Source organism: Lottia gigantea (genome assembly GCF_000327385.1).
Source record: "Lottia gigantea unplaced genomic scaffold LOTGIsca_136, whole genome shotgun sequence".
NCBI lineage: Eukaryota > Metazoa > Mollusca > Gastropoda > Lottiidae > Lottia > Lottia gigantea.
This window is the reverse complement of record NW_008707550.1, coordinates 637,865-709,953: the sequence shown is the minus strand read 5'-3', so window position 1 is coordinate 709,953 and position 72,089 is coordinate 637,865. Positions and strand designations below refer to the sequence as shown.

General features: G+C 31.3%; 10 protein-coding genes across 10 annotated transcripts in view; 4 read left to right on the top strand and 6 right to left on the bottom strand.

Annotated features, from left to right (window-relative positions):
* Nucleotides 1-3,230, bottom strand: part of LOTGIDRAFT_172579 (hypothetical protein) — a gene marked incomplete at both ends in the record, with an annotated part of 4,559 nt that extends 1,329 nt beyond the window's left edge. The window contains 4 exons of the mRNA XM_009049467.1: nt 79-215; nt 452-599; nt 1,025-1,194; nt 2,831-3,230. Coding sequence (XP_009047715.1) covers nt 79-215; nt 452-599; nt 1,025-1,194; nt 2,831-3,230 — 855 coding nt within the window. The remainder of the gene's footprint in view (nt 1-78; nt 216-451; nt 600-1,024; nt 1,195-2,830) is intronic.
* Nucleotides 3,231-3,856: 626 nt separating this feature from the next.
* LOTGIDRAFT_172578 (hypothetical protein) lies at nt 3,857-20,994 on the bottom strand (the record flags this gene model as incomplete). The annotated part of the gene is made up of 3 exons (XM_009049466.1): nt 3,857-4,036; nt 15,688-15,936; nt 20,940-20,994. Coding segments are annotated over 3 exons (484 nt in total), but the record flags the coding sequence as incomplete, so codon positions are not given.
* A 7,487-nt stretch (nt 20,995-28,481) lies between these two features.
* On the bottom strand, nt 28,482-34,746 carry LOTGIDRAFT_139400 (hypothetical protein; the record flags this gene model as incomplete). The annotated part of the gene is made up of 14 exons (XM_009049465.1): nt 28,482-28,723; nt 28,980-29,137; nt 29,822-29,895; nt 30,209-30,286; nt 30,605-30,681; nt 30,867-30,946; nt 31,201-31,405; nt 31,795-31,863; nt 32,081-32,207; nt 32,541-32,644; nt 32,958-33,097; nt 33,282-33,312; nt 33,905-33,998; nt 34,678-34,746. The coding sequence occupies 14 exons, from the start codon at nt 34,744-34,746 to the stop codon at nt 28,482-28,484; spliced, it is 1,548 nt and encodes a 515-aa protein (XP_009047713.1).
* A 426-nt stretch (nt 34,747-35,172) lies between these two features.
* Nucleotides 35,173-42,759, top strand: LOTGIDRAFT_225295 (hypothetical protein). Its single transcript, XM_009049464.1, has 15 exons — nt 35,173-35,376; nt 36,788-36,938; nt 37,501-37,618; nt 37,859-37,915; nt 37,964-38,261; nt 38,522-38,629; nt 38,833-38,918; nt 39,149-39,305; nt 39,757-39,937; nt 40,176-40,218; nt 40,427-40,625; nt 40,870-41,084; nt 41,450-41,688; nt 42,153-42,640; nt 42,661-42,759. The coding sequence occupies exons 1-14, from the start codon at nt 35,230-35,232 to the stop codon at nt 42,230-42,232; spliced, it is 2,079 nt and encodes a 692-aa protein (XP_009047712.1). The 5' UTR covers nt 35,173-35,229; the 3' UTR covers nt 42,233-42,640; nt 42,661-42,759.
* Nucleotides 42,760-42,764: 5 nt separating this feature from the next.
* LOTGIDRAFT_139407 (hypothetical protein) lies at nt 42,765-45,155 on the bottom strand (the record flags this gene model as incomplete). The annotated part of the gene is made up of 4 exons (XM_009049463.1): nt 42,765-43,118; nt 43,534-43,697; nt 43,918-44,033; nt 45,088-45,155. The coding sequence occupies 4 exons, from the start codon at nt 45,153-45,155 to the stop codon at nt 42,765-42,767; spliced, it is 702 nt and encodes a 233-aa protein (XP_009047711.1).
* Nucleotides 45,156-45,469: 314 nt separating this feature from the next.
* Nucleotides 45,470-50,442, top strand: LOTGIDRAFT_225294 (hypothetical protein). Its single transcript, XM_009049462.1, has 8 exons — nt 45,470-45,574; nt 46,532-46,734; nt 46,906-48,032; nt 48,331-48,506; nt 48,897-49,097; nt 49,538-49,672; nt 49,862-50,318; nt 50,365-50,442. Exons 1-7 carry the CDS (start codon nt 45,541-45,543, stop codon nt 50,230-50,232), a joined length of 2,247 nt encoding a protein of 748 aa, XP_009047710.1. The 5' UTR covers nt 45,470-45,540; the 3' UTR covers nt 50,233-50,318; nt 50,365-50,442.
* Nucleotides 50,443-50,827: 385 nt separating this feature from the next.
* Nucleotides 50,828-64,246, top strand: LOTGIDRAFT_225290 (hypothetical protein; the record flags this gene model as incomplete). The annotated part of the gene is made up of 12 exons (XM_009049461.1): nt 50,828-50,884; nt 54,647-54,712; nt 55,382-55,471; nt 56,177-56,293; nt 57,655-57,831; nt 58,238-58,324; nt 58,810-58,868; nt 59,509-59,611; nt 60,064-60,164; nt 60,517-60,662; nt 62,792-62,854; nt 64,101-64,246. Exons 2-12 carry the CDS (start codon nt 54,710-54,712, stop codon nt 64,244-64,246), a joined length of 1,092 nt encoding a protein of 363 aa, XP_009047709.1. The 5' UTR covers nt 50,828-50,884; nt 54,647-54,709.
* Nucleotides 64,247-65,162: 916 nt separating this feature from the next.
* Nucleotides 65,163-66,755, bottom strand: LOTGIDRAFT_139457 (hypothetical protein; the record flags this gene model as incomplete). Its single annotated transcript, XM_009049460.1, has 3 exons — nt 65,163-65,312; nt 65,772-65,896; nt 66,602-66,755. The coding sequence occupies 3 exons, from the start codon at nt 66,753-66,755 to the stop codon at nt 65,163-65,165; spliced, it is 429 nt and encodes a 142-aa protein (XP_009047708.1).
* Nucleotides 66,756-68,263: 1,508 nt separating this feature from the next.
* LOTGIDRAFT_200224 (hypothetical protein) lies at nt 68,264-70,038 on the bottom strand. The gene is made up of 6 exons (XM_009049459.1): nt 69,746-70,038; nt 69,530-69,580; nt 69,119-69,257; nt 68,838-68,998; nt 68,590-68,676; nt 68,264-68,354 (listed from the first exon to the last, which is right to left on the bottom strand). Exons 1-6 carry the CDS (start codon nt 70,013-70,015, stop codon nt 68,286-68,288), a joined length of 777 nt encoding a protein of 258 aa, XP_009047707.1. The 5' UTR covers nt 70,016-70,038; the 3' UTR covers nt 68,264-68,285.
* Nucleotides 70,039-71,771: 1,733 nt separating this feature from the next.
* The window catches only part of LOTGIDRAFT_238238 (hypothetical protein), a 2,118-nt gene continuing 1,800 nt past the window's right edge, over nt 71,772-72,089 (top strand). Inside the window, exon 1 of the mRNA XM_009049458.1 lies at nt 71,772-72,089. This exon is cut by the window's right edge and continues 371 nt beyond it. The gene's annotated coding sequence lies outside the window, so the exon portion shown is untranslated.

Genomic DNA, 72,089 nt, shown 5'->3' with positions numbered 1-72,089 from the left:
ACAATAAAATAGCTTGTAAATTTCCTTCCAAATAATTGTATCAACCAAAGTTGAAATAAGAGAATAAGTCAGCCTAACCTGATTGGTATCTTTCCAAATTTCAGAGAATTTAGGTCTGGTTTTATTTCTGCATACTAAAAGTTGTAGTTGTTCGAATGTAGGATGTATGCCAGCTTCTGCCTGGTATGGTAACATGTAGTCTGGAACTGGGGCACCTACAACATAGATACATATAAACTTAGCTTTCAGTCAAAATATTCCCCTCTACCTTTTTAACAGTATCTACTGGCCACAAATATAAGCTTATATAAGTTTTCAGTTTTGGGAGATCAGATCAGATCCCTTTCATAAAATTTAAACTTTTGCTGGATAACATTTGTCAACATAAGCTAACAGGATGTCAAATTAAAGAACCTTTTTTCCAAAATTACAGAAAAAGAAACACTATTACCTTGATACAGATCTATACATCTAGTTGCTACCTCCCATAACACCAAACCAAGTGCATAAATATCTATTTGTTTTAATGAGGCTTCACAATCTCGTAAATTGACAGCACCATCTAGTAGTTCTGGAGCCATATAACGTAATGTTCCAACCTAAAGAATACATAATGAATTATACAGATTTAATTCATCGATCAAGAAATTTATGCCATCAAGGGGTGTAAATATATAAGCCTAACAAACAAACCATGCATATTTGTTCATTTATAGGTAATAAAAACACAATTGACATAAATAAATCCTAGTTTTCTGCACCAGATTTAGCTAATGCTGACAAACAACAAACAAACAAACAAAGTGCAATAAAGAGAAGTTTGCAAGCCAGCCCAATAGCATCCTTATTGAACTTGTCTGATGCTACCACTACATGTTTTGGATATAAAGGCCTAATCAGAACATCTTATTTGGGAAATAGAGATCAACTTTTCAATATTGTATGCAGATATTATTGGTTGAATCCTCTCTTGACTCTTGCAGATTTGTAATCATTCTGAAGGTGGTAAATATCATCTACTTACATCCGTTAAAGAAGTCTGTTCAGCATTTTCAGAATGGCCATTACGGATTAATTTAGAGCCCATAGCAGACATACTAAATCCTAAGTCAGCTACGACACAGGACAGATCAGATCTTACTAGAATATTTCTACTATTAAAATCACGATGGGCTACTGCTGGTTTAAATTGATCTGTAAATGAAAAAATAAATCAATGTACAGCCATTTTTTGAAAGCAAGTTTCCATGACAATAAAAATGGTTGAGATTTTCTAGATTCTAAATTATATTGTCTTCCCGCTATGGCCCAGCTGGGTTGACAAAAGTAATTAGGAAAGCTGACTTGTTCAAGGTCACCAGACTTTTATATCTAAAATATATCCCTTTTTTATCAATTTCATATTAGCAATGTTTTTAATAGAATTGAATCAGATATTTTACATGTTCCTTTTTAAGTTTATAAATTTAAAAGAACACACCGTCTTACTAAAAAAGACTTAAATATCTTTTTTATATATATGTTGATTTTTTAATGACTGTTTCCAGACTTTGTTGTCTATTAAATCAATTATGATAACAGTACTTTATGATTTGAGAATATCTTGTGCCAAGATTCAGACAATTTATGAGTGATTATATCAATTAAGTAAGATTATCCATAATCTCAAGAAATATATCCTAGATCACAATATCTCATTATTTTGCTAAAGCCTAGTAACACTTCAGTCTGAAAAAGCTCACAAAAAAAATATTTTCCTTGATATCAAAAGTGTCTTTTAAAGCGATTATAAAAAGGTTTTCTAAAATATTTATGTGTATCAGGGACACTGATAGCACCATTCCAATTTTCACTATTCCATCAGACGTCTGTGGTTCCTGCAATTCGACAAAAAATAAGTGTTTGATGAAGTCACTTATCGCAAACATGCTTGTAACACAAGGCCTTCGAGATTAGTGACTTCATCAAACACTTAGTTTTAGTCGAATTGCAGGAACCATCAGTATCCTGAAAAAATATAGAAAACCTCTTTACAATTCCTTTAAGCCAAATTTGACATTACTATTTCCATCTACAATGTTCAGTTAATGTTCAAATTTTTTTAGTTGATTTCGAGGTGAAGAAATTATCAGTTTATTCTTGTTTGGAAATCCGCTTTCAACTCTGGCACCAATTCTGACTAGTTTTGTTCATTTCCTGAGCATTGCTTGTTTAAGGAGACAACCATTTATAGAAACATTGACATTCTGAATGCTTTTGTCAAATTCAAGTTGTTAATCAAATTGTTCTTGACTAGGAATAATGTTTACTACTTTCAAAAAGACTTTTAATTGACAAACAACACAATTCACTAAAGAGATCTATCATCTTAATATATACATAAATGAAACGCAATGGCTATTTGCACCTTCACGGCGAATATTGTCTTTAATTTCCAACTTTTCCATTGTTAGCCGCCAATAGGAGAGCTTCATTACTGTTGTGCATGGGCAATGAATTGTTTCCCTGTTTCTGCGCTACTTTTTTCTGGACAGTGAAGCAATTTTGATCGTGATTTTTTTAGGGTTAGGTAGTGGTGGTCATATGTTGTACCACCATGGTGCGAATAGCCATGACCTTAATGAAAATGTAGCTGCACAAATTTTATATATAAGTTTTTACATGGGAAAATGAATTTTATCATAACCTATTTTTTTCACTGAACATTATAAATTGGCTGATGACATGCAGTTTATTTTAACAATAGAAGGCAGGTGACTAATGGCTTTTATAAACTCTAGAAAATAACAAGTGTCAAACTCTATTTAAAAAACAATATAAATGTGATTACCTCCTTTTGTGATGTCATTATGTAAATGAGCTAAACCTCGGGTAAATGAGATACACATTTTACATAAGGTGGACCAGTCAACTGTATTATGTTTTAAATAGCTAAATAACGAGCCAGTTGGAATGTAAGTTAAAATCAACATATACTGCATATTGCCGTCCTGGGACAACCGTTCATCAGATCCATAAAATTGTAGCAGACTATCATGTTCCATAAAAGGCAAAGAATAGATGTTCTTCTCATTAGTAAAGTGTTGTTTATAGTTAGCAGAATATATCTTCACTGCAACTTCTTGATCATTCAACAATCCCTTCCATACTTCACTGTAGCGCCCTCTGTTTAAAACAGACGACAACTTTAAATCCTCTAGTGTAAAATTTGGTGGTGGTGCTGATTCCATGATATTTAGCGAGTCCATGGAGACTCGTTTAGACGTAACAAGCACACGATACAAAAAGTAAACAATAACAGTAACAACGGCAACAGAACAGACAGATACTAAAGATATGATGATAGTTCTTTCTCTGTAATGCTGGTCAAACTCTGGAATTACTGAAATATAATTAACCAATGGTAAGGTTCAAAGACATATTCTAAATTTTATGCTGCAATTCTGATAAAGGTGAGAATATGTAGGATCAACCACTGCTCAAGGTACCATAAAAAAAAGACATGATATTTTGCAGGATTATATGATCCAGCAATGACATATGATATTCCAGCTATAAAATCAAGAACTGGCAACCATTTTTCATCAAGAATAGATTTACATTAAGCAAAAGATTATGAAATTTTTTTTAAAAGACGGCAACAATACGACACTACAACTTGGGCTAGTACAAATGATCAAAAAACTGACACCATATAACTGTTTTCAGTTGCTTCCAGCAAATGATCAAACTTTAACAAATGAGCTAGTTTGTTTAGATTGTAAAGATTATCATAATACTCAGCTATCAGAACGCATGATTTTGGAAAACATCTGATGTTCTGAAACTGTTGTGAAAAAGATATAAATATATGTACCTGGTATGGCTGTAGTATGGAGACTAGGAATATAAATATCTGTCATATTTTCATTACAAAGATGACCTGTACAGCAACAGAACTTAGATTGTTGGGAACTGTTGGTAGTTGGTATTGGTTTGGGTGCTGTTTCTGATAAACAGTTGTTGCTGGTACATACATCTCCTCCTATCCAACATCCTACAAAACATAAAATATACATATAAGTTTAATTTTAAACCAAGATATAACAAGTTTTTTTTTGTATAATATGACTTCAATATGAGCTTTTGTCATTTACTTTTTAACAAGGTTTTTTCGAACTAGCTGTAAATAAGACCAAGAAGTTTGGACATGGTCATTATGATATATATATAATCTGTTCTTAGCCTCCATCATGTACTGGAACTTATTGCCATAGTTCTCCAAAACAAATATCAATATTTCCTCAAAACTTTTTAATTATCATTGATATAATTTATAAATCAGATCAATTTGTCGATGCTGGCACATGTTTTCAACTTTTTTGAGCTACTTGCAATAACTTGGCAAAATCTGTATCATCATTTGTGTCAAAAGTGTCCAGTCTATTCACAAACAATTCATGATCAAATTCCCCGTATCACAAAATATAAAATGCCACCTGCATATCCAAGTTGAAATTTGATTCCAACAAAAGACAGAAGAGGTGAAGAGAGGTGCTAGTTTGTGAACCATGCACAATTATCACTAGCAGAAGTCAAAAGAAATAACAAGTGGTATACAGACAATAAGATAAAAGTGATTAAACTAAGAATGCAGACATTTCTCAAAATCATTACACAATTTTAAAAAGATAGTTAAATAGTTTAATAGTCTATAAATAAAATGTGTCTGCCATTTTTCTATGATTATAGAAAGTGAAATACAATACATGAAGATAAAAAAATATATAAGACATTATGGAGCCAGTGTATGAACATATTCCACCTGTATATAATAAACACAAACATAACTTGCATCTCTTCAATAAGAAATTGAATGATAATTTTTCAGTGCCAATGAATAGGATAGTGTTTAAGAGCTACTCAAGTAGACTAATGAAGATAAACAACATCTTGCATTGAACAAGGAGGCAAATTTCATATCTTTCACTTAAAATCTTATATTCAAAGTTTTCAATTCTTTTAACCTCAAGATTTAATAGTTTCAAATAATCTCATGAGAAACTTTAGATCTAACAGATACAGCCGATGTGGTAATGAACGAAAATAAATTAAACTCTATCATCTGGTTATCAACAGTAGCAATCAAATAGCTATATTCTTTTTATTTAACATGGTATTATACAGCTTGCCTAAAATAATCTTTTAATATCATAAGAACACAAGATCATCCAAATACCATTTAAAAATGTTGACCCATAGAGCTAAAGTTCATGTATTGCCTCATTGAGACTAGAGAAATTGCAGGGACCTAGGCTTGTATATTTGTTATACGTAACATTCATTATAATATTCATAAACATATCATCCAAATCTGACCTCACCCAACCGGAGATATATTTTGATGTTTGGGCTCAGAGAAGATAGGGAAATCCCATGCCACTATAAAGACTGATATAGTATATATATAAACATAATCATATAATATACCATTAAAATCTGACCAAAACTTTCTGACTAATATTGATCTAAATTTTGATGTATTGGCTCAGTGAGTGAAGACATCCTCCCAGATTCATTGAGTAAGGGACTATCAGTATACCTATATAACTGCAGACAATACTGTTTCTGCCTTCTGGAAGCATATACATGTACAAAAGGAACATCTTTTATCTTCCAATCTGACATAAGATTAGGATGAACTGAAGACAATTTGACCTCACATTTACAGCTCTAACATTATTTACACATAGACTACCTTAACCACATTATCATACACACTGAATCATATAAACTCTACATTCCCAGAACATTTTATTAATGGGTGTCAAACAAGTGGAACTGGTTTGCAAGATAAGCAGAAGTATAAATTTCTATCAGTTTTTTATGTCAATTTTTGCTTCATCTTTGTTGACAGACGTAAGAAAAAAGGCAACGCAGTCTAAATAATATTTACATTGAGTCTCACAAGTTGTGATAAGTCTAGCAATAACTTCACCATTTTTTATATCAAACAATGAAGTCTTTGAGAGAGGCTGGAATCAACTTGTCAGTTATGGTTTTATCGAGTGATAATCAGTCAAAACAAATTTACTGAATCATATCAAGTTATTTTCATAAGCAGCGTGTTACCCGTTGGAAAAGTTGAAAATGTTATCTCTATTCCTCAACAGAATAACTTCCATGCTACATTGACATTATACACCGTGTAGATTGTATGTTCAAATTATATTATATAATGTAAATAAACATTAAGTGTGAAACAACAAATCTTATTTTCAAATGATTTCTGCAGATGAATTGAGTTTAGAGATGAGAAATGTTGGATATTTATTTAAGTAAATAAAAGATAACAGTGATATAGATATATTCAATATTTTCATTTTTCTTTGACCATATTTGTGTAATGCAATAAACAGTAAACAATCAAATTCACGATGAGGATGGCGTTGATTCACAATATTTAACATCTGTAGTTTGAATTTTTTACAGCTGAACATTTCAGATTGATAATTTTTAAATAATTTTCATCAAAAACATCAGATTAGGTGAAATGTACACAAATATGACTCATTTTAATAAGTTCTAGCCAACTAGATATTTTTTTCCTTTAGCTGCTTTTAGAGCTCTATCTAACATAAACCTTAAATGGAAACTGTACAACATTAAAGGGATGCAAAACAGATTTTTCCAACCGTCAGCTTCTATCTCTACTGGTCTGATATTTAAATCAAATGTTCAACCATAAACCCCTGACCATATATTTAGATCACTAGGCAAAAAAACAAATTTTCAAAGTAAACAGTATTTAATATGATAGTGATGTCATAATCTAGGCTAGTTTAATATCTGTTACATAAAACACTGCGATTCAACAACATATACCCCACTGTGTTAGACAGACCTTTATAGTTTATTTAAAGTGTAATAGCAATTAGTCATGATATTTTGTCTGTAATATTGTTATTCTTTATGTCTAGTTTGAAGTGTAATAATGGCATGTATTTTAACACCACTAACTTTTAGAAATTAAATATTCATAGATTGAACTGATAAACATGTCATAATAGTGTTTTTTAAGTATGAGTATGAGAACCACTTCAAAGTGCAACTTATAATTTCTACACAAAAACTCTTTCATAATCTGATATTTTATAATTTCTTTGTTATAATGATGTTGAAAATAGGTGCATAAATTGACACTGGTTCTTTAAAGGGATTATATAAAGAGGTTTTCTAGTTTTTTATGTGCATGGGGGTTATTAATGGCTTCTTGCATTACTCCAATTTTCCATCAGATAACTGCCATTCCCGTAATTATAATAATACCATACCGACTGAAATTTGGAATGGTGAAAATTGATACTATCATTGTTGCCAATACACTAAATAAGTTTACAATTCCTTAGTCTCAATATTTCTCACTAATTGACATAATTCTTATTATAAGCTGATGTGTTTAAAATGGCATTCCTAGATTGCTTTTCATACTCAGTATTGATCAGCTAGTTAAAGGGACAGATGCGCTAGTTTTGAGCAATCATACCTCAACTCAATCAGTATTAGGAGTAACAGTTCGAGATATTTTTAAAGAATTATGCCATTTTCGAACCTTTCTAGACTATTTTCATAAGTTTATTTGAGACTCAAATCAACCCCTCAAAATGGTGCATCTGTCCCTTTGAGGTCATCATAGAAATTTTGATTTAGTTTTTAATTTAAAGTTTTCCATAACTGAATTTTGCACAATTAGTTCCTATGCATATGCATATGGACTATATAATGATTCAGTGAATGGTATTTATAAAAAGTAACTTTAAATTCAAACAAATTTATATTGATACAAAATAGTTTTGACTTTTGGCAACTGAATGATATCCAAAAATAATTATGTCAATTACAAACTAATTAGAAATCAAACTCATAGTAGGGTGAATACAGTAATTAAAGGGCTATTCCCATTCTGATTTCAAGAAATTCTTGTCAAACAAGAATAGCTGTTATAAGTTACGAACATAACTCTCATGCAACTGAGTTGAAAGTTGCAATCACTCATAATCGCTATTCTTATTCGCGTCCATATGCAATAGTGTGAAGGCACCTTAAAGTGCTAGAGATTGAAATCGGTCTATTGATAAAACCAAGCCAAGCCAACTATGTCAATTTAGCATTATTTCATATAATACATACTCAGTTTCCTGATTTAAATTTTTAAAAGCCCTCCTCTCTGGAGTAGTTAACCACAACATAGAGTCTCTGTGGTATGGTAATGTTAGAAATAAAATAAGTTAATGTACTAATAGCTGTATATAAGTACTATAAAATTAAGTATATATAAAGTATGTCTGAGTAAGGAATTAATACTAGTTATCTAGAAAATATACACCAAGGTCGCACTGAGCCAGACATATTGATCACTCTCTTTTAGAAATTTCCTCCCAGACACACTTCCAGCAAAATAAACCCAAGAACAAGGAAATGTCAAGCCCACATTCTGTAAAATTCAATACGGTTTGTTTCAGACGACAGGCTTGCCACCACACTTAAATTAACAGTGGAATCAAATCTTTAACAGCTAAGTTGCCACAAATATTGATGTGTGCCAAAAATATATTAAAGGGAATTATTGAATACACTGACTTTAAAGCTAAAGTATATCAGATTGTTATAAAAAGTATTTTAATGAAGGTTTGCACATTTTACAAAGGAAACTACAGACAACCACTTGAAATGAAATGAAAATGGTGTTTTATGTCTTACTTTTCCGCACCTGAATAACTAATTGCATTTGATTTCTATTAAAATCTATTGAAGTCCCAGTCAGCTGAATGTTCCAGTTCAATATAATTATGTTTGAAATAACCTGAGTTGATATGCAGTAATTTTTATTTTGGCCGTTGCGTATCAAAATATTTAATTATTTTGACACCTGACATCTATTTCAAATTAGAAACATTTACAAGCAAATTCATTAACAAAAAATCCAAGATGCATAAAACAAAAACAATGGAATTGGAATATTATATGGAAAAAGCTGAAATGAAATGAATGGGTTCATTCTCATGCTGCACATGATCTTCAGCAAGGTATGTATGTTCATCAAATAGTATCATTTATACAGTAAAGTTGTAGATGGAAATTGAAAAGAGTACAGATGTATACAGTTGTATGCTTGTGAATAGCAGGGTATAAAACTCTATTATATTTTATTTAAGTAAGTTTATCTAGTAAAGGTTCATAATGACAGAACTCTGTACAATTATTGGAATATATTTGGTTTTAATAGTAAGAATAATTATTTCATTAAAAAGAAAATGAATTCCACATTTTCAATTTCCAACTATTTAAAATAGTAAATGACTAGTTATACACCATACTAACTTTAGAATTACATAAAGTGGAGGGAGGGCAAAATTTTCCTGTCCTAAATGAATGGCTCTGTTTATCTTGATACACCCAATAAGATCCAATATCAAATCAAAAGAAAGTAAATTTCTGGACCCCATGAAAATAATTTCTGGGCTCTATATAAATAAAATCTATGTAAATAAAATCTAATCTAGACTTCATGTAAATAAAATCTAATCTAGACTTCATGTAAATAAAATCTAATCTAGACTTTATGTAAATAAAATCTAGACTTTATGTAAACATTATTTGGATGTCATGAAAAAAATATTGAACTTCAAATATAAAATCTGGACATCATGTAAATAATATCCTCATCACGTAAAAAAAACAAAACTGAATAATTTCATGTGAATAAAACTGCAAGTAGATAAAATACAGACTTCATGCTAATAAAATTTGCCTTCATATATAACTAAAATAAATTCTGGACTTCATGTAAATAAAATCTAGACTTCAAGCAAATAAAAACTAGATTTTATGGAAATAAAATATCAACTTCATGTAAATAAAAATCTAGACTTCATGGAAATAATACCTTGACTTCATGTTAATACAATCTAGACTTTATGGAAATAAAATCTAGACTTTATGTTAATAAAATCTAGACTTTATGTTAATAAAATCTAGACTTTATGTTAATAAAATCTAGACTTTATGTTAATAAAATCTAGACTTTATGTTAATAAAATCTAGACTTTATGGAAATTAAATCTAGACTTCAAGCAAATAAAATCTAGACTTTATATAGTGTAAATAAAATCTAGACTTCATGTTAATAAAAATCTAGACATCAAGTAAATAAAATCTCAACTTTAAAGAAATAAAATCTAGACTTCATGTTAATAAAATCTATACTTCAAGTAAATAAAATCTAAACGGCACGTAAAAAAACCAACGCGACTAGGTTTCATGCAAAAAAGAGCTTGTTAGAATTTCATGTTGGCATTTATTTCTATAAAATGTTCTAATATGATGTATGATGTGTTTGAAATATCAGACAATTAGTCACCAACATCATACAATCTGCAGCAGAAAAACAAAATGTAACCTTATATTGGTTCAACATAGAAATCTTGGTGTGACGAATATGAGAAAGATTCTTTATAAACAAAATTGTAATGGCATAAGGTTTACAGAAAAATCTGTTGTACAATTGACATGAAATTATCACATGTGTAATATGATTCATAACCAGGGCTGTTGACTTTGCTGAATTTCCAGACATAACTGGCAAGCCAGCTCAAACTTTTTCGCATGTTCTGTTGGATACCAAGTTTAGGTTGGACAAATAGTCTAGTTCAAAATCCAAACCACCAATCATGATAGAATATTTTCATTGAAACTTCTCTCTCAGATTATGACATTTTAGCAATCAAATTTATAATTATAATTTTTAGTACTAATGCATAATAAATCCTGTTATTAAGACATCTTACATATCACCTGACCTAGAAAATACTTCTGTTTTCTATAATTCCTATTTATACTCTGATTAAAAGATATTTGGCAATGTTTAAAAAGAAGTAAATTTAAAACCTTCTCTTCAGCAAAAACTCATTAAAGTTTTCTATTTTGTCTTGCAAAAATCTTATATAAACATTATTGGCATACCTACAGATTTTTTTTTATTCAGCAACTCAATTAGGTACAAAATTCTTAAAAACTTCAATAATAATTAGAAAAGAATTCAGTTAAACTTAACTATTAGCATATGTTTTGACAGTTTTTGAATTATTATGTGCATGTGTTTTAAAATAATAACATAATTATAGGAAAATATATGAAAGCCAAGAATAGATTTTTTTACAATCAGATACAAATATTTTTAAACATGTTAAGAGAAAATCCTTGCAAATTAAATCAGTCAAGTGTTTTGAAGATGCCAAAACAACTTATTGAAGCTTCAGGTGATCTTTAATTTAGCCAGACGTGTCATACAATTTTACATTAGTGAGATTGGCGGTACAAATGGGGACTTAACAAGGGCAACTGCTAAGGTGTGCAACCTCTTGGAGAATCAGAGTGGGTTCTCCCTCAAGAAAAATTTACTAAAATAAATTAGGGTAGTCACATATCTTTGGGCAAAAACGTTTAAAAATTGGGGTACAAGCCATTTTTCTAGCAAGGAAAATGTCCAACCATAACCTTACTGATGCCACCACTGATTGTCATTTTTAAGTTTAAGATCTCGAGAGAAACCTAGTCTAGCACCAAATTAGAAGGAAATTTTCAATATCTTCCAGTATTTCTAGTTGACTTTCTCTTGCTCTTAGAAATTTACATGATAAAATTGAAAAAGCTTAAAAAATGATTGATATAAATGATATTAAAGTGTTGTATCATAAACTGATTACTATACTTGGTTTAGACAAATACTTACACCCTTTATATGAAGTTCGAGCAATTAATTTAAAAAAAATATGAAATATAATATTTTAATTAATTTGGCAGCCATGTTGTAGTAATAGAATGTATTTAAGGTATGTTTTAAAACCGTGTGTTTGATTAAATAAATATTATTAATGATTAGGGTGTTTTATATAAATAAACACAACTGGACTGTTATCAGTTAAAATACACACACGCTATACAGAAACAAGATAAACTTTGATGAAATACCTATTATAAAAATAAGAACAAAGATTTTCTGTCAAATTTTCTAAATTCATAGTATGAATACTATTTAGAAAAGCTAAAAAAAATTTTCCTACAAAGCTTGACAACAGAAATATATAGTAATTATTGTACTATCAAATCTGCCCACTGCTAATTGTGAATGCACAAAACCCATCTGTTTTATCTGAGTTAAAAACCACAGTTCGCCATTTTATTAGGGGTTGGTCTTCAAAGAACTAGAACTGCACAAATATCGCCTAATTCCCACAAATAAACTAGAAATTTTACTTTCTATTTCCATACTGTCTTTTCTATTTATGGTGAGAGTCCCAGGAGGATCATTCGGGACACATAAGGATTTGAAGGCTCAAGTTTCACTGTTACTAATTAGCTTAACTAAAAAATATATATTTCCGAGACTAAGCTAATGTGGTCAACTGGATGGTGAACTTATCACTTTAATGTAAGGATCTCATTTTGAACAAAAATGATATGATAAATATATATTGATTGGATGGGGTTATTTTGATAGAAATGTAAAAACAACATCTAAGGTATGAAAGCCTATAAAATTGACCTATTCATTATAACCAACTCATAATAAAACATCATATTCACAGATCAATCAAAAAAATTCTGCTGACCGGATTGACAGAGGTTATCAGAACAAAAATATAAGATCTTCCATGATAAAAAGCACCACAAACATATAATTATCCTGAAAAAAGTACTTTCATAGGCAATTTCTAACTACAGTAAATCAATGGGCCAAAACTAATCTGTTTCTTTAATTTATGTATACTCACTTCTATCTATTGAGATCAGAATAAATTAGCAGGGAAAATAACTACACATCTTGCATGAAAGTTATCAGTACAATGGAGCCATTGACTCATTGATTTTACATTGCAACTCATGAATTGATCAAATATTCACCAGAATCTGCAAGCGAGCAGACATAATGACATTTCATTCACCATTTTGTTATATAATACAGAATTATGCTCTCAGCTCATATAACTATAGTCTTGACATTGGCAATAATAGCTGTAATATAAGAATCTTAGCTTAGTGGAAAGTTGGTAAAAGATATAATTATGGCTGGCAGTTATTTGTATACCCAACCCTGAGATTATGTCATTGTGACATTATAAAAGAGTGAGTTATTGTGAAATATTATATATTAATTCTTATCAGAAGAATCCATTCAGAACAGACAAGACTAAAAAATTATTCACAAAGTATTTATTAGTTGTCGTCATTTCAATAATGCTTACATTAAAGTGATACTACGTCTTAGAATGAACATAAAATTTAATTCTCAAGAATGGTCAATATGAGTATATATTCATCAGTTAGCTTACCTGGTGTCATAAAGTTACAACAAAATCCCTGTAAAATCTGGAAAATTCATAAAACTAAGTAATTATTGAAAAACGCTAAATCAATATTAAGCGTTTTTCAATAGCTAAATGTGTTTTTATGGATAATTACTAAGTTTTTTGAATTTATCAGATTATATAAGCATCCTGTTATGTTATTTATGACACCAGGTATATCTATTGATGGATATATGCTCTTATTGGCCAAGTTTCAAATTTTCATTCTAAGACGTAGTATTCCTTTAAAGGTGGCATCTGTATCTTTAAGGAATCTAAATCAGATTCCAAACTGTTATGTAGCTGACCTTAAATTTCAGGATTTATAAAAATTACAATAACTACCGGTAAGGGTGTTATGACATCATTGGCAATTATTGTACATGAGGGCAATTCTTGAATTAATAGAGAATAGTCTGGAAGTGTTGACAATCTTTAACAGTACTTTCAGGAGAATTGTATGAGAATCAGATGTGGGATGCTAATGATAAGAATAACTGAAATTAAGTTCTATCAACTAGTAAAATCACTAAAAGCAACAAGTTTTCACATTTGAAACACAGGATCAGCTTTATCAAATGTAAAGTTATGTTTCCATCTGAAGGTAATAAGATGAATAATAAGATGGCAGTATCCCTTTGTCTATTTCCTGAAGAAAGAATCTGAAGTAAAGTCAAGCAGACTGTATGATTTTGTCTAACTTACTGGAAAATTTCTTGAATTTCAGAATTTGGCCAAGAGTGACTTAACTAAGAGTCTTTCACTCATGTCTATATAACTTAGTATGATCAGCCCTAGGGAAATGGAGAAAAGATCACATTTCTGGTTTTCTACTAGTATGTATAAGTTAATGAAAAAAAATCTGATAGAAACACTAGTCTTATATTTCATCCAATCTTCAAGTGTATAAAAGGTCAGGGTTTTATTGGGTTACTATAGAAAATGGCCAGACAGTTTAAGAACCACTGGGTCAACAGTAGGGAATAAGAAATGAGAAAAAAGAAGATAAGTATATTATAGTAAGATATTAGTATTGATCCTTCTGTGTTAATGACACCAACTGTCATGGAAACTTATCTTCACCTAGGTTTCAATCCAAAAAAAAAAAGTTATATAGGCACAAGTTATTTGGATATACTTTCACTAATATTTATAAATTAACTCAACATTTCACATGCTCATACATACTGCCTTATCATTTTCTCTTGATAAAACTGCCTGTGTTTTTTTTTTGTATATATAATATTTATTTACATATTAAGATCAGGGAAGAGGCTTTTACTTATAGTACCCTCTCCTTAAAATACAATGAAAGTATAAACAATGTAGAAAGGAAAACTGTACATGAAGGAAAAAACATATCTAAATCACACTACATATTTGAATTATAAAACGCTGCCTGTATGAACATGTGATAGAAATAGTATATCATGTTCTTCTTTACCTATGCCTACTTTTATATGTCTTACAAACAGTGAAATAGAGTTGTTTCGTATTATATTAAACCTGAATCTATGAAAATGATATTGATTTGAATTTAGACTAGCCAGTGTGTTATTAAATGAAAAAATTATGCAAATTACAATACAATAGTAAGCTATAACTCGTAATTATGAATTATATGAAAGACAACGCATTTGATAGTTTCTAAATAACAGAAACAAACTACTCTTTTCTACCATTTAATACATCTGTCTGAAAATAGTCTCTTTAATCATTGTTTGATGAACATTACATCAAATTTAAATGCTTATGAATTTGATGTTAAAAATGTTGTCAAAGGGTATTTTAACTCATTATACAGATCAGCATATTTGACTGAAGATAGGCATTCATGGAATTTTCAAAATTAATTTTGATATCTTTTGGTGATCTAGACAATAATTGTCAACAGAGATGCATTCTTGATTTGACATGAAAATCACCTATTACTGAAAATTCTTTGGATTATCAGGGCAAGGACAATAGATGTGGCCTTATCAAAATTAATATTAAAAAAACTTCAACCTAATTGCATTATGTTATTACTTATTTTGACAAAAACAATCAAAACCATGTAGCGAACTGATATATAGATGGTAGATGACCCACAATAATATCAGGTCAGAATACTGTCTGCACGTTTTGTTCTCGTCAATTGATTGAGGATTAAAGTTCTTTAAATACATTTGAGTTAGGTTGAGAATAGCGTATATACATTATCTATATCAAGATGTATTATTGATCTCTTGTCTGGGAGGAAATTAAAGTAAAATATATTGTTTACATAAGACTATTGACCAGAAATAAGAAATCTACAAACCTTGTTTGATGACGCTAATTTGACTTTTGTTATTTGCGTCTGTTGACCATAATGTGAAACAATATGTCTTCTCCTCTACACAGCGTATGGTTTTATTATCGGGTAATATCTCGCCGCCATACAATGATTTATCACCAATTGTTCCAGTTCCATCAGAGTATTTGACAGCATTGTCTGTATCATCATCATTCACCAATCCAGTAGCACGGTAAGATTTGTCAGAAAATGCACAGATATTTTCACTGTGAACTGGAAGAAAGAATAAAAAGACTGTTTTTCAAATGCTAGAATCATTTTTATTTAGTGAAGAGGCTTTATTTGTTCCATGTATTTGATGACAAGTGCTCTATCTTTTTTCTAAAACTGAATGGATAAATTTCACGAGGATATTGAATGAAATGTTCAATGGAGCTTAGAGAACTATTGCACCATGGTCAGCTTAAATGACAATGTCATACAGACCAAAAAATTTAACAAAGCCAAATTGCTTATGTACAACTTTGGAATATATGATCTTTGAATTGTCTTGAAAGCAAGTTTGTCCCTTGCGTATTTCTTAGATTAAACCAGTAGACAGTAGAATGTTAACTTATTTCTAAGGTTGGTCTGTATGACCTAGACTATTATTATTGATCCAGCGGTAATAATTTCAATAAATCTTCTAACCATATATAGACTATTTCAATCAATATTCAATTCACCTAAACTTTATTTTCATTAAATAAACATTAACATGTCTGTATCCATTAGTTTATAAATAACTTATTTACTTGATTAATTGTCCAGTCAATTTCATTGTTACACCATTGTCATCAACAATGCACCTTCCTTTGAAATTTGACTTTCAGCTTTAAAGAATGGTTGTTCATATTCTAATTGAAAAATAGCTTCCACCAAATCTTAATTACATCAAACTATTAAATGCCAGTTTAAAGGGACAGGTTTGCCATCTTTTTTTTGACCAATCATACCTTCGTCTCAGAAACAGGAGAATTTCAGATAAGCTATCAGTAAAAGTGTCAACAGCTCACTGTAGAAATTTGAGCCTTTAAATACATGTGTGTCCAGAATTATCTATGTTTGAAAGTTAAAAAGACGAGACACTGCCATATATAGAAAAGACATACATAGAAATAGAAATTGAAATTCTTAGTTAGAAATAATTTGAAGATTTGAGTTGTACATTTATAGTAATTCAGAAGACTATTAACATATATCCAAAACTACCCCCAAAAATGGTGAATCTGTTCCTTTAATATAAATGTATGCGAGTAATTAACGAGACATTTACTGAATGAAAAGTAATTCTAATTAACATGCAGCTTCAGACATTTTTCCTTTTTGTGTGTGGTTTGCATTCATTCTACATCAGTCAACAACATTTATAAAAATGTAGTTTGACCTGATAATGCGACTTGCACTATAATATATGACAATATACTATTAACGGAGCAATGAAATTTTCAACAATGAATACGACCAAAGTAGTGGTTAAGCTCTTATAACACACAGCTTTTTATACGCCCACACGTAAGATGGGCGTATATTGTAATCACCCCGTCGGTCGGTCAGTCCGTTCACATTTGGCTCGTGCTCCCTCTACAGGCTACAGTTCTTTTTGGATTCTTTTGATTTTTATTTTGTATGTCAATGTTGTTATGAAGATGATCCCTATTGATTTTCGTGATGATCGGATAATTTTTCACCGAAATATCGTGTCTGACTTTACGTTTTTCTCTATTAGTTATATTGTGCAACTCGTGCTCACTCTACAGGCTACAATTCTTTACAGATTCTTTTGATTTTTATTTTATATGTCTATGTCGTTATGAAGATGATCCCTATTGATTTTCATGATGATCTATCGATTTTCATGATGATCAGATAATTTTTCACCGAAATATCGTGTCTGACCTGACGTTTTTCTCTATTAGCTATATTGTGCAACTCGTGCTCACTCTACAGGCTACAATTTTTTACAGATTCTTTTGATTTTTATTTTGTGTGTCAATGTCATTATGAAGATGATCCCTGTTGATTTTCGTGATGATCGGATAATTTTTCACTGAAATATCGTGTCTGACTTGACGTTTTCCTCTACTAGTTATATTGTGCAACTCGTGCTCACTCTACAGGCTACAATTGTTTACAGATTCTTTTGATTTTTATTTTGTATGTCAATGTCATTATGAAGATGATCCCTATTGATTTTCATGATGATCGGATAATATTTCACCGAAATATCGAGTCTGACTTGACGTTTCACTCTATTAGCTATATTGTGCAACCCTGTAGTCGCTAAAGACTGTTTAATCATTTCTGACAGCTGCCAGTGGGCATATGTTACCTTGCCTGGCAAGCTATCTTTATTGGTTGGGATAGTAAAGACAATTTTTTCATGTAAAAATGATCAAAAATGAATACAAGTAGCCCCAGATTCAAAGAAAAAAAATGAATCAAACTATCTAGCTATTATTTCATTAGATTTATATTCATTAACCTATTTATTTCTCTTAACTGAGCTTATTCATAAATGTAATTTGAGAGATTTTAAATTGAATTTGAATAAAAATCTGTTCAGTTTGTTAGGCCCCTTTAAATAAAGTTTTAATTGTAATAATTAACAATAAGTAACCAGCATTTGGTTAAGTGTTATAGGTCAAAAACAGTAGAACTTCTTAATTAGTGGAGGATATGACTAATTAGTGCAATATTATACCACTTTAACATTGATGTTGGCACTTTATTCTCCTTTATCAAACTTCCTGGCATTACACACTTCTCTTAGCTTTCCTTTTTATCCAGTTTCTTTCTATGAACTTGGCGTTCAATCAAATTAGATCATAACTTTAGTTTCTTCACCATAATTTCAATAAAACAAGCTGACTAATATCCTCTTTTTACCAATTAAAGAAGGAAATTTACGATTTTCATTTGTCTTAAAGAATTAGTCAGTCTGGAACAGAAATTTATAATTCAATCAAAAACAAGTTCAGAAAACTCATATTAGTGGCGTTTCAAATATTTACCAAATGGAATAAACCTCTCTGATCCATTTCCAACTGTCATTCTCCATTTCAATTTGAAGAATAGATACCGTTAAAAAAAAAATTTGTTTTCCTTTTGAAAAATGTTTGCAAATTTCTTTTTTCACCAAAAGGGAAACATTTTTTTTTAGCCCAGGACAGGACATGGTAAAATCAGTATGTTTTGTGAGATCTCTGTATTATAAATGCTTCCAAGTCCTATGGAAAAATATTGCTAACTGTAGTCAAATCATGATTAAAAGCTATGGTTTGCTATATCCGGGGGTGATTTTGGTTTTGAATATGTAAATTCAAACAAATTCTAACTACTATGAAAATATCATAATCCTTTCAAATATATTCAAACTATGTCTTTCCTATATGATAATTATGAACACCATGTATTAGAAAGATCAACTTTAGATGGTAAACTGTGAACACTATTACTAAAACTTATATTATATATTATATTATTAGCTAAAAATGTTCCTGTTTCTAATACTAAGGTACGATTCGTCTAATGGGTGGCGAATCTGTCCCTTTAAGTTTAAAAACTTTACAATATGTATACATTTTTTTTGGAAATCTTCATATATGGTGGAATAAAAGCTAATAAATATAGCATTTTAAATTCAATGTTCAATGTCTCATTCATCTGTATAAGCTGAAAACATTCCTGCAGAAATGCATATGTATCAAGAAAAAGATATTCTTTTCATTCTAATCCATATTCACAGGTGGAAACATAACAGAATCTTTTGCTTATTCAAAAGAATGATTACAGTGGCCTACTTCAACAATTTACTGTATGACAGCAACAAATCTGTCACCAGAAGTCAATTGGTGCTGGGGTCTACATTTTGTATCGAGGTGGGGCAGGCATGTCACCAATAAGAGTCAAAGGTGCGAAACCACGAGTGGGTTTGGCTGTCTTTCTCTCAAGAAATTTTTTAAAATTAGTAGCCAGAGAGCGCATTTATGTCAAAATCCCAATCAACATCTTTTAGCGACAAAGCTTCACCTTTGCAAACTAGATTTGACAACCTCAAAATTCTGATTGTGAACTGCCATAATTCTCCTTGGAAATGAATCTTCTGTGGTTACAATCCTGCCTGGGAAATGTATTTTCAGTGATTCTAAACACATTTGATATGCAATTTCAAATTATGATGTAACTTGGGTTACACCAATGATGCAAAATTGCTAATCGAGTCATCAAATTTTTTAAACCAATAAGCACCAGTTCCGAATACAAGGTAAGGTCACCACAAAAAGTTTTTAAGAATTAGAAACAATCAATAGCTATTTCCAGTGGTCTGAGACAAAAAATTTTCCAATAAAATAGATCTATTGTGCTATGAATTTTAATTGTTTCTGATATACATTCAAGTAACCTTGGAAGTGTGCACTGACAACATGTCCAGATAACTTTGATGCTCTTGATAGTATCAGAAGATCAGTCTGTGTTGCCAGGCTTTAAGGAAGGCTGTAGAATATCTTTTTATTGCATTACTAAAATTTTGTCATATCATAAAGAATAGAATTATTTAGAGAATATAACCAAGACTTAACTATCAGACTCCCTCCCCATGGATATTGAGCTTGTTAATATTTAATCATTGTATTAATTGATCATCTAGGCAACTGAAATATCAAAAAAATACTGCAGTGATGTAGGCCTATTTATGTATCAGGATAATAACCATACAATGTTCTCAATTATCTACTTATGGTGTATATATCAACTGTTTATACAGTAGCACCCTTATAACGATTTCATAACGCCCTGCACGTGCAATCCACATATTCCCCACGTTCAATTACGTAATCTTGTTGACAAGCACTTGAGGTTAAAGCAGACGACAGTTATATTTGAGCCAGACGGTCTATTATTGACCTATCATCAGCTTGCAGACAGTTCGACGTCTATGTCATTAGCAAACTTTATTGTTTCGAAAGGAAAGTAGAGCAGTTTACGAGACATGGTCGCTGGCAATATTCCTTGCCGAAGTCGCCCCACATATTCTGCACTACATTTTGCACACTTGTTATCAATCTGTGTGCAGTGAAATATAGCGTAAATCGATTCATATGGGGTCACTAGACGATATATCCAACATGATTACCTAATACTTGTAATATACAGTGACATATTATTCTCTGTAATACAAGACTAATGACTTGATTTGAAGTTTTATTATATATATATATATATCAATTACCTACCTTTAATTATATTAAGCCATAATAAAAATATTGTTACTCCTATATTACGGCACATTTTGAAGTTTTTTCACCGCATTCCTATTTGGCGTCAGAGTTAAGACACATAACAAAATGGCGCATATACTTTGCAGCTACACTTTACAGTTATATTCAACCCAGCTGCACAATGTGAAATCCGTCAAATGAGACATTTTCGTTCAAATTCAGCAGCAAACGACTCCAGATCAATTTCAATTCTGATCAGTTGAGAATAGTTAGTCGGAATCGACCACTGGGTATAATCATGACCCACTCCAATGTCGAGACCGACTGGTCGAGTTCATTCTCTCATAGGGTAGTCAGTCTCTTGACGCCAGTTGGATCATGCATGACTTAATCGGCTGAGTTCATTCTATTTCGGGGATTTGATTTAAGGGGTAGCCAATGAGAAAATGCCATTTATGTGCATTTGCATAAAAAGTGGCAATGAAATTTAATATCATCAAAAGATGAAAGAATATTAGATATTATTGTGTTTTTGATTGGCTGTTGAGTACTTTGATATTGAGTTTTCTACTGGAGAAATATGATAGGTCAACTGTTCACGACTCACTATGAATACATCTTGATTATACATGTATTAATGGATTGTTGCTGAGGAGACTGGTTGTCGCCAGAATTCAAAAGATAAACAGGAATCTTATACCATTAATAGCATTATAGTCTTTTATATAATGTAAAAATGAAAGAGACCTCCTACAAGTTCTGAAAAAGGATCTAAACAAAACATTCACAGAGCAAAAAATACATTGTGTTTATCACATATTTGACATGCATGCAAAGAGGATTATGAAAAGTCATGATTATCCACGTAATATAAAATCAGTTTTATGTTACGTAAGGTCAAATAAATTTTAGTCATGTTCAGAGTTGGTTTATATGTAAACCTGGCTACATGGCCCATATTATATATAATAGTCCCTTTTATATAGAACTGTTTGTTCCAAGTGTAGTTGTCAATCTTGTAGATCTATGACCAAAATATCACTGGATGCAACAAAAATACTATTTTAATAAGAACTGGCGCTCTTTACTAATGCAGTGTACACTGCGTAGATTAACTGCCAGTAACCGAATACTACGTCAAAACTGCACTACAAAGTGTATACGTATAGATTTTAAACACATGAATTGTTTTTATAGTATATCATACTGAACTGTTATATACATGTATCGTACGAAATAGAGCAGAGTTCCTCCAAGAGAGCTATATGGAGTATTGTAGGGCCGTATCTAGAAAAGGAGGAAGGGGGAAATATGAATAGTGAATCTACGAGGTCAGTCTCGAAGGGCCATAGCCCTTAAAGGTCAGGGTTAATGGAGCTGCCAGAGGCCCCCCAGAAACCAACGGATTTCAGATGGCCCAAGATAAATTTCGAGCATTGAGAGGGTTTAATTTTCACTTGAGAATAAGGAAGGCACGAGAGAAAAGCCACGATCCTATGGTCCTTCCACAGCGACAGTGAGCCACCATTGATCTCAATGAAGGAATATCCAATATTTTGTGATCTTAGTACAATAACACTATGGTATGCGATTGCATGTGCATTTATGAGTTTGCTCCACATACCGATACTCTGTTTTTTTCTGTATCCTCACTAAAACGAAAAATTTATCTGAATGACATTAACCATGCATGTTTACAAAATTATTCCCAAACAATAGTAATATCCAATTTGAAGAAAGGATACTCTGATTTGATCTTCAAAAGAAACACAAAGCTACAACAAATATATATAATAATCAAAGGGTAATCTTAGTTATTCCAAGAAAAGCTCCAGGACAGCACACAAAACTCACTGCTACTGATTACTATTGCAAGTACTAGTATACGTAATAGTTTTCTGTGGTCTGTAGGCCTGGTAATTTTACCTTGAGATTTCTTTTTGAATTAAAGAATGGATGACGGTTGTATGTTTTATTGTATATGCGAGAAAAACTGTAGATGTAATAGTTTAAAATGATGGATTATTTTTCCTACTCCTATTGAAGGTACTAAATGCCTTACAGAATTTTCATCAGTCTACTCTTTATAAACTGTCTGGTGAGCAGCAGCTAGTAGACTACAGGGCCTGGTATTATTCCCATCCAAAGTAACAGACGATTGTTGCCTTCTAAACCTGAGACAGGTTAAGGAATCATTAGGTGCTAATTCCACTCATGCTGAGATAAACCTCAGACACCACTTCAGGTCAGTGAGAAAGGATCTACCCTGCAGAGATTCAGTGCCCATTCGCAATTCAAAGTTTTCTACTGTAACATTTTAAATCGCTATAAAATTTTTGAGAATTCAGAGTGAATCAGAATTTAACTTGATTAGCCAAACATAAAATTTGGAGTGATAAATGGGTAATCAAATTTTTCAATCTAAATTGAACCCTGCAGAGATTATGATGAAAAATGAAGGTTTGATATGATTGTTTTGTGTAAAGTAACCTAACTAAATGAAGTGTTATCAACTTATATAAATGTCACAGACATGATAAATCACTTCCAAGCACATGTACAATTTCAAACACAACAAATATATTGATATAATCTAGATAGAAAATGACCAGAAAAACACAATGATTTATGTTTTATTTTTCTCAATATAACAGAATTTCAATTAATAACATCAAGATTTCTAGAATATTTAGCACTGAACCTTACAAATTATATACTGTATTAAATTGATGAACATAGACTATTCTTTATGAAAAAAATAGACTAGAATTACTCTAAAGGGATAGGTAAGCCATTTTTTTGACCAATCATATTTTTGTCTCAGAAACTGGAATTTTTTAGCTGAGCTAATCAGTAATACTTTTCACAGCTCACCCTGAAAATTTGAGCCTTCAAATCCATGTGTGTTCATAATATCTGTGTTTGAATGTTAAAATAATGACAATATAAAGAAAAGGTGAGTAAAATTCCTAGTTTAAAGTATTTTTAAAGGAATTATGTGATTTTCGTACATTTCTAGTACTTCTGAAGACTATTTTCATATATTAGAGAATAAAATCAACCCCCCATAATGTTGCAGTTTGAAACAAGGTTTGATAGATCTATAGCATATTACATTGTATTGTATTTATGGTATTACAAAGTTAAAAGAGACAGGTTTGCCATATTCAGGGGTTGATTTGGGTCTTGAATACATGTTAATAGTCTTCAGAAGTACTAGAAATACATGAAAATCTCTTAATTCCTTCAAAAATACCTCAAACTAAGAATTTTACTTTCTATTTCCATATAATATGTCTTTTCTATATATGGCAGAGTCTCAAGAAAGTCATTTTAACTTTCAAATGCAGATAATTCCGGACACACATGGATTTAAAGGCTGAAATTTCAACTGTAAGCTGTAAACGCTTTCACTGATTAGCATGGCAAAAATTTCTGTTTCTCAGACTTAAGAACTTTTGGTCGAACGGATGGTAAACCTGCCACTTGAAGAAATAACCTTTCATAATATGTAATACCATTTTTGACAACCTCAAGAATTTCAAAGTTCATATTTCAAATTGAGAAAGCAGGAATAAGAAGACAAGCTAAAAATACAAAGAACATGACAATTTATATATGTTTTCTCTTCAATATTTGATTAACAGACAGTAATTCTAATTGTGACCTAAAATAATTTAATCACTTATTAACAATCAATTTGATCACGTCAACATATCTTTGATGACTCAACAGCATAAAATGATAAACTAAGAGCATAGGATTTTTATGTATAGGTAGCTTTACACCATAGACATTACCTGCAGTGCAGGCCCTGAATGCAAGTTTTTCGGATATGACTCTCATAACTAGATAATTCGGGCAACCTCAGATACCAGTGGTGTATGGATGCGAATAGGGAAAGCGGTCATCTACATCTAACAACTCAGTTGTATCAGATTTGCATTCAAGACTAATGACCACTATTCTTAATTACAACCATATGTAACTGGTAATCACTGTTTTAAAACTTTTTTTTCTTTCAACATTTGGATTCAGTGCAATAAATGAGAAATATTTTACCCTACAATAACCATGTGAAACTAATATGATAAAAATTTGATGAGCTGAATAATTTGATGAAAATGTATACTTGTATATTAATGTTCCCTATGAAAAATATTGCCAATTTCAATTCTGGTATTTCGTTTTCATCTAAAACTGGATCAAAGCATTTAATATAGCACCACCCAATTCATGACATTGGAAAAGGCCAAAATGTAAAGGTTTTATAGGATTTCATTAGATGCATGTGTTCATTTATCAATAAAATAATGAAAGTGTATTCCCCAAGGATTTAACAAAATTCTATTGACTAGAGCTAGAGAGTGAGGTAAGGAAGAAAAAAAAGGTATAATTAATGTTAAGCCCTATAAAAGCATAATTACAAATTTTAATCTGATATTCAAAGGAATTGTCACTAAGTATCTTGGAAGCAATTTGTATCAAAATTTGTTATTCATAATATTTTGCACAACTGAATTTTTATCTCTACTTTTTGCATTTAAAGTTCAACCAGGAAATTGGGATGTTCCCTTAAGAATGTTTGGTCAAAAACTAAGATGATTAAAGGATTTAAAAATCAACAAAACATATAATGGTAAAAATTAGAAGTTGATTTAAAATCAAGCAGGTGGGTTTTGATTTCTATCACAAATAAAGGAGTATTTGGGTATTTGCTAAATGAGATACATGGATTCAAAATGATAAATTTCCAAAACATATATATTAATGAGATATTTGTACATATCAGAGGATTATTATTAGCACAATCTGTATTAAAAATATGTTCCTATCCAGCATGAATTTTAGGCTGAAACAAACTAAACAATAACCCTTATATTGTATATGTATTGTATATGAATAACAATCAAAGCTTTAAATCATAGTAAAACAAAGATATTAGAACTTATTCAGGTCCAATTGAGAATATTAACAATAATAATATAGGTACATGTAGTTTAAGTAGTAATGGACAGATTAAGTCCAGCCTGTTTGATTTTAATTACTATTTATTATACCCCCCAGAAAATTGGACTGTTCATGTTTTGAATTGGACCTTGATTTGTGATAGTAAATTGATATCTAATGTAACTATCATAATGAATGTCCAAAGTTTAATTGGAATAGATCATATTTTTATTGAGATTATGAAGAGGTTTACCAGCCTGTTTAGTGAGGAATTCCCATAATATATCTGTTCTAAAACAATAAAACTCCATAAAAATCCATGTACATCCACAAAGGGGAAGAATTTGGAAGAATAGTTGATATTTTCAGTTGCTTTCACCTGAATCTGTGGTCTCACTTAACTGTTGTTAGAAGTTTTGAATGGTGCAAATTTTGACTGTACATTTCATTCTTTGACTTCGCTAGGAAAACTCTTCAAAATCATTATAAAATACTGAACATCTTCTTTATGGTTTTTGTCTACTGGACAATATGTATTTTTTTTTTCAACAAACATGCTTTAAATAATGATGAAAAATAACAAACATAACATATATTGCATTGCTATAAAATAAAAACAATAATAACATACCTGTGATAAACTTCAAGAAATACAATATTACAAAATAGTAATGCAAATTACTATGATAGTAATCATCAATTACAAAATACTTAAAAATCCAAAATCACTAAAAGTAATCCAATTATTATAATGGTCTTTTTTTTGTGCAAAATAATCTGCATTGATCCCATCTGATTAAAATGCAGCTCTTGATGTTTTGTTTCATATGTGTGTGAACTCACTTTCCATCTATGATCTGACAAAATTGTAATGAAACAAATGTTCTAGGTCAATATAAAATTCAACTGATCACATACTCTATTTAATTAAGTTGGCAGTACCAGATATGAGGGATTCTGGGATATTCATTGTTTACAATTGACTTGAATTGTAAGCCCACTTTATAACCAATTTTTTTTATTTGATATAGCACAAATTATCAAATTACAATTTATAGAAGATCATGGATGACAAGTAACCTGCAAATACAATGCTAAACAAAACATTTTGATCTGCATTTTAAACAGATTGGCATTGATCAAAAAGATGCTTCATTTACTATAACCCAATTGTTTCAACTGGTTCTCATTTCTCATGAGTTATCACAGGTATGTTAAAAGAAAGACATAATATAAGTTTGGTGGGTATCATTACTAAGTAACTTACCAGTAAATTATTATTTATATCATGTAATACTATTAAATGCCATTTGGGAATTATCATTTCTAATATTAGGTTCTATAAAGGTTATAAATTGGTGTTTACGTATATTTTACACTACATTAAGAGCTTGTTATGGACATTTTGGTAAAGCTGAATTGGAGAGTTCTGACCAGGTTCTGTTGTCAGTTGAATGGTATGGAATAGAAATATGACACATTCAAAATTTTTCTATTTCTCCACCATTTTGAATTCTATCTACACCTAAGCCCTGTACGAGCTTGTGTTATTGAAAGTCTGGTTAATTCCTTAAAACCCAAAAGTTCAGAACTCAGCAATCAACCAACCCCTCAGCTCTGATAGAACCCATTTCTAGCCAATCATTAGCTTTAGCTTTAGGTATATTACTTAATTAATATATTAGGGTGCAAAACATAAAATCATAGCTTTTCAATAATTAGGTAAGGATGGATTTCTCTAAAACAAATCAGTCTTAATTAAAACTTCGAAATAAAATGGGAATTACATTTAGACGAAATAAATTTCAATATGAATAAAAGTGTTTATCTATTTGATGGTTTTATTGAAATGATTTCACTGATATGTAATACTATGTCTTAACAGACAAAATATTTGAGCACTTAAACTTTAAAACAAATTGATCTTTTGGCTGACAAAGTAGAATAAATTTATAAAAAATAAATTAACATAAAAGTAACGCATTGAGCAACACACAAATTTGGCTGAGGACACCACTACAATTATCAAGGCATTATTGAATCAGTTTTGGTTATTTTTCTTTTGGTATTTTTTTTATCCATAATTGATGGTCTTAAATCAGCTCTATACTTGGGCATAATTGTTCAACCTTAAAGTAAAGCATCTCTGTGCCAAATTTCTACATTTTTCGTAACTATTAAAACAAGATTGTTTCTCCAGCCAATATTACAAATAGCCTATTATTGAATTACACCTGTAAGCAATGAAGGTTTTATGATGTCAAAAGGTTTTTTCTGGTAAGTATAATGAAATTTCTCATAAAGGCCTTGAACAACCTGACCAGTTAGCAATGCAATAATAAGGAAAGTTGCATGGACGTTATCTTTTAAGTTTTTTATGACAACAATACTTAAGGATCAGTTCTCCAGAAAATCTATACTAGATATTGTTAAACATTTTGACCAAACAGTTTCATTAAGAGCTTATATATAGATCTAAAGGTATAATTTGGCACATATGATATCCCAATATAATATGTAATGCCTCAACCAAAACACCACACTTTTAACACAAATTATAACAAATAACAACAATACTGATTAATTTCTTCGTTGCACATCATTCGTTTATTCTTCTTTCACTCCACCATTTATTGTAGAAGACGCAGAAAAGGACACACTTCTTTTTTCCCTTCGGAAGGCCGTTTTTAGTCTATCATAGATTTCATGACGAACGGTGGCAGTGAATTTGGTCACTAAACATAAGGCAGTACACACAGCAAATATAAGATTATAGGAAAATATAATATAGAAGTTTCCTAGCCAGTCCATACTTCCAAAATTACCGATTAAATCAAAATTAGTTATACCTGAAAAAACAATTAAAGGCATTTGTTTCAGTCCACTTTTCTGCTCCAGAAAAAACTCAGACGCAAATGGTGGGCAATGAGCAGTTTTTAGACTAAAAAAAATTTGTAGACAGGCCTTAAGATTCTGTCCTAACTATAATTGACACTTTTTTCATGTTAACCCCCTCTGACCGTCATGGACAGGAACTTAAATTTCCTGTGTGTGTGTATCGGTGTGAAATAAGGCAGTTGAGTTAAAAAAAAAATGTCCTCTTACCTAAAGTCTTTGTTAATATTGGTAATGCTGAACTTAATATTAAAATCACAATACAATTTCCTATAATATGATCCATGGCAGTATTATGACTGACAGGTTTCAAGTTACAGAAGACAGGAAGACTATATAAACCAACAACTGATGCAGACATTATATATCTTGTTAATTATTAAGGACTATTAGTAAAAAACAGTGGAATCCATAACAAATGTCAATCATATATCATTTAAGTATCATATCATAGTGCATCTTTTGAATTTCTGTAAGTGATACTACCTCTTAGAATGGACATAAAATTCAAAATTTCAAAACAAGTGTTTATATTCATCAGTTGTACTTACCAGGTGCCATAACTAAAGAATAGAATCTGTATATAGCATGATATATCTTATAAACTAAGTAATTATTGAAAAATACTTAGTTAATGAATTATTACTTAGTTTTACAGTTTTATTGGATTATAAAGGGATTTTTTTTTTGCATAGTTATGACACCAGGTAAGTTCACTGATGAACAAAGACTCATTTTAACCAAGTTTAAACATTTCAATTTTTGATCAACTTAAGAGATAGTATACTTTTTAAATTATCATGATAAACAGCAATTAATTCTTTAAATTTGCAAGTTTTAAGCTGCTGATAATGTACCTTACTCTGCAAGTATTGTGCAATATTTCACTCTGTTTTATCATGTGTAAAATTTATGGAATCTAGGTGACTGATTAGCATTAAGCTTGTTTCCAATACATTGTATTATTTATGTCATGAAATTCTCTTCTGAAATAAGACATTGTTCAAACCAGAAAGAAGCATCAAGTCAAACTAAAAAATTGTAAAGGATACAAAATGAGTAAAATTTCAACCACAGCTCCGAAAACGCCAAAAGCTGATAGAGATGTTATACCAATAACAGCATCCTACAAAATAAATCATTCACTTAATTTGCAACTTACAATCTTCCAAATTATGCCAAATAGTAAAAAAGAACTTTTAAATTTCATAAAGTAACTACTACAAATTTCATTACTTGTAAAATAGCTTATAGATCTCACAAACACTCAGACAGTATTATGGAATAAGCACACTTCTTTAATAAAATATCAAGTGTGCTTATACCATAATATTGGCTTCTGTTTGGGATATTTACTCCTCACTTCTAAATGTTGTTCAAGTCTTATAGCTTATAGATCATATAATTAAGAACAATTATAATATATGAATGTGCCATACCTTAGCACCTTTTGGTAATGCTTTAATACCAACTAATAATAAAAGAGTATTATGTACAACTAATAACATACTAAATACCTGAAATATAAATTGATATACTTTGAAAAAAATACAAATTACGGCATTGAACAAAGTATGAACAGACATTATTCTGAATATCAAATTTTAGTTCATATAGATAATCTTTCATGATTTTATCTAACTGAATTGATACCCTTATATTAATTAGTTGTTTGCATGCAGTAAGTCTACCTTTCCATACAGGTAATCCTGATGAGATGTTTATATCCGAAACATGTAGATTTGACTAGCTCATGTAAAATTATACCATATACATTATAATAATGCCATATACAGATATGATATATATAATTTATGAAGAATGATGAAACTTACAGTTAATGCCAGTAATATTAACATCACTATGGGAAATAATAAATTTCTTCTTAATGGTGAAACTCTTTGTCTTTTTTCTATGTAAAAACAATAACAATATGTTAACATATAACTGTCAATTTTAATCATAGAAGATTTACCATTTTCTCCACAGCTTTCAATATACTGTAACATTATATACCAGTATTCTATATCTCAGAATAAAATAAATACATTCATTGACAGTGTAATCAAAGTATAAAGAATAATGCTAGTTATTTACCCAACTGGTATATTTCATGTTCTGTTTCTGACAACTGATCTTGTAAACATTCTGAATTAGCATGACCATTGGCTATCTGCCTGGGAGCTACAATATAATTATCATGTACATGTATAAACATAGTGCATGTGCTCACACAATTGATCTGCAAAGTCATCTTACAAAAAGGTTGAAAAATCATAAATAGAAACACTTAAAGAAATTTTCATGAATTTTTTTACATTAATATGAAAAACCTGAAATGACTTTATAATTAAAACAAAAATCTGTAAATTTGAATTCAATGTGAGAAAAGATTATCCTACTAGAAGTTATGATAAAGCTAGCTCACGACTGTATAGTGAATATAGTATGATGAAACCCCAATAAATGTAAGCTTATTTCATTACCTAAAGTTTTATACTGAATCTTGCGTAAAATATTTTCTCGTTCTAATCTCATTGTACATAATTCTTCTTCTATATCACGAAAAAACTTTGGTTTAACAACTAACTGAGCCATGACTGTAAACGTTCTGGCAAACCCTACTGGAGTACATACTATTAAAAGGAAGTATTTTACATGTTATTAGTATTCTTTTTTTGTCCCTTTATGACAAGCTTGAGGTGCAATCAGAAAACCATATCTTATGAACTAATCTTTTCAGGAGTTGGATGCTTCAGTGTTCTTGGTGGAGGAAGGAAGCATATACAGACACAAAATTTGCTAAAAAATCTTGTATTAAAGAATTATAGTAAATCTATTGGAGGATTGCTGGATTTCTTTTAATGAAACATTAAATAACGTTATTTAATGTGATCTCTACCCCTAAATGTCGCTAAAGGATAATTTAATGAAACAGGATTCTGCTAGCAAAGCATCTTCAAAGGCTAAAATTTCTGATATAATTTGTCAAATAAGGATGTGAAAAGAATGTAAAATAACTTACATAATAATACTAATACTCCTAGAAATGATACACAGGAATAGAGGTAAGGAAGATATATATTCCACATATCTACAGAGAATAAAAAAAATCATTATTACAAATACTTTTCAACAACATCTGTGGTTATGACCAATGTGTTATTACAATAACAAATTACATATGCTTTCAGATTCTCTTACAGACTTGACAAACAACATTCCGGACTTTGATGAATAAACATATTATCAATACCATTGGTAGTAACAGTCTATGATTGTTGAAAATAGAAATGTTCCTGAAAACTTACCAAATAGTGTTTGTTTACTGTATTTATCATCATTAATTAAAGCGGAAGCCACCCAAAATAATCCCTGAACTAATATAGCTAATAAAAATAATACTATCATTGTCTCTTTAACTCTAGCACATACACCCTAAAATAATAGTAATAATTACCAGATAAAAAGAATAAAATTTGACATTTGTGTAACTCAGATGGTCACATACCTTGATCAAGCATGAGCATGTAAAGATATTCCCTAATATTCACATCACAGTGAGCGTTGTCAGATCAGTCCTGGATACAGATATATACATATTATGCTATTCTTGTTTTTAAGAAAAGAATGTGAAACAATTTAAGGCATAAACAATTAAATGAAAAAAATGTACAAAAACCAAATTTCAGCTTGCAGAAAGTTTGAAGATTGATTGAGGAAAGCTCAACATATGTCTTGCCAGATAATTTGAGGGATTTTAGTACATACCTTTCTGGACCCTGAAAAACCTTCAGCTTCTGTGAAGAAATAGGCAAATGGCATCAAAATGAAGAGGGCTAAATTAGAAAAGAAAAACACTTGGTTCCATAAACCTGTAAAAGGTAAAATCAAAATAAATCAATAACTTTTTGAACAGGCTGGTTTTTATAAAATTTCATTAGCATTCATAAAAAAACACCTTATTATTTGGTTATAAAAATATCATTTATAGATGTTTATCTGCTATATAGCAATAAATCTTCGCCCTTTCTGACTCAAAGATCTAAATTGTTTGATCTCATTTAATCATTTTTCTTTCAAATTTGAGCAGTTAATCAGGAGCAGGAATTTTAAGGGGCAATATACATTACAAAATCTTCAGGCCTGGTTTCAATATATGCTATCAAAAGATTGAGCTGCACTCACCATTTATCAATGAGCTATTTAACCATTTAATATAATAACTATTAGGGTAAAGATGTAGGACTTCGTTGCTGATAATAGATATTGGTAACAACATAACTGCTGCAGCTGATACAGCTGACGTTAAAACACACAACCATAATCTATAATAACCAATAACATCAGATTATTCATTGGTTATTACAATCTATATAACATAACATAACAGCTGTTACTGATATTCACATCAATTTAATAAAGTTAATATATCAAATATAACAATGTATATCATATTGCAAACATGACTGCTACATTCAAATCATTACAAATAATGCATAGGACACTTACGAAATTCGATACACAATAGCATCTTCTTGACCTAAAAAAGAAAGGAAATTTTTGAAGCTTTTTAGATTATTTCTAAATAATTACAAGTCAAAATAATATCTTCTTTAACAAGTTGTGTCGACAGACTAAAGTCTCATTACTTAAATCGTTAAACATAACATTTTAAGGAGTTATAACCATATATATCCTGACCAAAAAGTCAGTTACTTGAAAATCATAGTAGAGATTTTAAAGGAATTGTAAAAAGGTTTTCTAAATTGGTTATGAGGTAACGAGGAACAGATTGCATCAATTTGCACCATTCTAATTTTACATAAGACGTCTCTGTGTTTCCTGCATTAATAATAAGCATTTTATGACATCACTAAAGAAAAAGGCTTTATGTAAAAAAGCAAATTTCGCAATAATAAGTGATGTCATTAAATACTTATTTTTTTATTGAATTGCAGAAACCATTGAAAATTGTAATGGTGTAAATTGATACTATCAGTGTCCCCAATACACATAAAAAATCTTCACTGTCTTTTCACTCCCTTATGTTTTGTATTTACCATTAGACTACCTTGCTTCTATGTATACCAGGTATGTGACAGCACCATATATATATATATATATAGACTCACCTGCATACATATCTTCTGATTCCACTTTCTTTTTATAATGACTTATAATTACATATGAACCAATACACAATAATATAAATAATAATAATGTTATCTGAAACACAACACAATAATCTTAATTACTGGTATTGCCTCCTTAAAAGTTATTGTTATAAAATTGACACAATTTTTCAAAAAAAAAGCATATCTGCTTCCCCAATCTGATTCCAAATCATTTTCTTTATTTTGCATAATACTCTTCTAGACACCTGAAATTCCTCTTAATTTCTTATTGATATACTTCCTCATAAAATTTCACAGAACTTCATAGAATAGAGCTGCAACCAATGTTTTGCCAATCTGTTATTTAGGATTCAATAGGAGTTCATTTTGTTTTGCGCATGGGATCATTAGTTATTTTTATTCAGTCCAAATTGGTCTGCATCACTGATGGGGGAAACCCAGATGAAAAAAGTTATTATCTTGCAAGATTGAACCCTGGGCCCTAAAGTTTGCAAGAAAGTGTCTGAATCATGAGCCACTAACTGTCCTTACTTAACTAAATAGCAAAATATGTGCAAATTGTAATTGGTCATTTTAAAAAACCTACCAACAGAAGAAATTAAATCTAGGCATAGTTAGAAATCCTTCCTATTTAATCACATGGAGAAAAATATCTCCCTAATAGTTTGTCTTCACTGGTCACTGACTACAGTGTTACACTATGACACTATGAAATTCTATTATTATGTGGAGTTTGACATCTCATTTTGTAAAAGAAAAAAAAAACTTACAATATATTCTCGTATTGCATTATGAAATTGACCAAGTTGCTCTTCGATGGATAAATCATGTTTATCCATTTTATGTCTTCCTTTCTTTTCGCGGAATCAAATTGAATAACTACAATATCTGAAAGTGCGAAGAAAATAAAATAATCGTCAGCATTGTTGACATTCCGCCATTTAATAAATTTACCCACAATGCAGTATTTACATAAATTAGGTCAGTGCGCGATTCGATTTTCTCTCATTTTGCGTTTAGCAGTCGAAGGAGAAGGTTGAAACTTTACGCACTTTGAATATTAAATTAATCTCATCCATTGTCATGATATAATTTTGTTGAAAATTGCTAATGTATTATTTTTGGAATCTGAACGGTATTTAAACTTTGTTTGATAAATGTTCCCGTCTTGCTTTTTCTTTGAAGGAAATAACAAGCGACAAGAACGTTTGAGCGTTTTTATTCTGGAGTTATGTCCCTTTAATTGCTTGTATAAATTGAAAGTAGTCCTGTCAAAAAACGTGGGAGAATGTTATCATCCACTTTTGCTTATTTATCATAGGATGCCCGTCATTGTTAAAAATAGATTCCTGTTGTTGTATGGTTCTCAAACTGGACAAGCAAAAGCAATAGCTGAAGAAATTGCCGACAGATGTGTTGAACAAGGTTTACATGCTGATGTCATTTGTTTGAGTCAGACTGAGAAAAAGGTAGGTTAACAAGGCATGGGGATTGGAAAGGAATAAGGCCAGGGAACTGTACCAAGAAAGCAACAACAAACTAACAATATCCTAACACTGTTGAGTACTGTGGATTAATATCCCTGTCAAATTTTTGCTCTTGTTTTACACAAGTTTGCTAATTTGAACAAGTTAGATTATTGGAAAATATTAAAATAATCCAAATTCTATGTGGCTTTGTGACTGATTCCATATCCATTTCACACTAATAGGTAATGGATATGATTTTAATCAAACCTTTTTATGGGGGGCGTATATTGCCGTCACCTCTTTCCGTCCGTCCACAATTGCTCGTAATCACTCTACAAGGCACAATTCTTGACTGATTTCGACGAAACTTGGTATGGTTGTTTGTAATCAACCAAGGATGAACCCTATTGAAAATCAGACGAATCGAAAAATATTTACTATGAGTTATTGCCCTTTTTCTTGAAACGCTAGTAAACACTCTAGAAGGTGCAATTCATGACAGATTTTGATGAAACTTGGTATGAGTGTTCGTTATCGCCCAAGGATAAACCCTATCGAAAATCAGAAAAATTGAAAAATATTTAGTATGAGTTATTTCCCTTGTTCTGTTCAATTTTTAGTTTGTTAACACTCTAGAGGGCACAATTGTTGACAGATTTTGACGAAACTTGGCATGAGTGTTGGTTATCACCCATGGATAAACCGTATTGAAAAACAGTAAAAATTGAAAAATATTTAGTATGAGTTATTGCCCTTATTCTTGAAAACGCTTTCAATTTTTAGCTTGTAAACACTCTAGAAGGCACAATTCTTGACGGATTTTAACGAAATTTGGCTTGAGTGTTTGTTATCACCCATGGATAAAGCCTATTGAAAATGAGAAAAATTGAAAAAAAATATTTAGTATGAGTTATTGCCCTTGATCTTGAAAACTCATTCAATTTGTAACTCAAAAAAACTCTAGAAGGCATGATTCTTGCCGAATTTTGACAAACTTGATTTTGTTATTCATTACCGCGCTGAAGATTGAATATTTGTCTTCTAGAGTTTTCACGAGCTAAAAATTGAACACGTTTTCAAGAACTAGGGCAATAACTCATACTCAATATTATTCAGTATCGCCCTAAAGAGTTCAAAAGAAGTGTTTGACTGAAGGTTGAATATTTCATACCGGTGATTGTTACTGTACTGCTAAATATTTATGTTCAAAATCAAAGCTGCCAGTGGGCGTATATTACCTTGCCTGGCAAGCTATCTTCTATTCAGTCAGATATCAGAATCAGGACAACCACAGTAAAATGTTTTGCTTTATTCTGACAGCTCTATCCTAACACTTCTTAGTATTTAAATAAACATATTAAGTCATTAGGCCTAGGTTCATTTATTCCAGTGCATTGAATTATTGTTTCAGTTTAACATAGAAAGAGAATCTAGTGCTGTATTTATATTATCAACAACTGGTGAAGGTGATCCACCTGATACAGCAGCAAAATTTGTAAGACGCCTTAAAAAGAAGACTTTACCTGATGGTTATTTATCTCAACTAAATTTTACTATATTAGGTTAGTTGTTCAAGACTTTAAGGTTGTTAAATTTTTCTAAAACCTTAAAAAAAGATGTAAAAGGACTAAGACTAAACCATTGGTTGGATGTCATTATAATTAAAGACAGTAATCTTTGAATTGTTTTACATATTGTAATGAGTTAATGTCATCAACGAGAGTTTTCAACTCAGAGCTAGTGGGTAATTTATAATTCTGAATATTGTTTAGACATTATTAAGGCCTTTCTTGTTTTACGGATCCTCTTAGCTTATATTTCCAGAAATTAGTAAACAAACATAAAATAAAATAAGCTCTGCTCAATGCTGGAAAAAAAAAACCTCCATTTCAGATGAAAAATTCTCAATACTGAGAAAATAGGAAAATCCAGGGTAATTTTGGCTTTAGTAAAGATTTTTTTTCTCTCCTATCAGACAAATTTTTTTTTTTTGCCCTTCTGCTTTCACAGATTTTATCAGAGAAAATCCCTAAAACAAGCAAATAAATTGGTCTTGCCTAATGACAGTGGTTGGTTTCCATATTTTAAACTGAGCTATATCTAAACCAGTTTCTGTTTTTTTAGGACTAGGAGATACAAATTATACTAATTTCTGTAACTGTCCAAAAGGTTTGAATCAGAGATTATTAGAATTAGGAGCTCATCATTTTTATCCACCAGGTTGGGCTGATGATGCTGTAGGGTAGGTATTTATCTCTGACTTGTATTACCTTGTTTATACACAGAAAAAAGAAAAAAACAACCAAAGCTACAATGGGCTCTTTAACATTTAGGATCTTGTCTTGTCCTTGGCGAAACTTATTGGCATTAATCTTTTCTGGATTATCTGTAATAATTTTTATCTGGGCACGATGAGAAAGGTGTCCACACACTCAAATAGCAATTGTCCAGAAAAGACTTAAGACTGATGTTTATTTTATAGGTTAGAAGTTGTTGTGGAACCCTGGATTGATAATCTATGGGAACCTCTTAAAAAACAGTTAGCACAATCTCTGCCTACAGCTTGTCAGAATAGTTTACTGGACAGTCAGATGAATGGTTTTGGAGGTGAAACAACTGTAACTATAGATAAAACAAACATTTCAGAATCTATAATGGACTCGGGTTCAGACACTTCAGTGATCAAACCAGTTGAATTAAATACAAATATGAACTCCAATGGAAATGTAATTGTGGAGATAGACAATAGTGATATAGGTGTGAATCAGACTGTTACTGTTGCTAGTTTAACTGAGTCTATACCACCATTATCTACCATTGGTCTCAATTTACCAACTTTACCACCTCCTTATATACATCTACAATATAATACAGATAATATATTGGTGAGTCAATCTTACCAGTTATGAAATCTAACACTTGTTAGACACAAAGATATATTCAGAAGTAGTATATCCATATGTTTTCAATATAGTATATGCATTCAAGAGCAATTATTTTTGAATATGTTCAAATACTGAAATGCAATTCTATGTATTTGGTTGCATTTGATTCACCCATTCATTATAATTTTTGCATACAATGATATATATTTTTGGATATTTTGTAGGATGTATCTGAAATACCAATACAAAATGGTTATGAGTTTCCTTCTGCAGCATCAGAAATAAAATCAGTACCAATAACATCAGCTACAGTACTAACTTCACCTGATGCTGTGAAAAAAACATTGAAACTTTCTATTGGTATTCAGGTGATTAGAAAAGACTTTCACCTTTTGGTATCACAAAACTTTTTCACACATTTTGTATTTGTTGATTGATTGATACTTGATTTTTTACTTTGTTGATAAGTTGATTAAGTTGTCTATGCAGCCACCATTAAAAATAAACCAGGAATTTCTTTATATCCAATAGGAAGTGATGTTTTAATGTTATTTATTTATATATATTTTAGGATAGTAAAATTACATATGAACCTGGTGACTCAATATCAGTTATTTGTCCTAATTCTACAGAAGAAGTAGACTCTATTCTGAAAAGGTATGTCTATCTAATGATATCTTCACAATTTCAAGATGGTATACCTTGACTCCTATAGCCATCTTTCTTGTATAATTGAAGTTTGTAAATGCAGTGATTTGATTGGATTGTATGCTCAGCAAATACAGCCAATCAGAGGCTTTGAGACAAAGATACTAAAGTCTTTACAGTCTTTCTGTTGGTGCATTAAATTGGTTAATTAATTAAGATTAAGTTAAATGTAATTTCAGGTTAGATATAAGTGATGAAGCTGATTGTGAAGTTAATTTATCTATTATACCAGAAACAACAAAACGTAAACCTACAATACCATTGTATATACCAGAATCTTGTACATTACGCTATATATTTACTACTTGTATAGATATTAGAGAACCTCCTAAGAAGGTAAGTACTCTTTCTGTATATTTCATAGTTTAGAAATATTCAAACAGAAATTGAATCATGTTGTTACTCATAGTTTCACACTGGTGCAATCTAAATGGGTTAAATCAATAAGGCAATTTATAGGCTATCTTAAAGTTGTTGTTTTTTTTATTTTCACTTTTGTTATAGTTTTTCATTCCAAGGGAAATTGTTTATTAAAAGAATTAATGCAACTAAACTTTTCTAGTTTTGATTATTGTTTCTGGTGCTAATCTCTCTAGACATACCCTGAAGCTGACTATTTCTTCAGGGGATTGTGATTCATATTGTGAAATTTTATTGGGTGTAAATGATCCACGTTTTGTTATTTGTAAATAGATAATGGATAGTATTATTATAACTAATCGATTTATTTGACAATTAACTGCATAGCCCATTCCTCTTGTTACAAAGCTTTCTTTTACATCTATAGGCATTATTACGAGCATTTGTAGAGTATACTGATAATCCTACAGAGAAACGGAGACTACAAGAATTATGTAGTAAACAAGGTGCTAGTGATTATGCTCAGTTTATTAGAGAGAAAAATTTAAGTATTCTGGATATTTTAACAGCATTTCAATCATGTCATCCTGCTGTCAGTTCCTTAATAGGTAAGTCCTGTAATGAAACATGGAGAAAGATAGCAAACAACATTAGCTTTGTATTGGGTAATTAAAAGGAATTTTCTTTTAAGTCAACCTTTGATTAAGAACCACATCTGATATTTTATAGAAATGAGCAGACATCATGTTGAAGGATTGATAAATGCCGATGTAAGACTCAAGTGATATGCATGTCATTTGAAGAGTACAAATGTGTCAATTTTTTTTGATGTTTTTCTATTTGTAGAACATACAAGTCGCCTGAAACCAAGGCCCTATTCAGCTTGCAGGTAAGTTGTATATTTATTCTTGAATTAAAGACAACATTTTTTGTTTTTTGGAATGATTCTCCAAGAGTTATGGTTGAATATCCCAAGATAATTGTCAAGCGTAACGATTCAGCTTTGTTCAGTATGAAGGTTTGACATACGTTTTACTTCATTCTCCCCATTTATTATTGAAAAATATAAGTTTTACTCATGGTTTCATATTTTTCAGTGCACCATGCATAAATAAAAACAGTCTATCATTTGTATTTAATGTTATTGAGATCCCTGAAGGTGAAGGTCGTTGCTGTGGTCGTCAAGGAGTTTGTACTGGATGGTTGGACAAATTAACAGAATCTATACAAAGATCTTATAATAAACAGAGTTTAGAAACAGAATTGGAATCATTATCATTAAGCTCTTCAATACAGGTAGGTTAGAATGTTCGTTTTTTGATAAGAATAGGATCTGAATTAAGTTTTTATTTTCCATTCTGAATCAGACACCTTAAATCCCAAAAAGCATTTTAATCAAATAATCTATGCTCATTGATTCAAATTGATTCACAAAAAATATAAAAGGTTTGTGTTCAATCTGAATTGTTTAGTAAACCAGTAACAAAAAGTAACCCCCTGCATTAATACATGTATTAATATATTATATTGTTATTTTTAGATTCCTATCTATTGTCGAAATAATCAACACTTTCGACCACCAACAGATCTGTCTCGTCGTGTGGTATTTATTGGACCAGGTACTGGTGTGGCTCCATTTATTGGATTTCTAGCTCATAGACAACACCAGAGGCAGTTAGTTGATAAAGATACTACATATGGGGATACCTGGTTATTCTATGGATGTCGACATCCAAATAAGGATTTTCTTTTTGAGTAAGTCTTAAGATTGCTTAATTTGAAATCTCTCTGTTGAAGCAAAATTAATGATAAATTAGTAATATTAGTTCACTACAATATTTGTAATATATGGTAGAATACATCAAAGCAAAGCACTGTTTGAGAAAATGGTGAAAAAATCTTAGTTTCATTTCATATGGGTTGTCAAACAATATAATTATATAATTTGAGATATTGTTAAATACTCTAGTGGTACGTCCATATTTTAGCAAAAGGTTTTTTTTCCAATAAGTTTTTAAAATTAATTTGCTTTTCAAAAGATCTTAATTTGGCTCATTTTAACTGATTTATTTCAAAAATAATTTGTGAAGCTACAGTTTAGATTTTTGTGTTATTTGTAGGGAAGAATTGGAAAGGTACAAAGAAACAGGTGTATTGACAAAACTTTGTGTCAGTGTTTCACGAGACCCAGATGTACTAGACAAACCAAAATATGTTCAAGACTATATATTGCAAGAAATAAACAGTATATATGATATTTTAATAGATGACACTAGTCTTATTTATGTCTGTGGTGATGCCAAGAACATGGCCAAAAATGTGAATGAGGTCTTTATGAAGATATTGAAGATAAAGAAAGGTATGGACAATATATTTTACTTGCTGATAGATATGGTCTTTATTATTGGAACTCCAGCATTAAATCCAGATTTTGAAAAAAAATCAATTTTATCAAATATGTTGATCTGTTATAGTTGTTGACCAAAATTACTTTCAACTTAGATCTAACAATGGACCCTTCAGCACATCTGCTTCTGTTTCAAGGCATAAGCATAAGTAGTTCATACTATTTGCAGGTAGTTCAAGTAGGTTTGAACACATTAGGTGTTAATTATGGCTTGTTTCAATTTCTTTTTGTTTTGCTTATAAAAAGTATAAAGAGTACTCATGTTTTTTTTTTATTGAAATCCGACCCAAATGTGTAAATATCTTTACTGGCTTGAGCATATAAACTGAACCGTGTTATCTTTGATTTTGATCAGATCTGGTCATATTCAAAAGGTCAAATGTAGGTTCTAATTACTGATTTGAATTTATTTCCAGGTATGACAGATGATGAAGCTAAAGCATTTATAATGACCATGAGATTACATAAAAGATATTTTGAAGATGTGTGGACTTAAATTATAATTTATTTCTAGCAACACAATTGTGATATGTACAAAAATATTTTAAATGTGCCATTTTAAAATTTGTAAATAATTTATGTGGGTGAATCATAATATTTGAACTTAATATTTTAATTTGATTGGTTTGTTTATGACTGAAAGTTATCAAAATCTTTAAACAGCTTGATGTAGGTAACAACTAGTTTATGTAAGAACAATCACTTTTATTAACAAAAATCATTAATATAAATGTGGTAGGCTACATGAGTTAAAATCATGATGGAAATTACTATTTTATGATTTACACAACTAATTTTCATTCAGCATTTTGTTAATTTTCCATGAGCTATAATAGGCAGAAGGAAACCCACACAAATAGAATTTTATCTGCATTATGGTACTATCACCAACAAGACAAGCTTGCAAAACACTTGGGATTTTTGGTTGGATTTGACCACTTTACTAATAATTATTTTTCAGTGATTTATGTAATTGAAGTAAATAAGTCAATTTTCTTCAATCATTAATGTTCAGAACATTCATTTATTCATTCTTTAATTTTGTATGGATGGCCATGTTTTTCCCATTCTAATTTAAAACCTATAGCAGATGATGTTACTCCACATAGAGCTGCAAGTCCAGGGCTAACATAGTTTAAAGATGACAGTGGAATGAATATATCACAGAAGTCTTTTAAAAAAGTTAATTGAGCACCATGAAAATCTCTCTTTAATAGCTGCACATTATTTCTATGATGATGGTCTGATTGGCCATGTGGTGTTTTGGCTTTAATGATTTGAGCTTTTATGTCATTGAGTTTATGAACATCGATAACAGTTGCAGTCACTAGAGATACTAACCAGGCTCTAGATGCCCATTGGGACCATGTCTTCATTTGAATCTGAAAAGAAAAGGAAGTTGAATAAGATCATAGAACACCAGTATTACACACAGTAAAATCAATATGATAATCCCATTAACTACTTTTTTAAAACTCATTCACTGAACCATTTCAAAGACATATCTCTACACTTTTCAGTCAGACATCTGTGGATCTTGCATTTTACAAAAAAACAACAATTAATAATGCAGCTATTGCAAAGTCCCTTAAACATGAGCTTTTGAGATAATGACATTGTATATATGGTTTCTATATTAATAGGAACAACAAGCATCCTAAGAAAAGTGAAATAATGCAAGTAAAAGCAACAAATGGTAAACCTCTTTACAAATCCTATCATGTTAGTGATAATAATGAATTCTTTCAAAAGTAACTTAATTGCCTCAATTGGGGCATAAAAATCAACCAAACCTACCTGAACTGTTTCGACTTTTCCTAACCAAATGACATGGTCCATTACTAGCCACAAAGCTTTAAAGCTATGTGTAATTACACCCAGTAAGGCTTGATATGCATCCGGTCCTTTAAAACTATCTTTCACTTTAATCATTAAATCAAAACTATTTCCCATACGAAATACTGCAAAATAATTCGATAGCAAAATAATTAGATAACGGTAAAATAAGTCATCTTAAGGACACATCTTTATTAAATTCAGTAAAATTGTGGTGCTTTACTTGACCAGATAAACCTAATGATTGAAGTAGAAGAATCATATAATGTAAAATGTATCATAACTTCAAGATTCTTTTGCAATTCTTCTCATAATTTCTATATCCATGTATGAATTTCAACCTACATTTCCTTGAAAGAGAAACAGCTTCTTCTAGTTTTTTCACCTTGTAAGCTAATCTTCCAGTTGCCCCAACCTTGCTAAAATACCATAATACTAATCGACTGCCATACTGAAATATTCTGAAAATAGAAAATAGCTTTCATTTCAACTGATAGCATCAATTCGCACAATTTTAATTTTTTTTTTTATCAGGCCATGTATTCTCATAACGATCTTATGTTAGAAGATAAGAACCTAGGACATCCTAGCGCTAAGATCATTTTCAAGAATATGTGGCCTGATGTTTTATGATGTCTGCACTATTTCAAAAGTCCTTTTAAATCCATAGCAGCTTTCGCAATAGTGAGTCATAAAAAGTTTATGCTACCATTAATGGAATTGCATGAGCCACAGATGTCTTACAGACAATTGGAATGGTGCAAATTGATGATATCATTGTCCTCGATAGGTCTAAAGTTTGAGAAAACCTCTTCACTATCCCTTTAAGAACCAGACATTTTGCCACTAGGCAACTGTAGTATACTGGGTTAAGAAATTTTTACAATATCAAAATATTTTTATTACTGGTAGTGGTAGTGCCCAATACATCAATTATCTGGAGCCATAAGAAAGAAAGACAAAAGTTATACAGAAATTTTCTCTCACAGTTGACCTTGTAAGGTATGTTTACAATGTCAAGCTATTATGAACTTCATTTTATACTTGACTGCAATAGCCACCTTCCTTATTATATATATCACTGAATATTCAGAGATTTGATCGGATTGTAGGCTACCGAATACAGCAAATCAGTGTCCTTGACAGAAAGACTAAATATTTTGGCTTAAAGTTAACAGACTTTCTGTCAGAAGACTCTGGTTATATGCTAATCAAATAGCTGCATTTACAAGCAAGAAAGTGGCTATTGCTCTTTAATTAATCAAGGTATTAGACGTAGGCCTATAACTTTTAAGAGAAATTTTGTAATTATAGCTTGACATTGTGATGTAAAACAATGTGAAATTAATTGACACTTCGAAATCATTGGTATATACTTTCAATTTAGAACTAGCAGTTATCTTGTCTAGACTAGCACAGGAGCTTTCTTCATCAAGGCGAAGAGTACGTAAGTAGGCGTGGTCATTAAACTTCTAAAAAATAAAATAAACATTCCAAAGAACAATATACTGATACCTGAATAACTTGTCTTTTGACTGCGTAAAACTATTATATCTAGCTATATCTCTTGACAGAGATGTCATGGTGAAAATGAAGGTAAACGTTAGTGTTTTCACCGTTAGATTGAGAAAATAAAAAAAATGGCTTTACAGTTGAAGGGAGGCAACTCCACAAAACCAGCCAGTTCCGCCGTAATAGAGGCTTTGGATTTGCAATCTAAGATTGATCCGAAAACCTTTGATCTTCATTATATTGTGCCACTCTTATTAAACTTACTTACCTTTATAAATGAAAGAACTAATCATTTCTGATCTTAAATAAAATGATAAATTTGGAGCATATCCTTAGTTCCATGATTTAGTTTTGAGCGTTACTGTACACATCTTTTGATTTTGGCGGAGAAAGTCGACAAGTTCTTCTTGAAATATCTCTTGTCATACATTTAATGCTTATCTGAATCTTTCACTGATGTCAGTAGTAACTGAAGTGTTGACCTCTGCTGGTAATATATCTCATATGAATCCTGATAAATTTCATGTTCCCAGTAGTTCAAAACTACTGAGTAGTAGTCCTAGTCTACACATACGCAAGTATAATGTTTAGTCCGAAACATCTGTCACATTCCATCCTCTGATAACTACTACATTGATAGAGTAAGGTAAAAAAAAAATACTTGGCGCTGTTCTATGGTTCCGAAGGTGCTAAGGATCTAAACATATTTATTTACTTCGAATTCTCTGAAGGATGGATATTTTTGTAGGTCAGTCATACCATCAGATCACTTCATTAAATCTATCCCCCTCCATAGGGTCATAATTTATGTCATGTCTGCATCACATCCGCAATTTTTGTGTAATGAAACTGATCTCTTGCCAAACTGCCCGTTATTAAAGACTGCATTACAGGGTCACGTGATACTAAGAAAACAAAAGGCCAAGGACTAGACACACACTTCTCAGGGTGAATTTTCAGTCCAAAAAGGGGGTACTTTTCACATCAACTTTATTGGAGTGAGAGGAAAGTGTGTAAAATCACTGAACCTATTATTTCTCTGAAATGGCAGACAAAAAGTACTCTTCACATAATCAAAAACAAAATATACTGGACAGGTACTGATTATTTTATGAGAATTGGAATATTGACTTGAAAATAGTAGATACTCTTCTAAGCTAAGAATGACTTTGCTTTGATGATAATGCAAATACTAAGTACTGTTTTGCAAATGACAGACGTACCTCTCCGTATTGAGTATTGAAAGTAAGCAATGTTTGTATGTGTGTTATTTGATTTTTGCGGTGCCTTTTAGACTAATGGAGACTATACTGTCACAAGATAATAGGCATATAAAGTTGTTTTTTTTTTATTATAATAAATTAGCTCTAAACCTATAGTTACGCTACATGTTTTGAAGACTGGACACTATTACAATACTGATATAAATTAATTTACTCTATTCTAGGTCAAATTGATAAACAAGAAGTACATGGTAAAGTCAAGGCTTTGACAGACCATATTAAAGACTTACAACATGGGATATATAATAGTATAACTGAAAGATATATAGATTTTTATCCCAGTTATAATTCTGTCTCAGACTTGGCAAATGAAGTCGATTCAGTTAAAAACCAAATTGAGGCTGTTTCAAATAAAATTGATTCTGAGGTAACGCCCTGCTTTTCTTTTTCTTTGTGTGCACTGTGATTACTATTACTGATAAGCTTAGCTAAAAAAATTGGTCAAATGGATGGTGAACCTGTCACAGGTTACCTAGGGGTTGACTTTTTTTTTATTACTTTCGAGTTAAACAAATAGTCAAAGTCTTTATTTTTTTAGATTAAAGATCAGCTAAATGTTTCAACAGCAGAATTTCAGACATTAACAAGGGAATTACAAGAAGTTAATGGAATCCTGCTGGTTTTAAAAACTCTAGTAGAATTGCAGGATGCATTGGAAGATGTTGCAAAGGCAAATAAACAGAAAAAGTTTGGACAAGCTGCTGACTGTTTGGCAAACATCCATGACATTCTATCCCGACCTCTATTAAATGGAGAATTTGAAATCAAGATTTTAAATGCCCTGAACACTGAAAATAAAATACAGAAGCAGAAGCTGATATTTGATCTTAATGATGTATGGAAAGAACATGTCGTCTGGATCTCACCTGAACCCAAATCTACATCTGGAAATCTAATAGAATTAAAACTTATCACTGGAAAGGATTCTTTACAAGTTCTTGAGAACATGATATCTGCCATGGAAAAACTGAACATTCTAGACTCCAAAATCAAAGCTTTTGGTGAACTGTTTGTGAAACATATAGTAAAAAATCTTTTGTTACAAGATGCAGTAGATCTGAAAGAAATGTCTACTAGTAAAGAAAAATCACTTAAATTAACTTTGAAGTCTAAAGTAGAGCATATGCCCCTTAATGTGAATCTCTTTCGTAAATTTAATTTGGTTATGGACTTTTTGGCTGATAGCTTTTTCAAATTAACAGTAAAGTGGAAAGAAAAGGAAATATCTTTATTAGAATTATTAGGGTATGGAATAGCAGACACTGTTGTTGACCTGATTATTAAAGACTGTTTGTCTCATGCCATTCCTTCCCAAACAGAAAAACTGGCTGATTTCTTCAAAGTAATTGATTCTACAGAAACCTTCCAGAAAGGCTTGATGGATGCCAAATTCCTGCCCGAATCAAACACTGCCTTGATGAATTATGTAGGAAATGTCAATGTACTGTTTGCTAAAAAGAAATGTCAAGAGATTTTAGAGAAGGCAAGGAAATTGATCACATCTGATATTCATGACACCTTTGAAGTATCACCTGATGTCACTCTCCATCCTCTACCACCTCTATTGAAAGATAAATCCATTTCAACCTCTACACCACCAGTTCAACTGGCCCATGAAGAGAAACTAAGCCCAGATGCCTTTAAATTGCCTAAATGCAGAATAAGGTATGTTTTTCTTTGTTTGTATTTTTGGACTGATTACTAACCAGTTAGAGCTCATTTTCAGAATCTGTTGTCTACTAGTAAAGAAATATTATTTTTTTGATTTATATTGATATAAGTTACATCTTGGAGAACTTCATTAGGTGTCTTTGATACTTGATTGCAGACAAACTGGATGTAAGGTTTTCATTTTGAAGAGTCCAATGTTATTTTGATTAATATGCAATTTATATTGTCATGACATTAGTATTATTAAATATGGAATAATGATTTCTTATGATTTTTTGTTTCTTTTTTAAAGTTTGTCAATAAATAATGTGGTGAATTTAGCGTATGAGATATTAAGTGAAGCAAGTAGTAGTTCACCAGAATGTGCTGTACAGATGTTTTATGCAGTTAGAAATATATTTGAATTATTCTGTAGTGTATTTCCTACCTATCACAGACAAAGTCTTAATGCTCTACCACAATTTTCTGGTGAGTTTTAGTACATTAAACTTCTTCTGATGTCCATTTTGTATTGATTTTAACAGTTAATTCTGTTCTATTATTCTTAATTCATATACTCTTTTTCATTTTTCATATTATGAAATACAATAACAAAATATTTTCACTGTTGAAATAGTGCTCAATACTCAATTGTAGAGCAATATTGAAATATCCAATTAGCTTATTCAGGAAGAATCTGTATTATAGATATTTGATATTAGCTTATTCGTCTAAATATAAATACAGCTGATAGTTAGTTTTTAAGTTCAACTATCTTTTCTAAATTTGCATCCAATTTTTTTTCTGGGAAGCTATGCAATGAGTAGCTCATATGTCAGAATAACAGAGAAACTTATTCTGTAATTATTTTATTTGCAGCCTTACATCATAATAACTGTATGTTTATAAGTCACCATTTAATGACGTTAGGACACCAGTTTAGTTTGAAGTTACCTCCTACTATTAATTCAACGTTTGTTGATCTTATACCTAAAATACGTGGCATTGGTACTCAGAGTTTTATGGATCAGATGAATTCTCAAAGAGATTTATTACTAGAATTTTTACAAGCTGCTAATGGTAAGGATAAAGTTTGGATATTTTTCAAGCATGCTATTTTATGTGTAGCCCTTTTATACACATGTTTCAGATAAGCAGTTGAAGGATTTAAGGATTTTTGGTCTGGCTGCAAGAATGGTAGGCTGCACGTAATCCTACCATATACTTACATGTAGAACCTGATTCTTGATAATAAGGAAAACCTTAAGCATTGCTATCCCACAATTTGTTATGTTATCACAAAACATGACATGACACTCTTTGATTAAAACACTCTATGGTTAAAGGTAACATCATTAGAACAGAACTGTGGTAGAAAACTTGTTAGATTACAATGGAAAACAAAAAAGAAACAAAATCTTATTTTAATATTAAATAGATTTAAATTGTGAATAACTTTGATTGCCTGAAAAGTTTTGGTCCTTTATTTAATTTTAAATTTGGAGTTTTGAATAATTCAGGTTTTGCTGACATGTCTAATGAAGAAAAATATACAGTTGGTGAGAAGAGTATTATTCAATGTCTTCATCAGTTAAGTCATTTACAAAATGTATGGAAAGATATATTACCTGTTAATATTTATAGGAAAGCTATTGGTGAGTGAGTGGATATTTTCTAATCTTTTGTTTTTATTATCCTGTCCTTATACACATCCTAAATAAATACCTGATATTTTCACTATTATCCAAATGAGTAAATAAATTCCCTCCAATGCACACTGAATCTTAAGGTTTCTGCATTTAAATCAGATTGAAAAGAAGTATGTGTTTTATTTTATTTTATAGGTATGTTGATAAATACTGTAGTTGTTGATATTATTGAAAGTGTTACTACACTAGAAGATATTTCATCTTTTGATGCCAAACAACTTGATACATTAATGTCTACTCTCAGTAAGAAAGCCGAACCTTTCTTTGCTATAGAAGGGGATGATGGCAACCCAAATATAGAACTACAACGCAATGTTACCAAATGGAATAAATTCAAAGAGCTTAATTTAGTGCTAAATGCCAATCTTCAAGATATTTCTGATAGATGGGCTGATGGAAAGGGTCCCTTAGCTATGGCGTTTACACCCAATGAATTGAAGCAGTTAATTAGAGCTTTGTTTCAAAATACAGATAGACGTGCTACAGTTCTAGCTAAGATTAAATAAATGTTATAAAGATAGCTTTCTTGTAGTAATATTTTGCATCAGACTTTTAGTCATTAATTATTATTAGCCTGGCTGTTATTGAAGCTGTTTATTGAGAATATGATGATATGTCATGTAACTTGATCTGTGGCTATAGATTTGTTATATTATATACATTTGGTGCTGTGAATTTATTTATGTTCTAGAAAATGAAAAAAATGTGATATTGTTGGTTTTATTTATTTCTAAAATATGGTGATAGACAAACAAAGAGTTTATTATTACCATACACACAATCTGACAAACAAGACAGTAGCACCTCATAGCACGTGGTCATACTATAAATTTGTCCAATGCCCCTCCCTACCTTAATAACTCGTACTTTTCTTGGCTTTTGGCTTCCATCCAGCATCCTTTTTCATGTATGTGTATAAATGAATTATTGTAATGTTGTATATACACATAAGTCACCACATGTAAATATTTAGCAGGCAGGCAAAACGTGCTCAAATTTTCCTCTAATGAAAATGTCAATTCGTGGAGGACAATATTGTTGTTGTCTGAGTTAAATTGCAGTAGTGTCCCTTTTATTCATGTTGACACCAGCTGGTATGATGTGATGAACTCATAAAGACAGTGTATGGAGACAGAATGAAGTGAAATATCATGAAAGGTACGTTTAAATGAAAGTAATGACATTGATAACAATTAACAATATTGTATGTAAATCGATGAACTGATGAAAGTTATACCAGACTAACCAGTATGGTAATACAATGTTGTAATAATGTTTCAATGTATATATCATCATTTTATAGATTTATTTAGAGAGAAGTTGTGGCAGTGGCGGAGCCAGGTTTACGGGGGGCGAGATATCTGAGGTTGCCCGAATTTCTAACTTAGTTATGAGAGTTTTGCACACTATTGTTATTGGCAGAGTATTTTCACTCTTTCTAGAACACATGATATGTCGAGTTTGTCATACAATATTTATTGAAAAAAATTGAAATCTGTGCCCGAAATGCCTTTTTTTGGTTGTGTAAAAAAAAGTTCTAAACTCTATTGGGCGTCTAATTTTTGAAATATGTAAAATATAATCATACGAATAACATTCGGGCGGTGATTTCGATCCTTAAATAATAGAGTCAGGGCGGGGGGAGTATATGAATTATGAAATATTATTGTAGGAGAATACAATCGGGCTATCAATATAAAAAAATACAGTTATAGTATAGGATATTCGGGCAAAGATGTGATTTCATTTTTAAATTAAAAAAAAAATAATAAAATCGGGCCGTTCAAAAAAGAATTTTTTTTAATGCCTTGCCCGAAAAACTAGCCTTCGGGGCTGCGAGGGGGGGCAGCCCCACCTGTGGCTCTGCCACTGAGTTCTGGTGTTGATAATGCTACCCCCCACCCCTCTATTGAAGCATTAATGCACACATCCTTTGGTGATCATCCTATTGTGTTTGAACTGCAAAATTTCTTAGTAATGATACAAGTGCTGAAATGTATTAAGTCATGTTTTGAGACAAAATGAGTGGTATGACAGGTTAATGTACAAACTGATCAAAGGCGGTTTATTTAGGAATACAAACTAACTATGTAACTATTGTATCAATTGATTTTGACAACATGAGTTCTACAAGTAGACAAAAAGGATTCTCTTTGTAGGTCAGGCCTCTGAATTTTGACCTGAAATTGACCTTGTTCTGATCAAACTGTAAATATTATCTGAACAATCAAAGTTTTAATCTTATCTTACCAGGTTCTTATCCTCCCCCTTCCAACTTTCCTTTCTAAATAAAAAAATTCAGTTCATGATTTTTCATGAATGGGATTGTTGATCTACCGGTATGTTAAATTAAGTCAGATAAAATTTGTGACTTATTCCCATTTTATTTTGCATAAAATTTATGATTGATATTGGTAAAAATATTGGAGAATTTCTATTTATGCAAATCAAGTAATAGTAGATCTAATGTGTGTTCTCAGTTAATGTAATTGGTAGGATTCTGGGTGGGGTATGATTTATTCAGATGCTTGGCTTGGTATTTAAAGTCACATAGAATTAAAAATAAAATCTGACTTCAACAGTTCATGGCACAGTGGGCACCAGGTTGATACAGGGGTCAACAGTTTATGGTTGATTAAGTACCTATGTGTAATACACAAGTAGTGAATGGTGAAAATCTTGACACATCTTGTCTAGGGTATAAATAGAAATATAACTTTCAGAGACAGTGTGAAAGGTATTTCTATATGCCCATGGGGGGAGTATATTGTCAACACCCATGTCAGTTGTTTCTTTCCGTCCAAAAGAGGATAGAAAAATATTTAGTTTGAGTTATTGCCCTTGTTCTTGAAATGCTCGTAAACACTCTAAAAGGCGCAATTCTTGACAGATTTTGATGAAACTTGTTGTGAGTGTTTGTAATCACCTAAGGATGAACCCTATTGAAAATCAGACATAAGGACATCTCTTCCAATGTTAAAACACGAAATTCAGCCTTCTATAACTTTTTCCAGAAATCTCGTTGAAAGCTTTCCAATATGTCGAATGAAAGCCTGACCAATTCTCAATGTCTCCTAAATTCTGTAAAAAGATTAAGGAACGTTGACCAAAACCAAGCCTGAAAAACATAAATTACACAGAATAAGGGTCAAATTTATTACGTCACATTTACTCGCACATAATTCAGCCTGTTTCTACTTCAAAAACCACAGTACTTCTTAAATTAATGACAATTGCAGAAATAGAAATAACATGGAACCAAATGTTTTCAAGAATGAATCTTAAAAGACCATATATCCATTAGGTACCGTAGTGTGTTAAAGTTACAATCATTACATAACTCATTAAGGTTTATGATCTCTAAACCCCAGAAACCAAAATCAGTTCACATAGTAAATAGAAATAAATGATTTCTCTGTCTATTCATTCTGTCTTCAATATATCATTCTGCTGATATTTTCACCTCCATCAAGTCTCAAAATAATATATATTTAGCAAAAATGAGAAATTCGCTCATTTCCATTCAAAACTCTCAATATGAAAGGCGACAGAAAACGAAAAAGTTTTTTACCTGGTTATGTAAAGAAAGTTAGTGAGGTGACACAAACTGACTACGACTATGATCTTCCATCTACCTCTGCAGTGTATGAAGACCAAAAATTGAGCTGAGCTATGTGAATATTAAACTAGACTCTCCAGGTAGTCACAGGGTTTTACGACCAAGGCCTGAAAAAAAAAGAAAGCAGTTTTGTTCAAAATGAAATCTCAGGCAACAGGATAATCAATGTGGAAAAAATGGTAGAAATGTGGAATATAGCCATTCAGACTCATGCAGACGAAGAGGCCGAGGTGTGTGCAGTACCACAATTTAAGATCAACACAGAAGAAAAATGGGGAATTGGATGGAAATATTCACTGAAATGCCTCAATTGTAGATACATCTCTCCTGTGGTAAAATTATACAAGGAAATCACGACTGGACTAAACTAACCCTAACCCTAACCCTTTTTATAGCCAAAAAAGATGAATTTTGCAGCCTGGCACTAGTGCATGTGTTAAAGGCATCCATTTTGTGTGAAAACATGTGAAGAAAAACAAATAATTACAATTTTGATGCATTGCTGCAAAGTTGACAGGTCGAAATTTGGCTGAAATGGCGTTTTTCAATAAAAGTGGCCAAAATTCAAATTTTGGACAAAAAAATATGCAAATGTAGCCATAAAAAATAATTTAGTCTTTATTCTACCTATTCTGAAAATTTCATACGAAATCATTCACAACTTTTTGACTAATATCAATTTTAAAAAATAAATGACCTTACCAGACAGGACTCACTCCACTAATTCATTTGCCATCTCTTCCCATGTTAAAACACGAAAGCCTGACCAATTCTCAGTGTCTCCTAAAAAATTCATTATATGATGACCATGAAAATTTTGAGCTACTAAAATTGAAAGTAGACTACTACCGGTTATACTCATCCGCTAGAGTTTGGCACTTCACAAAACAACTATTTTTAGAATTAGCCTTCCGCCTTTAGGTCTCTCATCATCTCACCAAATCTGAAAGATAATGCAATTTCAGACATCAAATTCCAAATCTAGACCAAATTTTACCCAAAAATAGGCAGTCAAAAACCCCAAAAGGGAGAGAGAAAGAAGATTTCTAAAAATAGCCTGGACTACATTCCTATACAATCATTTGCATAAAATGTTTTAGTGGAGTGAGTCCATAATAGAAAAATATTTAGTATGAGTTATTGCCCTTGTTCTTGAAATGCTCATAAACACTCTAAAAGGTTCAATTCTTTTATGATTCAGTATACTGAATATTTTTATTTGAAATCAAAGCTGCCAGTGGGCATATATTACCTTGCAAGCTATCTTTAAAATGCATGTATATATTTTATGTGTTTAACAGGTGTTTGATATTGAACAGTTTTTCTGCAGCCATATTGATATAATCATTCATTTAAACTATATCATGGTAAGAGAAGTTTTAATTGATTAAAGGACAGGTGTGCCATTCTTTTTAACCAATCATACTTTAGTCTCAGAAACAGGAATTTTATAGCTAAGCTAATCAGTAACAGTGTTCACAGCTCATCGTCGAAATTTTAGCCTTCAAATACATGTGTGTCCATAATTATCTGTGTTTGAATGACAGCCCGTCAATTTAAGATACTCTGTGATATATAGAAAAGATATATATATAAATACTGAGTAAAATTCCTAGTTTGAGATATTTTTGAAGGATTTCTATTGCTTCTGAAGACTATTTATATATTTTCAATACTAAAATCAACCCCCCTTTAAATTATACAAGTCTAAATATATACTGAGCCTTAAAGGTGTCTCCACCTTCCATAACATTCGATACCGATCTGTGGCAAGTCTTTAAGCTTTGCTTTACTGTGATTTGTATTTTTGTAAGTTTTTAGGCCTATAAGAGTTCAGGTGTTTAATTATTTGCTTTACAAAGTAATAGAGCCCAATTTCAGCTATCCAGAAATAAAATGTTAAATCAAGTTTTCTTACAATTCATCAAAAAGTAAAATGTAGGTAATGCTATCCCTATACCCCGATTACCATGAAATTTCATTAGACTTCAAGTAAAACTTGCTTTTAATTAACATTAAATTTATCTTTTAAGCAGGAGAGTGATAAAATGTTTACATATAATAAAGATGACTTAAAAGAAACAATTCACACATGGGTGGATAAAAGTGAGAAAATCAATAGCAAGGTAGTTTATTTATCTATACTTTCTATTTTGAAGATGATATAGAGCAGAAGAAGTAAGAAGACACTTTTTAAGAGTATTATCTTACGAACTTTTGGAAGACTTCATAAGCTGAAATGATTTCCAAATCATCTCACCTGATGAAACGACAAAAGCTTTTAAACTCTCAAAAAGTGTCTTCTTACTTCTTTTATTATACAATATTATACATGATTTAATTCTATAATATAGAACACTAATTTTTGGTGTTTCTATCATTGAATAAGCAAATCCTGAATTATTTTTTCACTTGATGATTTGTTAAATACATCAACAAATCTTTAAAAAAACCAAAAAACAGTCAGTGCGGCACTACAACTAAAAAGAGAATAGTTCTTTATAGAATTCATCAGCATATAGCTTTTCTAGACTTTGTAGATGTATTTGGGGAACACTCATAGTTTCTATTTGCATCATTCCTATTGTTTTTGGTTCATGAAATTCGAAATGAAATGTGATAGTAACATTGTGATGTGTGTAAATTTTTCTGGAATTACAAGACATCTGAATGGTGTAGATAGAAGCCTAGTATCACTGATAAACATGCAAATGTTAAAAAACCTCTTGGATCCTTTTAAAATTCCAATATTCTGTAGTACAATTCCTGTAGTCTTAAACTGATTTAGATATTAATGTAGTAGAATTGAATTATTTAGATGTATTTTTTAGTTTGATGATATATTAAGAAGCTCCTGGGATAAAGCTATGGAAAAAGGAGTGTTCCGATATACTATGGATCATATTGAAACTAAAGTATTAGATGGACCGAAGCAATATGTCTGTCAGGTAAGGATACAAAGATGGGTTCAGACAACTTAAGATTCAAAGCACCTCAATGTATTTAGACCAGTAGACATGAGCAAAACGCATTCATATCAGGAAATTGATCAATTACAGTTAATAAAAAAAATTTCAGCTCCTTGTACTGGAAAGAATTGAATAATGTTTAGTCACAGGTTATGTTGTTAGTTTGTAGTATTGTTATATGATTTTTATATTTTCATAACCATTTTTTGTTTCCTATAACTGATGGTTCAAATCTGAAGAAATCCACCTGATATTCCTTCATAAAGATCACCTGTCAGTTCTTCATAAAGCTCATCTGATATTCCTTCATAAAGATCACCTGTCAGTTCTTCATAAAGTTCAGCTGATATTCCTTCATAAAGATCACCTGATATTCCTTCATAAAGATCACCTGATATTCCTTCATAAAGAACACCTGATATTCCTTCATAAAGAACACCTGATATTCCTTCATAAAGATCACCTGATATTCCTTCATAAAGATCACCTGATATTCCTTCATAAAGATCACCTGGTATTCCGTCATAAAGAACACCTGATATTCCTTCATAAAGATCACCTGTCAGTCCTTCTTAAAGTTCAGCTGATATTCCTTCATAAAGATCACCTGACATTCCTTCATAAAGATCACCTGTCAGTCCTTCTTAAAGTTCAGCTGATATTCCTTAATAAAGATCACCTGACATTCCTTCTAAAAGTTCAGCTGATATTCCTTCATAAAGATCACCTAATATTCCTTCATAAAGATCACCTGATATTCCTTCATAAAGATCACCTGATATTCCTACATAAAGAACACCTGATATTCCTTCATAAAGAACACCTGATATTCCTTCATAAAGTTCAGCTGATATTCCTTCATAAAGATCACCTGACATTCCTTCATAAAGATCACCTGTCAGTCATTCTAAAAGTTCAGCTGATATTTCTTCATAAAGATCACCTGATATTCCTTCATAAAGATCACCTGATATTCCTTCATAAAGATCACCTGATATTCCTTCATAAAGAACACCTGATATTCCTTCATAAAGTTCAGCTGATATTCCTTCATAAAGATCACCTGACATTCCTTCATAAAGATCACCTGTCAGTCCTTCTAAAAGTTCAGCTGATATTTCTTCATAAAGATCACCTGATATTCCTTCATAAAGATCACCTGATATTCCTTCATAAAGATCACCTGATATTCCTTCATAAAGATCACCTGATATTCCTTCACAAAGAACACCTGATATAAAGTTCAGCTGATATTCCTGTTAGTCCAGTACAGTACAGTGTCCAGATTTGAAAGAGTATACAGGCCTAGTAAACAATGATAATGATTTGTTCTCTTTCAGTTGAATGTAAAGAGGGCTACAGAAAGAAGAACTCCACAAAAAATAACTAGTTTGAATCAACCCTTTGATCCAAATGATTTTAATTTCACCAAAATCAAAGATAATGAAATTTTGATGAGTTTACACAATCAAAATGCTGAAAATCAATCAGATGAAAATGATCAAAAAGAGCCACCAGTAAGTTCTAGTGATATCATTAATTAAGACTTTGAGACTAATTCTTGTCATCTACTTGTCAAGAGTAAGGGCATAGGTTTAATGGATATCAATTGGTTTTGGTATAATAAGAAATTTCTATCAAAAAGCTTCGAGTCATTGGGTTGGTATTACCTCTAATAACCTTTTGTATCAATAGCACTTATCATGATATGTTATATAGCATATCATCTTCACAAACATTATTTATTCAGTCTGCTTAAGTTAATGAGATATATTTCATATATATTATGTATTTTATTGTTAGTAGGTTAATGCCTCTGTCCTGACAAAGAGTCCTATTTGTTATTACCCATCATAATGTGCCCATGAGCAGAAGAACGTAGAATGTTAAACTCTGTTTTATGTTTGATGTTGGTTATTTTAGGAACGTCATCTTGTTATTGTTAATATTAGTCCTATTGAATATGGTCATGTTTTAATTGTACCACAAATAGATTCTTGTATACCACAGGTTAGTCATTGCAATTGTATTGTACAGTAAGTTAAAAGATGGTATGAACAATAGTTAGTGTATATTTCATTTAGTGTATTAATGTCCAGAGGGCTTTTTCATCACATTATCTCTTATAATAACACATATTTCATGATAGATTCTATGACGTTTCTACGGGAGGCCAAAAATGAGGCCTGGCTTTGTCTCCAGTTTTCAAATTGTTTATCATTGAGTTCTTAAATTCCCTGTGGTCCTTTCTACTTCCGACTATGAAAAATGCCTTGATATCTAAAACTATTCAGCTTGTAAAAGAATATTTTGATGCACATAGCTCTGTTAGTTAAGAATTGAATATAAAAAGTAGAATTAAAGGAATTAAAGGGCTGATAAGACTTTACCTATGAAATTGGTAAACATACAGAATTATCATGCCTTTATAAACTTTATGAAACAGTGCTTTGTGTTTGTTACAAATTGAAAGTATTTTTCCCTGTTGATTTTAGGTTTTAACTGAGAAGGCAATAGAAGTAGGTTTAGAATCAGTTCTCCTCAGTGCTAGGAGGTAAGTTTATTTTTCTCAACAGTAATTTTACCCAAAAAACAGTTTTGCAGTCAAAACAAAACTTGCCATAAAACCAGGTTATTGTGTTATTGTGTTAATCAATGCATGAATTTTGGAAAAAATAGTTTGATAAGCCTACCTTTTATTTCAATATTCATGTGAAGGAAAGAAAAATGTGTGAAATGGTTTGATGAATTTGAAAAAAATTCTCAAAAAAGCAATGCAGTAATTGATTGTAACAAAAGACTATTGGGGCTTAAAGTTTTTCTTAAAGGGATTTTAAAGAGGTTTTCTATTCAAATGTATTGGGAAAACATCAGCAATCTGTGGTTCCTGCAATTCCACTGAAACTAACTGTTTGTTGACGTCACTAAGAGCATAGGGCCTAATATGATAAAGTATATTTTGCGATTAATGACTTCATCAAACACTTAGTTTTAGTGCAGGAACCACAGACATCTGATTGAAAAATTGGAATGGCACAAATTGATACCAACCATAACCCTAATGCACATAAAACATTTACAAAACCTCTTTGCGGTCTGTTTAAGTTATTAAAACATACTGTAATTTTTGAAGACTCCTTGAAATTTGGATCCTACTAAGTAACTCCTTTTTTCTTGTTTCATATCTGTTATAGAAGTTTTAGGCTTGGTTTTAATAGTTTATGTGCCTATGCATCAGTTAACCACTTACATTTCCATGCTTATTATTTAGAACATGAACTATTAATTGAATATTGGGTAAGTCCTGCATCGTAGATATGTTCATTTCAAGTGCTAAATGGGTCATGTACATCTTGTCACAAGTAGCATGTATTTCTCCATAACGATAACATGATCCTAATTCATTACTTATATTAATATTGGTCTATCTTTTCTATTATAAACTCCAGTAATAATCTGATATATTAATTCACCTGTGCCTGTCAAGTGGCGGAGCCAGGTTTACGTCGGAGAGGGGGGGGGGGGGCGCGAGATATCTGAGATTGTCCGAATCTTTAACCTAGTTATGAGATTTTTTCCCGCAAAACTTGCTTTCGGGGTTGCAAGGGGGAGCGGTTGCCCCCTCTGCCCTACCATTGACTCCACCACTGTGCCTGTCAATCATAAAGTGGACAAGTCAGAAAGATATATTGAAGAACAATCATTGGTTCTGTGGATATTGGTGTTTATTTAATATTTATTGTTTTCAGCCTGCTAAACATATCACTGGTGTTTTATATGAAACTAAAGCTATGCCAGTACCTGGCTTTGTTTTTCAACTACATGGTAGTACCATATCACAATTAAAACGGTAATAATTTTCACTTTGTTTTTCATCTCATTATCTGCCTTTTCTTTGACTGTTAAGTTCAGGAAGCAAATCATAAAGAGTATTTAGAGGGATAGGTGCTCCATTTTGGGGGTTGATTTTAGTCTTGAATATATATAAATAGTCTTCAGAAGTACAAGAAATGTTATAAAATCGTATAATTCCTTTAAAAACTACAAACTTGGAATTTTACTCACTATTTCTATATATATATTTTCTATATATCACAGAGTATCTTAAAATGACAAGTTGTCCTTTTAACATTCAAATGCGGATAATTCTGCACACTCATGGATCATATTTTATCATAATTTTCATTGTGTGTTTTTTTAAGGGTTGTACATAAAGTTACGCAATATTTTCAAGAGAATGAGATAGCACATAGTGTTTTGATATTACGTGGTGTTAAGATTGGCGAAGAAAGATCTAGTAAACAAACCACAGTTAGAGTCTACGTCTGGCCCAGACAGAAATTCAAAGGTAAAAATAGAAGAAGGATTGAACTCGGTTTTCATTGAGTTTGTAAATGTCCAATTATTGGACCATCCGTTTCCATTTACAAACTACATTCAAATGTGTTGACAGCATAAGCTAGGCTCTTAATCAATTGGCATTAGAATATTGTAATTAAAAAAAGACAAATAGTAGCATTCTTGTGAAAAATGAGCATGAAGACAAAAAGAAAGTAAAGAAAATATGCCTATTGACAGATTAATAACATCGGTTTACAATTATGTCTTCTGGTGTTTTCTTTTTAAAGTAGTTTTAAGCAAATTATTGTTCATAGTAATTGTTGTCTAAGATTAAAATCATATATAAAGCTATTTGAAATGTTATGCTTATTTTAGGGGTTAAGTCCTCAGTTGAATTACACGTAGCTGTGATTGAACTTGGAGGACATTTACCATGTAAAGGTATGTATAGTGTTAAATATCGTGGATTTTCTCATGTCAGACAATTAAAGTTACAGGAAGATATTACGGTTTATTTCCATATCGCCCCTTCCAAATTCGCCCCCAATTAATTCCAATTTTGCCACTTACCATTATGTCCCTTCTCAATTCGCCCCTGATTTTATTTTGCCCCTTTTTCATTCTGCCCCCTTACTATTTTGCCCCTTATCCCAAATTCACCCTATTCCCATTTCCATTGTTTTTACAAAGGGCTTGGACAGTATAAAATAAGTTGAATACAGAAAAGAAATTGAATTAATATCAGAAAAGGACGTATGCAGTCATCAAACATTTACATATACATAAATAGGAAGGGGCACAATGAGCTAGGGGCGAACTGGGAAAGGGGAGAAATGGAGAAGGGTAAAGGTAATAATTAAAGGGTGAATTGGGAAGGGGCAATGTGGGAAGACACCAGATTATTACATCCATTCTGACCACCAAAGAATTCTTTATATCTTTTGAGTAGGTTAGAGAGTTATAAAATTTTAGATTGCTTTTTCATAGGAGCACATGGAGATGTAGACGTATATTGCCGTCGCCCTTGTCCGTCCGTCCCTTCACATTTCTTGTAGGCACGATAGAGACTACAGTCATAATATTGCCCTTGACTTGAAAACAAATGATATTTGGCTTGTAGGCGCAATAGAGGCTAGAGTTGTTGTCCAATCTTGATGAAACTTGGTATGCATGTATATATTGGATTAGATTTTGTCAAGTACAAAATTTGTATTAATCAGATGAACGATTTTGGAATTATTGCCCCATGACTATGTAAAAACGCCTCAAATTTGGCTTGTAGGCACGATAGAGACTACAGTTTTGATCCGATCTTGATGAAACTTGGTATACTAGTATATATTGATCAGATCTCGGTCGAGTTCGAAATTAGTAACAATCGGATGAACTGTGTCAGAGTTATTGCCCTTGACTTAGGAAAAATGCGTCAAATTTGGCTTGTAGGCATGATAGAGACATCACCTTGATGAAACTTCATATGCATGTATATATTAATGAGATCTAAATCAAGTTCGAAATTAGTATTATTTGGATGAACGGTTTCAGAGTTTTTGCCCTTGTGTGTATGGCTGTGAAACCTTGTTCATGTCTGAAGTTGACGATAATTTGAGGTTTTGACTTGACTTACAAATATTTTCAAAATTATTTGAAAATTCATTATTAAGCCACTAAAGATTTTGTTATCATTTCTGACAGTTAGTAGTTACCTTGCCCGGCAAACTATTTCCATATTCTATTGACTGTATAGGGCTGTTAGCTTTGATGCATTTATTATTCAAAGAGCTCTGAAAAATATGACTTTGGATTTGGCTGTTTTCACATTTTTGTGACAAAGAAGGTGGATACATACTATGGTCTGGCTAGAAAGTCAGAATTATGTTCAGGGATCAGTCTGTAGCACACAAAGCCATTGTTTATTGTCCCATCCCTAACAATCTTTCGTGCTTTTGCCATGTCAGCCCTATCTGTTTCAATGGCAGGGGGAACAGTGGTTATTCATATGAATTATGAACTAACTTGATTTTAATATTTCTAAAATCAGAAAAAATATTTCCAGATCTTTGGTTGTCTGACTATAGAAAATCTTCTCATCTTTACCCGTGCATGATTAAAATTAATATATATTGTATTTACTAGGAGCCTGGCTAGATGCATTCAATATAGCTGTTATAGAGATGGGTGGCCATTTACCTATCAAAGGTAGTTATTAGGGTTATCTTGTTATTAACGCTTGATTTTTTAGTATTTTAATAATAGATTTTCATATGATTTCAAAAGTGGTTTAGAGGTTGTGGTATTATTTATCTATATATTGTATATATTTATTTTTTTATCCTAGTTTCATATCAGGAATATCATGTTTTAAATTTGGACCAACAGTGCACCAAAACCTTCTGCCAACTATTATCATCCTTTAACAAATTTTATGTATCTTGTAGAACGTAGTTCCTATATACTAATAATATATTTATTAGCAATATTTTTCATTTGTTATCTACCACAGATAAATACCCCTTTCGCACTGCACAACTGAATTATTGAATTCGGTTATAACCGAATAGAAAAATCTGATTCAGTTCGGTTCGGGTTGCTTTCGCGCTGCATTCCTGTCTGGATAGCCGTTTTCGCACTGCCGAGTCAAGTTATCTGGATAACTTTTTATTTTTAGTAACACATCATGTCACGTGACAAAACATTAAAAACAAATATGGACGCTGGCAATTATAATTGGAGCAACGACGAAATTCGCTGCATGCTCGCTGTCTGGGGCGATACTAAATTTCAAGATGAATTAGATGGCATGAAGAGGAATAAACATGTTTTTTCAACTCTCATCCACCATTCCGACCTAGGTTGACGGGACTGAAATTCCTTGTTTATAAATAAAAAATATGAAAATAAAAACAAAAGCATTTTCTGTTTCCTCTTCCGATATATATTCATTCTTTTCCTAGACAATTCGTGTACTTTATTAATCCCGTCAAATATCATTATAACATCAGGAGCCATTTTGAAGTGCTTATACACGTGACACCCCATGTGATAAACTTATCCAGATAACTTCTTGTTTGGTTTCGCACTGCCACTTATCTGGATCGTATCCAGACGAAATCCACCTCTTGAAGTAGATTTTTCTATCTGGATAACTTCTGGTTATAACCGAATAAGTTTTTTTGCCAGTGCGAAAGCAACCGGAAGTTATTCGGATAGAACTAGAAAGAACCAAATTACTTTTGCAGTGGGAAAGGGGTAAAAGTGAGAAACTGCTACTGCACTATTTAAATTTTGAAATCTGCAAAACATGGATCCTTTCCACAAGTAAAATCTATTACATGTATTAAATCATGATGCCTTCTTTAATGTTAGAGACATTGGAACATACTATATTTTAACTCTTTTTTTCGTTACTGCATCATCATTAAATTTAATATCATGGCATTTTCAGATGAGAAATCGTTTCATAGTTTAACGGAATCAGAAACTGATAAAATTCTAGAAACAGCCAAACTACCAGACAATGAATATGAGAAAATCAAAGCAGATGTTACAAAGATAGTTTTTGAAGATGACAGTGAAAATGGACAGAGTTGATGATAAAATCAATTTTAATTATATCACTATCATTTATTTTATTTTTCACGATCTCGTAAAGAGATGCATTAAGTATCGAGTTCACTTTTATCTTCTATTTTCAACATCTTGATTTAGTTACCATTTCATATAGACTGATTTTTTTGGAAAGAAATAAGAAATAGTGCCCAGACATTGAACTGGAAATCATAATGATGCAAACATAAAAAAAAGTACAGTAACAGCTATAGTAACCAGCTATTTTAATATATATATATTACAATTTTTTTTTTTTTGATGTTTGAATACCTCTTTTATGGTTTTGGTTAATTATTCTTTGAGCTTGAATTTATATCGGTAAATACAATGGCCTGTTCAATTAGATTTGACAACATTAGCATGGGTTGGAAGTTTATCTGTTGTTAGGCCACGATTCTAAATTTAAAATTTGATATAGACAAATGTCATACACATCTCCCTAAGTTAAACATTATATTTGTTCCCATCCTATTCATGATCAAACTCATATTCATAAGCAAGCACTTGATTTTGAAATAAACTGAATGCTACTTGTAGTGATTCAAGGGCTGATATAAATATGCATCACTTCTAGATCTGTTTTATCATGATTTTGAAGAAAAATGAACTTTGCCTAAACGCATGTTAACAAGTCAGAAAACTATGTTGTTTTACGAGGGAAGTTATATTAAAGGGTAATGAAATGGTTATATATTTGTAATGCATTATGAAATAAACAACTGAATGACTTTTTATATATGTTTAATTAACAAGCGTATGTTGACTATTCGCATAATACACATTAACATGCTTCCTATTAAGGTTGCATTACGCCTTCATGCTATTGAAAGGTCATCCATGTATTTACAAGTCTTTTCTTTATTTAGTGTATCACTCTGACTCTATCATGTTGAATATTCTAAAAGCCTTTATTAATAAGAAAATCACCAACATCATGAATGTACTGTCCCTTGATTCTAATAAATCTTCCCACTTCATGAATTTGACTTAATATTGGTCTCTTATTGTGTTTGTTTTCTAAATATTCACATAAATCTTTCTCAAAAGCCTGAAATACAAAAAGGCAATTTAAAAAAGACAGTTACAAGTAAATTTCTTTTGATTCGATTTTGTACCACCTAATATATAAGTGAATTACAAAGTATCCAAACAATGTAAATCCAATAATATTTGACAAGCTGGAAAAAATTATGCACAAAACTTAATATTTTCATACTACACAGGTGATTCCATGAAAATACTAATGGTTGCTTAAGCTACATGTTGGCCAGTCTTAATGATATGGTTCCACAGTGCAAGCATTTGATTTATATTGTCAGTGCTTCTGATTTTAATCAGGTGATAGGGGTTAAAAGCCAACATGGGTCTGACTCTCAAAAGCACAAGCCATGGCATAAAGAGGTTTCAAACCCATTGTACCTTATCACCTAGCAGAATTTTGCTACTAATGGTTATTCTACTTCAGGACTTAACATAAAAAAAATAAAACATCTAAAAAAAAACTCACCCAAATATCTCCATCAATATTTTTAATACGAACAAGATGTCTATTGGTATGCTGTACTTCTGCATACACTGGTAACATGTGGTTTTTGGTTCTTCTTACAAAATACGGCAAGGAAGTGGATGATTCTAATGAAACAATACTTATAGTAGAGTGAATATGAAAAAGACCTGATTCAAATCTAATGCATTCTTCTGAAAATGAAGATCTGCCTTGGCAGTCTCCTGATAGCACAGATAATTTGTTTCAAAGAACGTTCTTACTGGAAAGGACCCCTGAATGAACACATCAATAAATTTATACGTAAATGACTATCATGAAAAGGAGGTCCAGAATTAACAGTAAAATGAGTTATCACTTTTTGTAACTCTTTTGCGTAAGGGGATTTTCTGCAACTTGAAAGGACAGGGAATCTGAAACCAAATTCTATAAGTTTAAAGTAAGCACTATATCTAGGGCTGCAACGATATAAATGAACCGCTATTCTTTCCTTCTTATTGATACATTGCGTTGGATTAAAATAATAGCGATGCATCGGCATCCTCCCTTTAATAACAAATGATACGGTATGTCAGAATTTTCATGATTTTATCATTTTCACCAAAACCAAGCAACAAAAGGCATTTCTGTATTTCATTATACAATTCTTTACTTATAGATGTTCTCATGTGCTAAATTGTTTTAAATATTTTTACTATTTTTTCTTTTTCCCTTTCTAATAAATGAATCGTGATAATTACCGCAATAATTAGTATCGTCGGATAAGTACCGGTATCATATTGTGTATCGTATCACAACTTCAAGAATCATTGCAGCCCTAACTATATTGTTACCTTTTGATGGTATCCATCCTGAAGGGGTTATACCAGTTATATTATCAGGAACTTGTGGAACTGTTTGTTTAGGTAGTAATCTATCGACAAATTTCATCTCTTTTGTTGACACTTCATAATCACTAATCAAATCAGCATCAAACGATACTCGCATTTTCTTATGATACTATAAAAGAATGTCAAATATGACAAACAAACTGAAGTGAAAGAATGTGTGTTAAAGGTACAGAGGCGGCATTTAGGGGGGTTGATTTGGGCCTTGAATATATGTAAATATTCTTCAGAACTGATAAAACTGCACTAAAATTGCATAATTCCTTCAGAAAGATCTCAAACAAAAAATTTTTTTTTATTTATTTTGTTCACAAGCTTATCTTCTTTCTAAAAATTAGAGTTTCCGAAAGTTGAATGTTTAGTTGATATAGTCTCGACAACAAGACATCTTCTGCCGCAGCTGTGCATAGACGATGTGTGACAGGATCATTGAGTCTTGTAAACACATGATTTCATAGATAGACATTCAAATACTGTGTTCATACATAGATAATTATGAATGTACTAGGATATGAAGGCCAATATATATCGATGGTAAGCTGTGAACATTATTACTGATTAGTTCAGCAGAAAAATTCACGATTTTGGACCAGGGTATGATTTACTCTTGGTAAGTGTACTTTTAAGGTTACTAGCATATACAACAGACCTATGTTGGATGCAACAAAAGCTTCAACTTGCAACTTTCTGTAAATAATGCCATGGGGCAACACAAATTACATTAACAGGACTAAGATATTCGGAATATTCGGACTATGTATCATTGTCTGAGCTGTGCAGTAGTGGTCTTACTCAGTAGATCTGCCGGTGAAGAAGATCTAACAACGCTTTAACTTCACCATTCAACTCACCTGTCTATTACACTTTGACAAAACTAGATACTGTGTACGGGCTCTATTTAAAAAGTTTCTTAGATTTAATGCTGTGTAAACCGACATGTTGATTATTTTTTTAAACAGCCTGTTTCTCTGTGCTTATTTGAAGGTTGGATTAACCAGACGGTGAATTCCCATTGAGTTATATTATGCTTACAAATTGTATGACCTAGTATTCAAGCCTATTCGAAATAGATTTGACTAAAAGAAACCCGGCAAGATAACTCTTAAATAAGCAGACTACAATTAAATCAAAATTTTCCTCAACAGTTTGTCAAGCTTCTTATTATATTGCAACACTGTAAATGACTTGCTTGCAATGCTGAGTTGTTGATATAGCTCAGTTCTAGTACTAATATCAAACATATATTTATCATACAAATCAATCGCAACAGACTGTACTAATTCAGACTTTTTCTACCATCCTGCAATGACTAGGTTAACCTCTATCTCTATTGACCTCTAGACTATAGGTTGGTTGGTAGATGACAAGTTAACGTTCGCTTCCAGCGGATGCTGATATCGCAAACTCTAGTCTAATGGGATTATGACTTAAATAGGGCTACCATTAATTTTCCAGTTACCAATTCAATCCAATTTCCAGAAAACTTATATACATGTAATGTAAAATTTAAATGACATGGGTGTGGTAAAACTATTTTGGGGGGGTTGCAGGCTCCTAAGGCACATAATATTTTGTGCATTGTTCATCAACTAAAAAATAATAAAACAAGAATTTGAAATATAATTTATTTTTATGGAATATCTTCAGTTTCTTTATTTTGTCTTTCCTGTGATGAGACCCAACGTGATAACATTATTTCCTGAAACAGAAAATTATTTTGTCAAAATAAGTCATTATTTACATGCTATCCATGTAAAACTGATAAACGTGATCATTAACACCTAAATAAGATGTCTGAAAGACAATACTTCCAGATGTTATCTCTATAAATTAGAGAGATTAGATTGAATTGCATGTATTTCAAGGAGCCTTATGCAAGATACAGTTTTTTACTCGGGTACATGTTCTTTACACTAAAACAACACTTTACCTACCTTTACTTTAAAATGAGAAATGAAATCAGATGAAAATGTTTCGTCCGAGATACTCTTTGGTTTAATAACATAACATATCAAAACTTCCTGTAATACAGATATTACAGATATATTGGGGATTGAGCAACAAATCCAAAATTAGCTCCCTGATCAGGATGACTGAACTGAGAGCTGATAGAGATAAATTTCCATTGCAAATATCACTTTAAAGAATTAAATTTTATAGCATTATTACAAATTAACATCACCTTTCCTACATGCTCAGTTATTCTATTTAAACCACATAATGATCTCCAGGATAATTTGCGTTGATAGTATCCTGATACTGGTTTTAGACTTCCTTCTTCTACATATTGTATTATAACAGAATAACTTCCATGATAAAATGGTGGACCAACTTTATACAGAACTAGGAAAAAAACATCAGAAAGTTATACTTTCACCTAATCTAGAAACTGTTTGCAAAATTTAATAACATCGTTCTATTGAAGTCAATATATGCAATAAAATCACCACTTCAAATACTTACTGTAATCACAGCCAAATTTTAAACCTGATTTTGGTACCCATCCTTTACTTCTAAAATAGTGATAACAAATATAACTTGGTATAAAATTTCTCTGTTTAGTACAAAATAACTTCCATAAACTCTTGATATCAATATTTCTCTGTAATATAAACACAATGAAATGACCAGTCTGACAAGAATATAGGGGTATTGATATACAATTATTTTAAGGTATTCAGGAATGTCTAGACCATTTAGTCTTATAGTAAGTCTTATAGCAGACATACATTAAGTTTGATTTTCATCGTAATAGCGTTTGAAAGCTGAAAGTGGGCTTACTTTTAGAAGCACTGGCCAATTTAATTTGCTACAATGAGCTATTGCCCTGCCACTACAGGAAATAACTACAGACCATCATAATCATTGACTTACCTCAGAATTTTGAACAATTAAACACCCTAATCCATAGCACAGAAAGAAAGCCTGCAAAACAATTAGTGATCTTAGATTAGTAAACTGTAGTATTGCTGAATTAATTATAAAAGCAGATTAATTTCATCACTTGTCCAATTCTAGGGCTACTTACACCTTGACCATAAAGTGTCATTTACTATTGCTAGATTTATAACAACTAAAAAATGTTCATACCTCAACAAAACTAAGTTGTAAATATTCTTTAATAGGAAATGGATTCATTTTCATAATTGGTCGCCATTTTCTAGTCTTTCTTTTTATATTTTTGTCATAGTTTTCACTTGGAATAACAAATAAATCACCTGTCTTTTCATTTTGAATACATAAAGGATCAAACACAGTTTTAGATGAATCAGAATCAATCAATTTTTCAGATATCACAGGTTCGGCCTCTACTTTTAATTTCTTTAATGGAGGAGAGATATTCTCTGTTTGGTCCTTCATTGAGGTATTGAATTCACTGTGGGAATGATTATCAACTTTAATTTGTTCATCGCTTTTTCCTATTGTTTCTGCACCTTCAGACGTGGCAGTAGAAATTTCCAATTTTTTTACATTTGTATCAATGTTTTGTGATCCACCAAGATTCTTGACATCATTACCCTTTTCAATGTCCCAGAAGTTGGCATCACTTTCAGTACTTTCCCATGGGTCATGTACATCCTCATTCCAAAAGTCATTAGCTTTGTCCACTTTTTGTATCAAATCAGATATATCACTTACAGGATTTTCCCATGGGTCTTTTACCTCCTGATTCCAAAAGTCATTAGCTTTGTCTGATTTTTCTAATGAGTCACCTCCAGTACTTTCCCATGGATCATTTACTTCTTTCTTCAAAATGTCATCAGTCTTAACCTCTTTCTGTACAAGATCTGAATATTGTAAATAATGACGTTCACTTTCCTCTTCAGAGCTTGAATCATCTCTGCCTTCCACCCAACTCAAATGATTCTCATACCTTAGAAATTAGATAAATGGGAATAAAATCAAATATTGATTTTTAATTAGGAATGACTCAATTTTCCTTTTGAGAACTTATATTAAAGAAAACACAAATATTTTGTTGTATTCATTTGTTTATTTGGAGATGGGAGAAATATACTCCGAAAGATAATCCAACTGAATGAGAAGTTTCCAGAAGTACATTAACTTTGACAGTAAAAGAAGACATACTGTGGCCCAAAATTAGAGAATTGGAATTTTGTGCTCATTTTATTTATTGTCTATCAATAGAAGTCTGGTATTCTCATATTGTGCAAAAGTCTGTTTTCATTGAATAAGTCATCTTTCCTCCTTTTCAACCTGATCAAGTTATAATGGATAATTCAGTAAATATCAAAATCAAAAGGTTTAAACAAACTAAAAATGGTAATGAACCAAAATAGTTGTTTATAAGCATAAGAACATACCATTGTTTATTAACAATTCTAGGATAGATTTCTACATTATCTGATACAATAGTCGTATATCTATATTGTTTATTATACTCTGGTTCACCTCGAGATAAATTACCTTTACCAAAAAATCCCTGAAAAAAAACAATGAACTCTTCAACAAAATAATATCATTCACTTTAACCTTTCCATGTCCTTTGGGATAGAAAAGACTTAAAGAAAATGCCTTTGTTTTAAATAGTACATTTCTAGAAAATAAAAAGATTAATAAAAAAAAAAGGGTGCCTGTGAGATTTAAAAAAAAAAAGCCTTTGTGATCAATTGACAATTTACAGAAAAATGAGAGACAACTATATATTTAGGGGGAAAACAATCTACCATTTTATATAAATAGTCCATATCTCCTGAGTGTCTAACAGCTACTATTTGACCATGTATATAACCAGTAAAATACATCCATTGTTTATCACTTACTGGAACACCTTGATCAAAATAAAAATAATCTCTTAGACCTAGTTTATACTGTTTTGAAATAGATTTGCCCCATATTCTTATCTCTTCCATGTGGAATATCTAACATGACAGAGTAATTCTGATCACTGTCTGAATGAAAATCATCATTACAAAATTTGTTAACATAAAAGGTCAATCATACATGTGAGTATCTGTAATAAGGATATGAAAAAATATTATACTTACCTGTAATACTTTCAATGGGAACTGGAAAAGGACATGGTTTGGCTTGCTTAATTCTTTTCTTTTTTCGTTTAGCAGTAGCAGGTATTTGATTCATTTTTAATCACAACCTACAAAAGTACAATAAATATGTAGGCCTATAATAATGAAGTCCAATCATATTTAAACTATAGCTCTAGTCAGTCTGTTTAAATACAACAAGTATGGGTGATGCTTTCAGTGGAATGCTCTGACAATGGATAATATTTACGAATAACCGAATTCATTACGTTCTAAAAGTCTCTTGTAAAAGGTACTTGGAAAATACGGCCATTTTGAAAGGACCTTCCGTGAACCTCAGCACCTGCGGAAAATCATTCAGATAATATGGATTATAGAGGAGACCAAACACACACTTCATTGAAAAAATTTAAAATTGCACTTTACTC

Excerpts from the sequence above, each read along its gene's own strand:
- LOTGIDRAFT_225295 (XM_009049464.1), top strand. The coding sequence starts at position 35,230 with ATGCCCGTCATTGTTAAAAATAGATTCCTGTTGTTGTATGGTTCTCAA. Across the intron at positions 35,377-36,787 it reads TGAGTCAGACTGAGAAAAAG|TTTAACATAGAAAGAGAATC; the intron begins GTAGGTTAACAA and ends TTATTGTTTCAG. Across the intron at positions 37,916-37,963 it reads TGGGAACCTCTTAAAAAACA|TCAGATGAATGGTTTTGGAG; the intron begins GTTAGCACAATC and ends TTTACTGGACAG.
- LOTGIDRAFT_225294 (XM_009049462.1), top strand. The coding sequence starts at position 45,541 with ATGTCAGTAGTAACTGAAGTGTTGACCTCTGCTG. Across the intron at positions 48,507-48,896 it reads TGCTCTACCACAATTTTCTG|CCTTACATCATAATAACTGT; the intron begins GTGAGTTTTAGT and ends TTTTATTTGCAG. Across the intron at positions 49,673-49,861 it reads TATTTATAGGAAAGCTATTG|GTATGTTGATAAATACTGTA; the intron begins GTGAGTGAGTGG and ends TTTATTTTATAG.
- LOTGIDRAFT_200224 (XM_009049459.1), bottom strand. The coding sequence starts at position 70,015 with ATGAAGGACCAAACAGAGAATATCTCTCCTCCATTAAAGAAATTAAAA. Across the intron at positions 68,999-69,118 it reads AAAATTTGGCTGTGATTACA|TTCTGTATAAAGTTGGTCCA; the intron begins GTAAGTATTTGA and ends TTTTTTTCCTAG. Across the intron at positions 68,355-68,589 it reads TTTCTCATTTTAAAGTAAAG|GAAATAATGTTATCACGTTG; the intron begins GTAGGTAAAGTG and ends TTTCTGTTTCAG.